A 72,089-nucleotide genomic window follows, 5' to 3' on the forward strand; every position below is an offset into this window, starting at 1 on the left:
TGCCATCACCAATTTTCCTTTGTACCATGGTTTGTAGGGTAGGAAGAATGGTGGTCATGCTATTCCATATCCATGATCCTTTCTTTTTTACAACTTTGCGATCAAATATAGAAGAGCTGGGGAAGTATCTTGTTTTGAGAATTCCACCCCACAAGGTCTGCGGGTGATTGAGGAGTCTCCATCCTTGTTTAAGTAGTAACGCACTATTGACCTGCTCCATTCTTTTGAACCCTAACCCTCATTGTTTGGGTTTGCAGCATTTGTCCCAAGAGATGAGCATCAATTGTTTGATTTTGTTAGGTTTCCCCAACCAAAATCGTTGACAAATTGTATCTAGTGTCCTGCGTACAGTTTTGGGGAAACGAAAGCACTGCATTAGATAGATTGATTGAGATTGAATGACAGATTTCATGAGTATTTCCCTTCCTGCGTAGGATAAAGTTGATGCTTTCCAAGTGGCCATTTTGCTCCCCATTCTATTGATAATGTGGTCCTAGTGTTTTCTTTTGCTTCATCCATGGAACATTTTGGTTCCTAGATACATTGCATTCCTTTTCATTTCTTAAATGCCAAACACCAATAAGATTGCTCCTTTGGTGATTTGGTCCACATTCCTTGAGAAAAAAGTCCCGCTTTTTCAAAATTGATCTGCTGCCTTGTGATGTCCGAGAACAAGTCAATGGTAGCTTGAATGGCTAAAACATCTTCCTTTGTTGCTCATAAAAAACAGGAAAGTGTCATCCGCAAAGAAAAGGTGGGAGACTTCTGAAGCATACTTGGCTATTTTGATTCCTTTGAAGAGGTTGAGATCCCTATATTCAGTTAGTAGCCTTGATAAGACTTCCATGATCTTGAAGAAAATGTATGGACTTAAGGGGCAGCCCTGCCTAAGGCCCCGAGAAGCCGTAAACCATTGATAAGGACTTCCATTCAGTTTTACTGAGTAAGAGGCCGAAGATATCAGGGTATTGATAAGTTGACACCAATGATTGTTGAAACCCCACATTCGGAACAAATTAATAAGACTCCCCATTCAACTCTGTCATAAGCTTTGGACATATCCAGTTTTTGATCTAGTTATGCTCATAAAGTGGAAAATTTCATGTGCAATCATTATGTTATCCGTGATTTGTCTATTGGGGACAAAAGTGCCTTGACACAGAGAGACGATGTTATGCAAACAAGTTTGAGTCTTTCTAGCAAGGATTTTTGCTAAGAGTTTATAAATAACATTGCATAAACTGATGGGTCGAAAGTCCACCACTTTTACAGGGGATTCAATTTTTGGAATAAAATATACAAGGGTATGGTTAATGCCAAAAGATAATTCAGAGGTGAGAAAAAAATTATAAACAAAATGGCATAAGCCTAATTTAAGCAATTCCCAATTCTTTTGGTAAAAGCAGGTGTTACAACCATCCATTCTAAATGTTTTATGTGGATCGAAGGAGAACAAAGTGTCTTTAATTTCATCCACCAAAGGTGAATGGGAAATACCCAAGGGCATTAAAACTCACAAGGGTTTCTCAATATATCGAGGAGAAAAGGGACTTTAACTAGGAAAAAAGAAAAAAAAAATCATGGCAACCCAACCTAAACGTTCTCCACGTCATCATATTGATCTCGTGCTAGTTTCTTTGAACAGGGAAGTCAACGCTGAAAAGGGAACCTATCACGGACCAGGTGGGAGGATTTGATTAGGCCACGTAAGCAATGTAGATGGCTTTGTGGGGCCATCTTCTACGGTTTGACTTGATTTTTCATGTTTATCACAATCCTCTTACCCTGAGTGCCAACGCAGCAGTATGCGTAGATCGTCTAGGTTAGCAGGCCACCTACCAACAACCCTTTTGGAAATGCCATGCGGCAAGATCTGGACCCTAAGATCTGATACACGTGTCATACATATGTTAAAAGTTAACGTTTCCAGATTCGAAGATAAGACCAAGGTGATCAAAATCCCGTTTCACATTTGACTTTATTTGGTCTCAATTTTTTTATTTTTTTTTTTTTTTAGAATGAATGAGGTTACGCAGGACCAACAAAAAAACAAAACAAATAAAAAATTAATTTGGTCCAACCAACATATCAGGCTGAAAAAGTTCATTTAATTTTGGAGGTAATTTTTGTAGGGTTTTCAGAATTTCCATTTTATCATAGAACATCCTTAAACATACTAAAAACCTTTATTAGTTCAAAAAAAAAAGAATTTAATCGTAATTATTGTCCAAAATAAATTATTGAATGTATTACGGCCGACATTCCAAAAAACCCCTAAACACAATTTAACACACTTTTATTAAAAAAAAAAGAAAAAAAAATTACACATTCAACAACGAACTCAGTGATGCATTGCTCCTTATTGTACCAAACCAAGGTAAGAAATATCGGTAATAATCAATGGTTCGTTGGTTGTCGAAAAGAGCAAAACCCCGAAATATCGGCAACATTTTGCAAACATTTCAAGGTATATCGGTGGGGATCTCGACTCTTCAGGAGCCTTCACGAGGCTTCTTCTCTATGGGACCATTTGGTCACATCATCCGAGTACATTAAAATATTAAATAGGTTACGTCATTGATTCATTGTATGTATTTGGCCTTTTGTGTAAACAGGGTTTAAAACTTTAAATTAGTCAATTCAAGATTCCAAGCATGAAACCCAAGTTTTGACTTCTAAGCCAATGTAGAGAGGAAGTTCATCTATTTAAAGAAAATTTTTGAAACAAAGTCCGATCGCTAACGAGTGCAAAGAGGAAGTTAATCAGTTGACGATGGACCAATTTAATCCGGTAAACTATTAGTGAAACAAAACAAGACAAGGGAGGAGGAGAAGAAGATAACGGAAAGCCGATGATCAGATGTAGCAACAATTTAGGGCTTTAGTACAATTAGAGCCATTTTTTCTTCTTCTTCTTAATCAAAAAATTTGAGAAATGAAGAAGGGTTTCTTCTTGCTTTTTTTTTAGGGCTTTGGTGCAACCAAAGCCATTTTCTTCTTCTTCTTAATCAAAAATTTTGATAAACAAAGAGGGGTTCTTCTGTAATCTGTTAGGTAACAGAGATTAGGGGTTTTTCCTGTAGCTTTTAGAGATGAAGATGGTTTGAATGAAAGAAATAGATATCCGGAGAAATTTCAACAATTTTTGCTTGTATTTCGCTGGTTCATTGGAAAATCGCCGATTTTTTGGCAATATTTGGTAAATATTGTCTTTGCCCCCAATTTCAGTTCGCTACCTTTCAAACTAGGTGAATTTCACCGAAACTCCCTACCATGCAAACCAGCCTTTGGTTGAAAGCAAGGTTTATAGTATTGCATATCGTTAATGTATCGGTGGGGTGATCTTAAGAAATGTTTTGGTTTGTATCATAGCTTATCGAAGATATGTATCGATGGATGAATAAGAGAATAGAAATTATCAAAATACCTTTGAAAGTAATCTAATTTAAATAGAAAACAGTAGACTCTATCTTGAGAAAGAAGGAAAATTGTCATAAGAACAAAAAATTATCTTTCAATTGAGAGGCTCATATGTCCAACCCATTATCTTGCAACAGCTAGTCACATGGCTTGCAGATTGCCCTGAAGCAATTCACACCTTCACAGATTCAAGGTTTCACCTCACATCTTTGCTTGAATTGGTGCCAAACGAATATTTTAGTGTATGTCCAAGGCCTAAGGGGTTTAGAAGTTGTTCTCTTCGATATAACACATTCTTCAGTCCAAACATTAAGTTCCCCTAAGTTTTAGGGATGTGCAAATCCAAGAAAAATTTTCCCATGTACAAGATTCAATGTTAATGGACAAGTTAGTCACAAATAGTACAAAATGCAAGAGTATACAACTTGTTACAAAACCAGGTTTTTTCCCTCTTTTAAGCTAGACGGATACTTATGGGTATATATCATTGTGTATCACATCATATCACTATGTATTGGTGTTTATCGCATTATATCGCACATATCAGCCAATACATTGAGAGACACAAGAGACCATACAAAGAAGAAAAATTTTAGACATGTATCGACCTGCATCGTATCGCATGCTTGCAATACCGATATATATCGGCCAACACAATACGATACAAACTAATATTTTAAACCTTGGTCGAAAGGATCATACCATATGGTCATATCACGATCTGAGCCTTCAGAAATTCCCGAGAATTTGGTTGCCAAGATACAGGAAAATGTGGACCCCTGTAATCATTTCTACTCACCAATCCATGCAATAATATGACCAAGGGATAATTACTATTGCCCCCTGTATTATACTTTAATTACTAAAAGAACCTTATTTTTTATAAAATTATTATTGCCCCCTCAGTTCTAACAATGTTAATAAACCATTACAGTTGAATATTTAATGTTCATTTTGTCCTTTTAAAATTGAAGTCAAAATATAATATCCTCATTTAGAAGGAAAAAAAAAAAAAACCTATAAAAAACCAATTTTAGAGTTGTATTTATTATTATTTTGAATTCCAAAAAAAAATTACCTAAATTATAATTTTTTGCTAAGAAAATGAACTTAGAATTGATAATACCAAATTAGATAGTAAATAAATGAAAATGGGAACTTTTTAAAATTAATAACATCAAATTGGAAAGTGAATACAAAAACTAATAAGCAACAACAAATTGAAATTAAATTAAAAAATTCAAAAATTAAAAAATAAGAAGCTACTTAATTAAGGTTAATTTTTTCCTAATTATTAAAGTAATAATATAATCTAACATAAAGTATAAATAAGTAAAATAAAACTAAGGATTATTTTAAAAAATTTAAATAAATAAAAATTACCACATCATCACTTAACAAACGGAGTTTAACGGTTGGGAGTAAACTGTAGTTAACAGAGTTTAACAGTAAGAGAACAGTAATTACAGGTGAAATTTAAGATTAAATTAATAATTTCAAAAAATATAGGAAAAAAAATAATAAATTAAACTATAGTATAAGGAGACAAAAATAATTATCCCTATGATCAACTTAGTTATTAATATCACTTTACCTGAAATCCAATTCTCCTTTGATTTTCAGCAAATGTAACATTACTGTCTTAAAATTTAACTAACACCATCACATGAGATAATTATTACAGTTGTTTCCTTTTTGGGTATGAAATTTTCACTTTCCTTCCCTTTAATTCCCCTTCTGACTAATTGGGCCGGAAAGATAAATGGTTCTGCAGTAACCAGACCACCAACCATAAACTTGATCAATTGCCAAGTCTATCTTCTAAAACATCGATCAGAATCACACTATGCTACATTTTACCTCTATGATGCAACAACCAGCCATGGCTGCTGTGCAATGACTGCAAATTGTCATGAAAACAGAGTAAGTATAGGTGGGGACATTCTCCCAACTAACATCTATAGACAAAAGGCAATACTAAATTACTAGAAGGCAATATATCTATATGAACAATTTGAATCTACTACCATTTTGAATAATCCAGGGAAGAAACATGTAAGCCATGCATTAAGGAGGTTAAGAACCAAATTTTGCTTCTATCTTCCTGCATAGGTTCCACAGCAACTATCCCTTAGTGTATGAGAGAATAACCTATGCTAAGATGACAAAAAATGCACCTCAAGTTCCGCCCGTTCTTTGAATTGGTTTGTAAAGCACAACTGTAACAAATTTTGAGCGGAAGCGATGCGTGAACCCAAGTGCCACCACCGATCGAGGGGCATCCCTGTTCTCAATGTAGAGATGGTTGAGAATCACATTCTGTGGCACAGGAACAGAACCTGAGTTGTCCCTGTCTGCTGGAAAGTTCAATAATGTTTGTTGAAAGTGAGGAGGAACAAGAGGCGGCACCCTGTCTTCATCTTCATTGCTGGGGTATGGGTTGTTGTAGCTTGACTCAGGTGACTTTGGAACTTCAAATCCTACTACGCTTACCTCATCCTGCAGTAAGTTTCTTATCAGTCTCACATAATCTGGTGGTCTAAACAATCAGAAAAGCTCAACACTCAAGGCTCGTTGCTTACTTGGTCTTCGCCATATTTATTATCCATGATAAGAAAATGGCCAGGCTATCAGTGCCAAACATTAACAATTTGACGAAACAAGTAGGAGAGCCTGAAACAAGTTCCATTTCCATCAGAATTTGCAAACCAACGAAAGAGATTCAGCAAACCAAGTAAGCAGACAGATATTTCTCTGAGAATAATGGAAACAACTTGAGAGCAACAAGCAGGAACAAAGATAACAGAGATCAAAAAGTCCGCTAGACCAATAATAAACTGGAAGAAGCATAATGGAGAATAAGATAAGCATAACATCTACAAGACCATAGAAGTTCTAAAATGAGCCAAGGCCCCAAAAAGATTTCCTTCAATATTCTAAATCTGCCATGTTGTAGTTCTCTGCTGATCTGTACAAAATGGTTCATTAAGTTCCTTGGCAGATAGGTCAACTAGTGTGGGAGTGAACTGGCATCACCTAGTCATGCCATGCATCCTAAATCAGCATATTATTTATTTTTCCTGTTTTTGGTGGTGGTGGTGACTTATTTCTTTTTTCCTGGGGGGAGGAGGGTTGGAGGAGGAGAGACCTGGGCCTAGAGCCATAAAATCCCAAGTCTGTCTTGAGTTGGCCCAACAGATTCGATTAGAAAAGAGAAAATCTGTGCAGGTTGGAGATAATAAGGATTACCCATCAGTCACACTGATAGGACCCTGGGAGTAGGACCAATGGAAGGGGGAGGTGGTTACCATAACTGACATCACTTGATGGGGGATAAAAAGGGGGAAAATGTGAGGAGAGGGTATCGGTTAATTTGTGAGGGTTTTGGGCAGCCTTTGGCTGGAAGGCAGCATGTTGCTGTAGGGGGTGACCAAGTTATCTTTCATATTTTTCTAGTCCAGATAGGAGGTTCCTATCAAATAGTCATATTTTTCTAGCCCAAATAGCAGATTCGTATCAATCTAGTACTCAAGCACATTCAATCCCTGGGAAATGGTGAGTTTGAGATTAGACGGGAGAGTGGAGGACTTGGAAAGGGATGTCCAAGCTTTGCAAGGGATTATTCCGGATTTGCAGGGTTGAGTCATGGCCCTTGATTCAAAGTTTGGTTTGTTACTGTTCATTAGCAATATGTAGACTTTGATGCTATGTCTTTATGCTGATGATATGATTTTATATGGGATCATGTTACTCTCTTATCTGTGATTTCAAAGCTTGGTGATGTAACCAGCATCAGACCCCCAAAAATTGGGCCCAAAATCCAGACACCCAAAAAAAAGGCACTTTGAGCTGCCAAATACCCTAAGGGTATTTTGGTCATTTTCAACCCCCTTTTAGGACTCATTATGGGTCTTGACAGGATCCCCTTGATCCAAGGGTTATGGATCAACTTTTGATTTTCTATTTGAGTCAGTAGTTTGAGAGTTATAATCCTTTTTTAAGTTGTGTTAAGTTAGTTATGGATAAGATAAGATTCCTTATCCCAAGGGGATCTTATCTTTTAGGAGTTTGTTTTATTATGAGAGTTCTATTTTTGGGTTAAAGTGTGTTAGCAAAATTCCAATTCTAAAGTTGTGATCTTGTAGTAATTTAATTCCTTTTTGGGTGTGGTAGTCTGGTGTTGAGATCCTCATCTATTAAGGATTCCCAACCCCCCAATCAGAGTCTTTTATTCTTCAAATCTCGTCATGCAGGGGACAATTAATGGAGAGGTAAGAACTTATTCAATTGTTTCATCAACTTCTTGCATTAGTGCATTAAGCATATACATAATACAATAATTGAAGAATTGGTGTACAGATCAGGGAGTTCAGGGATGCCTCTAAGAGTTTTGGAAACCCTTCTGCGCTTGCAACCAGGCAAAAAAATGATCCTGGTAAATAGTCCATTACTATAAATCATTAAGTCTATAATTATGTAAATGATAACTGATAAGTTATATAAATATTAAGATTTACTTGCCTAACGCATTCTTATTTTTGGTTATGCAGCTGACTGGTGGGTGCTATATGGAACTAGTGCACCAAATCTCAGGGACATAACAATTAAAATACTCTCACAAACTTGCTCATCCTCTGGTTGCGAAAGGAACTAGAGCACCTTCTCACTCATCCATAGTAAGGTACAGAACAGATTGGGGAGTAAGAGGCTCGAGGACTTAGTGTATGTGCATTACAACATGAGATTGAGAGTAGGGCACATACAAGATGATATAGATGACGAAAATCGCGAACCGATTGAGTTGACTGATATATTCCGTGAGCCCCCCGCAGAAGATGAGGAAGACGATGTCATATATCAGTGTGGTTAGGGATCGAGGTGGCCCAATGCTAGATGGGCCAGGAGGGTAGCCAGATCCTAGCATTGTTGTTGCTATGGGCCCAGATGCTGTGGTTGAGCAAGTGTCTTTTGATGAGGGTTAGGCTGCTGTAGCAGCATCAAAAGAACCAATTGTACCATTTGTGGAGCCACCTGGTTGACTTGAAACAATTGCGGTGACATCTAGTAGTGGGAGTTCAGATGATGCTGATGATACCAGAGGGCTAAGTGGCCCAAGTTAGCCATCGAGACATGGAGGCAGTCATGCAGGTGGTGTTGCTGGTGGAAGTCAGGGTCAACAAAGGGAGTCACTTCCACCAGGTCCTAGTCATCCGACACATGCTAGCCACAATTCCCCTATCTCTCAGACTTATACTAGGAGTAGGAAGAGCAAATCAAACTGGGGGCAAACGAATGATGATGCGAGCATGCATGATCTTGAATTGAACATGAGAAGCATGAGCCTAGATCATGGTCACCGTGATTCATAACAACAAAGTTTGGACAATTGGTAGTCATCGGGGTACCTATACAGGGATCAAAGCACCAGGTTAGATTACACTGGGTATTCTTCTTGTGGAGATCATGCTATTCCTCAAGACCCTGCACCTGGAGAGTACGCATATGGGAGTGAAGGTGGGTTGTTAACTGAGTGGTTTAGAAACCCCTACCCACATACTCAACAGCAATATGAACAACAACAACATGAATGGCACTTTCACCCACCCACGATTGACAGTTATCCCAGAGTGTTATTCCTCCAGTATTCTGACATGGAGACATATCAGTTCCATATAAACCGATATGTGACATACTACAGTGATGGGTTGACTTGGGAGTCATATGTTGCCACCGTTCAGAATCGGTTGATGCAGAATGCTGAGTGATACTCTTATAGTCTTATAGTCTTATAGTCTTGTAATCTTGTAAGTTGTAAGTTGTAACTTTGTAAGTTGTAAATTGTAATCTTGTTACTCTTGTACTCTTGTATTATTGTCAGTCTTGTGACTTGTGAGTTGTGATTGTGAACTTATGGATTATGATTTATGACTTACTAGAAGTCTAAAACTTCTTATGGTTATAAAATTTTGAGGACATTTAAGTTATCAACTATCAAGTATCAAATACATTAACATTACACATCAAGTATTCAAGTGATCTAACCTTGCATTTCATAGAATTTCGATTTTACACATAGGGTCAACTTAGAAGACATACTTAGGGTTATTTTCTCACAAATCTAAGACCACCAATGTGTTCAAAAGGCCTTAAATAGGTTAAATATCAAGTTTCAGCCCAACCGGGGCCCTAAAACCCACCGAGATTACACCAGAATTTTGGTAGATCTCGACCAAGATCTCGTCATCTCGGTCGAGACCTTGCTTTTTTTGAGTGGCAAGATCTCGCTCTCTTCCACCATGGTTACAACTGCAGTATATTTGTTGAACATCTCGCCAAAAAAAGTTGTCATGTATCAGACTCCTTTCAAAGTATAGAGTAGTAAAAAATCTTTGGTGAGACACTCAGAAATTTGAATTGCTTATGCTTTGATGAAGTGACCAACACATCATAAGCTTCATGAGAAGTCAACAAAATACATTTTTATTGGTTATTCTCCTCAGATTAAAGCATATAAACTATATAACCCTATAAATGGCAAGGTGATTATCAACAGGAATGTTGTTTTTAATGAAGATGAAAGTTGGAATTGGCAACGCAAGTGTGAAAAGTCGTTGGTTTCAATACAAATGGAAGCTGAGGGTCCTCAAATGCAGTTGCCAATTTAATTTCAGAAAACTCATCCCTAGGAGATTCAACCAATAGTCCATGTAGTTCCAATAGCTCCTCTGCAAGTCATCCAATGAGACGCCTCCAAGAAAATTCAGGTCCTTGAGAGATATTTATGACTTATATACATTTGCCTTATTTATTTCAGATCCAACAAAATTTGAAGAAGCTACAAAGAAAGAAGAATGGAGAGTAGCCATGGAAGAAGAAATTACGGCAATCCAAAGAAATGAATAATGAGATCTAGTTGATCTTCCTCCAGGAAAACAAGCCATTGGACTGAAGTGGATTTTCAAGACAAAGTATCATGCTGATGGCAACATGCAAAAGCACAAGGCAATGCTAGTTACAAACAGATACTCACAGAGACAAGGTATTGACTTCAAAGAAACTCTCTCCAGTAGTTCACTTTGAAACTATCCGAACTATTTTAGCTATTTCTGCTCAATTAAAATGGCATGTCTATCAATTTGATATTCAGTCAGCCTTTCTAAATGGTGACTTCATAGAAAAAGTGTATGTAAATCAACCAGAAGGTTTTGTAGTAGAAAGCAAAGAAGAGAAAGCATACAAGGTAAAAAGGCTCTTTATGCATTAAAGCAAGCTCCACGGGCATGGTACAATAAGATTTGACTCCTATTTTTTCAGAATGATTTCAAACGAAGTGAGGATGAGCCTACTCTATATTTGAAAAACTGTGGTGAAAAGGATTTCTTGCTGGTATGTCTTTTTGTTGATGATATGATTCATATGGGATCATCTTACTCTCTCACCTCTGATTTCAGAGCTTGCATGATGAGCAAATTTGAGATGACAGATTTAGGCACATTACATTATTTTCTTGGTGTGTAAGTGAAGTAAGAAGATGATGGAATCTTTATTCCCCATAAGAAATGTGCAACAGATTTACTCAAAAATTTCAATATGTTGAATTGCAAGGCAGCAACCACTCCCATGAATATAATGAAAAATTAAAACTAGAAGACGGCACAAAAAATGCAGATGGAAGATTGTTTAGAAGTATAGTTGGTGGGCTACTCTATTTGACACACACAAGTCCAGATATTGTATTTTCTATTGGAATTGTTTCTAGGTTTATGCACAATCCAACAAATCATCTTGGAGCTGCAAAAATGATTCTGGGATATATTCCTAGAACAATCGATTTTGGTACATGGTATTTTCAAAAAAAGTACCAAAATCGATTCGACCTTATATGATAAAAGCTATGCTAGGGCGTTCCCTGACAAAAGAAGCGACGCGCTACACTATGGCCCGAGTGTAGTGATAAGTGGGCAAGGGTTAGCTAGGGCGTCCCCTGTAAGCGACGCGTTGCATTGGCGCCCGGATGCAGTGATAAGTAGGTAAGGGTTCCCGCGCCGTGGACCAGTGCGGGTAAAGAAGCTAGTCCATAAGCGTAGAATTAGATTGGCATCTTGGAACATAGGATCTCTAACTGGTAAGAGCTTAGAATTGATAGATGTTATGAGGAGAAGAAGGATTAATGTAGCTTGCATTCAAGAGACTAGATGGAGGGGTAAAAAAGCCAAAGAGTTGGATGACTTTAAACTTTGGTATACTGAGGATAAAACAAATAAAAATGGAGTGGGTATAATAGTGGATAAAGATTTAAAAAATGATGTGGTGGATGTTAAAAGAGTGGGTGATAGGATTATAGCTATGAAGCTTGTAATGGAAAAAGAGTTCGTAAATATAATTTGTGCATATGCACCTCAAGTAGGACTAGATGAAAGTCTAAAGCTAGAATTTTGGGAAAATATGGATGGATTAATGCAAGAAATTCGTCAAGGAGAAAAGATTATCATAGGAGGTGATTTAAATGGACATATTGGAAAAGATCAAAGAGGATATGAGAGTGTTCATGGAGGATATGGTTTTGGAGAAAGGAATGAGGAGGGGATTTCAATTTTGGATTTTGCTACTGTTTTTGATCTATTTATTATAAATACTTACTTCAAAAAGAGAGATGAACATTTGATTACTTTCAAAAGTGGACAGCATAGAAGCCAAATATATTTCTTCCTAACTAGAAGGACTGATAGATTGTTGTGCAAGGATTGCAAGGTGATACCGGGGGAAAGCTTAACTGCACAACATAGACTTGTGGTTTTGGATATGTGTTTAGTCCCAAGAACACATAAAAGGTCCAAGGTAAACTATCCCAGAATAAGATGGTGGAATTTGAAAGGAGAGTACTCTAAATCCTTCATTAATGAAGTAGTCAAACAAGGAAAAGGGGATTTTAAAGGGGATACCAATGCAATGTGGAATGAGATGGCTATGTGTATTAAGAAGGTGGCTAAAGATGTTCTAGGTGAATCAAAAGGAAAGATCCATTCTTATAGAGAGACGTGGTGGTGGGATAGTGAGGTTCAAGTTGCCATTAGGAATAAAAAAGCTAGTTTTAAGACATGGCAAAGAACTAAGGATGTGGAGGATCTTCAAAGGTATAAGTTGGATAGAAATGAAGCTAAGAAAATTGCGGGAAAAGCAAGGGAAAAGAAGTATGAAGAGTTCTACAATAAGTTGGGCACAAAGGAAGGGGAAAAATCTATTTACAAGATAGCTAAAATGAGGGATAGGAAGAGTAGAGATCTTAACCATGTTAGATGTATTAAAAATGGAGATGGTAAAGTATTAGTTTGTGAGGAGGATATTAAGAAAAGATGAGAAACCTATTTCTCTAGTTTACTAAATGAGCATTCTTCAAGCACTTATGTTTCGGACGATTATACTTTTCACCAAGGCATCAGTGTCCGAACTTATATACGTAGAATTTCGATGTCCGAAGTAAAAGAAGCTTTAATGAGGATGAAACTCGGCAAGACACAAGGTCCTGATGAAATCCCAATTGAAGTATGGAAGAGCTTAGGAACCCATAGACTAGTTTGGTTGACTAAGTTGTTTAATAAGATTATGAGCACAGGGAAAATGCCAGATGATTGGAGGAGAAGTGTTGTGGTTCCAATTTACAAAAATAAAGGAGATATTCAAAGTTGTAATAACTATAGAGGCATTAAATTGATGAGCCATACGATGAAATTATGGGAGAGAATAATTGAAACCCGTTTGAGACACTTAACTACAGTTACGGAGAACCAATTTGGGTTTCTGCCGGGAAGATCTACAACGGAGGCTATTTACTTAATTAGGAGACTTATAGAAAGGTATAGAGAATGTGGGAAAGACCTTCATATGGTATTTATTGACCTAGAAAAAGCTTATGATAGAGTCCTTAGAGCGTTAATTTGGCAAGTACTAAAGAAAAGAAATGTTGCAAGTAAATATGTAGATATAGTTAAGGATATGTATGATGGTTCGGTGACTAGTGTTAGAACACTGGGGGACAAAGTAATGAATTCCCGATAACAATTGGACTACATCAAGGGTCAACTTTAAGTCCATATTTATTTGCACTAGTAATGGATGAATTAACCAAAGACATTCAAGATGAGGTCCCCTGGTGTATGCTTTTTGCGGATGATATTGTGTTGATTGATGAGACCCAAGTGGGGATTAATACCAAATTAGAATCACAGAGAGTAGCTTTGGAATCAAAAGGCTTTAAACTTAGTAAATCGAAGACAAAATATCTAGTTTGTAACTTTAGTCATGATCGGGCAGATGATGAGGTGGTGATACTTGACGATAAAGAGATTCCTCAGAGTGATTGTTTTAGGTACCTAAGTTCAATCATAAGTAAAAGAGGTGATTTAGAGGATGAGGTTTCCCAAAGAATTAAAATAGGGTGGATGAAGTGGAGAGGTGCCTCCGGGGTCTTATGTGTTCGGCTTATTCCATTAAAGCTTAAAGGAAAATTTTATAGGACCGTTGTTCGACCAGCTATGATGTACGATGCAGAGTGTTGGGCTGTTAAAAAGAATCATATAGATAAACTCAGTGTAGCAGAAATGAGGATGCTAAGATGGATGAGTGGCAAAACTAGGATAGATAAGATAAGAAACGATCATATTAGAGTTGGTCTGGGAGTTGCTCCCATAAGTGATAAGCTTAGAGAAAGTCGTTTGAGGTGGCATGGCCACGTTCAACGGAGACCTATAAATGCTCCTGTTTGGAGAAGTGATATAATTCATATTGAAGGAACTAGAAGAGCTAGGGGTAGACCTAAGATAACCTTAGGAGAAGTGCTGAGAAAAGGATATGTATAACTTAGGCCTTGTATCTAGCATGGCCTCCAACAGAACTGATTGGAGGGCAAGAATCCATGTAGCCGACCCCATTTAGTTGGGACAAGGCTTATTGTTGTTGTTGTTGTATTCTCAAAAACAGTCTCAGATTAATTGGTTATTCTAACAGTGATTAGGCAGGCTCCTTAGACGATAGAAAGAGTACTTCCAGCTACTGAAAGAAGTAACTGAAATTTTGTGACAATATTTCAGCAATAGCAATAGCAATAGCAATAGCAAAACATCTAGTGTTCCATGGGAGATCAAAACATATTGATATATGACAGCATTTCATTCACGAATTGGCAGCAATGGAGTGATAATTCTGAAGTTTTGCATTATTGATGAGCAGGTTGCAGACATAATGACAAAGTCTCTTCCCCAACACAAGCATGTTTACTTCAGATCATAAGTCGGGTGTGTGCAATTTTGAATGATTCATCATTGTTTTCAGAGTTTGCTATGTTTATTCCATTGAATAAGTCAAAGGTTGTTCTATTGACGGTGTCTTTTCTACCTATTCTTTAGGCTAGTGAAATTAGTTTTACCTATTCTTTAGGCTAGCAAGTTTAGATGGTGTTATGATATTAAATTTCTCTTTTCTTGTTGAGCTTTCTTAGGAGTCCGTTGTATGTAAGCCTACTTAAGGCCTTCGTTATTCTCTATTTTTCAGCAGAGCTGGAATAAAACAAGTTTCAATTTACCTGAATAGCCTATTCATCTTTTTAGTTTCCAACAGTTAGTGCAACAAGTAGAAATGGGACGACAATGAACCGAAATTTTTATGGAGGAAATAAGGGTTTATACAAAGGAGACACGGGGATGATCCATTGGAATCGACTCTCAATCTCTAGAGGCCACACAGAAGGTGGGGTGCACCGTCAGGCCATATATCAGGATTCCATGCATAACGACAGAAAAGTTGAGATGGGACAAGATACGATGGAGGGGAAAACGAAGGAGTTTAGATGCGATGCTGAGTCTGTTACTGCTACTCTTCGTACGAGCACCGTTGCTCCTGATTCTTTACATGGTCAAGCAAATCTAGAGGAGCTTATCCATTGTCCTGAATATGAGACCTATGTCATGTTTAAGGAATGAAAATAGACCCGGACAAAGCCGCTCAGAAGCTACTCGTTTCAAGAGGAAGAAAGGGATCAAAGGGACAACCATCAGTTACTGGGCAAAGAAGAGGCTTTTTGGGAACCATCACTTTTGTGTGATTGGAAACTTGGACTCAGCATAGTTGGAAAACAAGTTTCTGCCCTTTTCCAGAGGAGAACTCTCATCGATTCATAAGAAAGATTGACTGGTTGATGCAAGCTCCAACGAAACCACCTTGGGTGAGGGCAGAGGTGTCGATGAAAGTTCTGGTCTAGTTGCAGTACTGAAGATGGCAGAAACCTTCTCCAACATGGGGACAGTTACGGAGGGAGTACTTGATTTGTTTTGGCCACACTTGATTGCCAATGTTTTCAAAGAGAGTGGGTTACATCAGGTTTGGTGGCAAAACTTGGGAAGGCAGTTAGGGTTTCAGTCGCACAGATGAACCTTGCAGGTGTAGAGAAAGAAGAAACACAGGAGATCCAACCAGCAACTGGGTTAGTCGCGGCCTTGATTGTAGGCTGGTCAATGCATTCGACATCGCAAATTAAAACCAGGAAGTGGGCATTAAGGGGCCTAACTAAAATAAAGCCCCTAAAATTGTTGCATCTAGCCCATTCAATAGGATCCCATAGCTTGGCTTCAAGGAGGAAAATTAGGCCCAGCCCAGCAAGTGCGCTAGGAAACACGCGGCCAATCGATAACATTTATGGACCATTAAGAGGAAGTAACTTAAAACTAGGGGTGATTCCAGAAAAAACCTATTCACTCATCTACTACCTCTATTCTTTCGACCCAACCTGGGCACCTGATAGCACAACAATGGAGGCAGGGATCAGGCAGAAAACCCTCAATCAATGGCGACAGAAACCCCCATGTTACACTGGTGGAACTCTGGGAGTAAAGTATGTCAAGAACAACTACAACCATGGCAAGGTCTACTTTTAGGGGTTATGTGGCTCGTCGGGCATTACGAGCTTTAAAGGGCATAATAGGCCTGCAGGCACTTGTCAGAGGGTACCTTGTGAGGAGGCAAGCTGCAGCTACTTTACACTGTATGAAGGGGATTGTAAGGCTACAGGCACCAATTCATGATTGAAGGGTCAGGATTTCACACACTGGTCTTGAAGTGCACAGGAAATGCAATGAGAGAAAAAGTCAGGAAGCTAAGTACTTGGAAGCAATTAGAGTGACTATAGATTGACGTACAGAGAAACTGTTAGCAAATACTTTTGGTATTAAGCTTCTTGCTTCTATAACCACTGCAATTCCAGTTCGTCTTCAATATAGTGCGAATGAACCTAATTTAGCATGGAACTGGCTGGAGTATTGAACTTCTACCCGTTTTCCACCAGTAAAAAGGATTGCTTGTGCTAAACCTTAGGCAAGGCAGCAGTATCCTAGAACTGCAAAAACTGTACCAGGTCGGTCAAAACGTAAGGTCAGGAAGGTCTCCGCAGCAAATGGCAACATAAGGGTCATTAAGATGCTGTTGCCGATAAGCAAGAAGCATTCTTGGGCGGCAGCAGTTCATTGCAGGCTTATTTGCATGTTACCGTTTTGTTCTATGTCGTTCTTGATGCATCAGTAAATGATGTTTCAAGTACAATTGTATTCCATGTGGGAAAGGTTGATCTACTCGAAGGAATTGAGTTCATTTGCCCCAAGTATTCAAGTGCAAACCTAATGGAAGCGAAGAGCAATCTGTTTTTTATTCAAGTCGCAAATTGGTCTCTGCTATGCACAAACTTTCTCCAGATAATTATGTGCAAATTGGTCGTAGAATTGGCACAGTTGTGTGGCAAACATGTGAAGACCAAGCTCCTGAGTCTTGATCTGACCTCAACTTGAGGACAAGGTTAACTCCAAAGGAGATGGAATGGTAGGCCCCTTGGTGCAAGACACATGGAGGGGGCTGGTGGTTACCATAACCGACACTACTTGATGGGTGTTAGAATGGGGAAAATGTGAGGAGAGGGTATTGGATAATCTCTGAGTGGTTTAGGCAGACTTTGGCTGAGGACAGCATGTTACAGTAGAGGGTGACTGGCACCATTCTAACCAGGTTTATCTTTCATATTTTGCTAGTTCAGATGACGTAAATCCAATTCTAGGTTTAGGGTTTCTTAGAAAGATTCCCTAGAATTTAGGATTCACCCAGAATCTTCCAGCAAATTAAGGTAAAAATATTATGGGATGCCTAAGATGGGTAGAAAGAAGCCAAATAATTTTGGATTGTGGGAAAGGATGGATATGGGTCAATTTGGTCAAGTACAGCTGTACACATCGGAAACTTAAGTACAGAACTTTCAAACCCTAATTCAGCTAAGAACCCTAAGCCTCACAGTAAATTGAAGTTCCACTAGCTGCTGTCCATTGAGAATAGTCTAAGACCAGACCTAAAACAGTAGGATTTTTAACCCCAATTGTACTGCTGATTCTATAGGAGAGGATCCTGAAGACTGGCCCAGAACCTGGTTACATCACATACTGTCTCTGTCTTCACTTGGTCAACAAGTAAATAGACTAAACTAGTAAAATAATAATAATAATGATTTAATAAAGAAAAAATAAATAAATAAAACCCTAAAATTATGTAAATGAGAGCAAAGAACAAAGCTAAATTCCAAATTTCATCAGTAAATCGATCTTGCTTTCTATGTTGGTTTCACATAAAAAAACTTGTCGATGTTCCTATTGAAATAGTTGATGAAAACCGGTGTATCAACCAAAATAACATGAGATGCTTGAACCATATCCACTAGGGAAAGTGAGCATAGAGTTCTTCTGAAAGGAGGGCAACTTGAAGACAGCAACCACACTGAGTACTATTGAAGATCCAGCTCCTCCTCCTTTCACCCCACCACCACCAATCTCTCATTTCCTTTGATTTTCTCATTCCCCAAGAAGACTCATCAATTTCCCTATGCAACATATCTGTAACTGAACAGATCCAGACATTCATCTTAGACCCTATCCTAATCAAGCCCACACTTTCCCCTCACTACCCCACCAATACTTGATCCCCATTAGAGCACCCAACTTCCAGGGAAAAACCAATCAAGATCCCCTTTACTTGAGATCGATCCTACCAAGAAACCCACATTCTAGGTTGGATCTACATATATCTAATCATTAGATTCACACAAGATTCTGAGCACTGGTTATGTAGACTACAGCCTATTTTCAATCATAGTTTCATCCCAATCTGTTGAGAAACACGATATTGGTAGAATGGCTCTTCGAACAATGATCTCAAGCCCTGTATTTATAATTAAGTAGAAAGTACACTATTACAAGGAATAGAATTTTACATGAATACAAACTCTAATTGAACTCCTAGTAGAATCCAACACTCCCTCTCAAGTTGAGGCACAAATATTAGTCATGCCCAACTTGCCTACAATAGGAAGGAAATTTCTTTCTTTCAAACCCTTAGTGAAAACATCTGCTACTTGGTCTCCAAATCTTACAAAAGGCATGCAGATAAGCCCTTGTTTCAACTTTCCTTTGACAAAAAACATGTCAATTTCAATGTGCTTAGTTTGATCATGTTGCACCGGATTATTAGCAATATTAATAGCAGTCATGTTGTCACAATAAAACATCATAGGTTTGGAACTTGGACTCTAATATCTTACAGCAAGCCTTTCAACCATAGTAGTTCACAAACTCCACGAACCATAGCTCTATATTCAGCTTTGGTACTAGATAAAGCTACCACATTCTATTTCTTATTTCTCCAAGTAACTAGATTACCTCCAACAAAGGTACAGTAACCTGAAATTGACTTCCTGTCTGGAGATCCAACCCAATCTACATCAATATATGCTTCTACTTTTAGATTATCAGTGGATGACAAAAGTATTTCTTTTCCAGGAGTTCCCTTCAAATATTGTAGTATTCTGGTAACAACCTTCATATGAGCTAAATATGGATCATGCATGAATTGGCTCACTATCCCTACAACATAAGCGATGTCTAGCCTAGTGTGGGATAAGTAAATAAGCTTCTCTACCAGCCTTTGGTATCTTCCTTTGTCCACTAGTTCTCCCTCTTTTTCTTTAAGTTTAGCTTCAGCTTCAATAGGGGTATCATCTGTTTACACCCCAACATTCCCACTTCTAATAATAAATCTAGGACATACTTTCTTTGGGATAGGAATATACCTTTCTTTGATCAAGCCACCTCAATCCCTAAGAAATACTGTAACTTCCCTAGATCTTTAATTTCAAACTCTGCCAAGAAAGTCCTTCAACTTTTGAATTTCTTCACCATCATTTCCTGTGATGACAATATCGTCTACATAGATAATGAGAAGTGTGATGTTAGTACCTGACTTCTTGACAAATAGTGTATGATCAGCATTGCTTTGCTTGTACCAATAGAAGTCATTGCCTTCAAAAGGTGTCCAAACCAGCATCTAGGAGACTGTTTTAACCCATAGATTGACCTCTTCAACCGACAAACTTTCCTTGCAGTATTGTCATCGGAGAAACCATGTGGAATTTACATATAGACTTCTTCCGCTAACTCCCCATGTAAGAAGGCATTCTTTACGTCTAGTTGGTGCAAGTTCCAATCTTTGTTCACAGCAACGGACAACAGAACTCTAACAGTGTTTAGTTTCGCAACGGGGGCAAAAGTCTCCTAATAATCAATCCCATAGGTCTGGGTAAACCCCTTTGCAACTAGTCTAGCTTTCAACTTGTTAACTGGTCCATCCATATTTTGTTTAACCACAAATACCCATTTGCAGCCCACTGGTTTTTTTCCTGGAGGAAAGTGTAACCAGCTCCCAAGTGTCATTTTTCTTTATTGCCTGCATTTCCTCTACCATAGCTGCCTTCCATCTCTTATCAACATAGGCTTCCTGCCAACTTTTAAGAACAGATACAGATGACAGAGAAGATATAAAAGCACGGTAAGAGTCAAACAAAGAGTTATAAGAAACATATTTAACTATGGGATGTTGAGTACAAGATCTGACTCCTTTTCTAACCGCAATAGAAAAATCAGAAGAAGATACCTTAAGGGGAATAGTAGAATCTGATTCTGGAGTAGGAGACTAAAGTGGTAACGTATCACCTTTCTCCACCTGCTTTAGCCGGTTGTAATTCTTCTTTTGATAAGTCTGCACCTCCTAATTCTGGTCAATCTGGTTTTGAAAGACCTCAACAATTTGTCTCACATGAGTGGTCTGCCCCTGGCTAGGTTCTTCACATGGTTCAGAAAACGAAGGGAGAGGATTAGAGTCATCAGATATTTATGCAGAATTGAAGACATATTTAATAAAGAAAAGGCCCATTGGGTTAAGCCCATCAAAGGCCTAAAGCTATCACATGAATCAACCCATGGCTTTCATGGGCTAGGACTGTTTTAGTGGGTTAAAGTTAGGCCACATATGTTGAACTTAATAGTCTAGACATAAGCCCAAGTCTAGATTTTGAAAAGTCAATAAAAGGGGTTGTGGTTTGAAAATAAAAAAACTCATTGTCAAAGGAGTTTTCCTTTATCAAAGAGGTAGATAGTAGTTGAGTTATTAATAGATAGGTAGTGTTAGCTAGCGGTTGGATGTTACAATTAATGTTCATATCTCTTTAGAATGCTATATAAAGAGACTTATGTAAGAGGTGAAGACACAACTGATCTATTGAAATCAATTTGCTTTGTTAGCATTCCTTCTCTATGGAGACTCCTTGTGTTTGATCAAGGCAGGTTGGTGTTCGATCCAATCGATCCACCTTACGGTGTAAAGCCCGGGTGTTACATTGTTATTCTCAATTCCCTCATATTGTCCTTTCAATTTCCTCATCATAGTTTTGCCCCTGTTTTGAAGATCTATTCAGCCTATATTGTTATGTTATTATCCTTATAATACCACTCTAGTTTCAGCCCTCTTTTACATCTAACTTCTATTTCATCTTAAGTTTACCAAATCTGAACTTTATTCCATGTGAAAGGTCCTATTTGGCTATTATTTTGATCAATCAAATATAGTACTACATTAAGTATACTGGCAGAAGTCTCCCCCTAGTCAGGAAACTCTTCTGGGACTCTTAAGTTGTGTTGGTGTGTGATAGGAAGATCTAGAGTCGAAAAGAACACCTCTCCTCTAAGACTCTCACCCTAGAGAGGTGTATAGTAAAGGCAAGACTCATTAAAAATTACATCAATGGATACAATGGTTTTCCTAAAAAAATGATTATAACATTTGTACTTTTTCTGAGTAGCAGAATACCCCAAAAATATACAATGTACGCCGCGGGGAGCCAGCTTACTCTGATGGGCGGTGATTCAGGCATAACACACACATCCAAAAATCTTTATGGGAATAATAAAAAAAGAAGCTCCCTAGAGAATCTCATTAGGACATTTAAAACCAAGTATCCTACTGGACATCCTATTCATAAGGTAAGAAGCAATGAATATAGCATCACTCCAGTATTGGTCAGGTACATTCATATAAATCATAATGGAACCGGCTATCTCTAAGAGATGTCAATTCTTCCTTTCGACAACCCCATTTTGGGCAGCCGTATCAACGCAATTGGTCTGGTGTATTATGTCAGAGTCAGAGAGATATCTCTGAAATTCACCATCAATATATTTTGTGCCACTGTCACTGCGAAGGATCTTCGCAGTGGCATTGAACTGAGTTTTAATTATATTATGAAAATCATGAAAACATCGGAAAACCTCATTTTTTTTGTTTTAAAAGATAAATCCATGTAGAACGAGAGTGACAATCAATAAAAGTAACAAAGTACCTATGGCCAGTAATAGACACGTCAGCAGGGACCCCACACATTAGTATAAATTAGTATAAAATGAATAGTTTTTCTATTATGAAGAGAATGTAAATAAGTAGAACGAGTCTGCTTCGCAAAAATGCAGGCTTCACAAAAAAAATCATCCTCATTACAAGAAGAAACTAAATCAGGAAATATTTTCTTAAGAGTTCCTACAGGGGGTGACCTAGTCTACAATGCCACTGATGAAGATCTGATATTACTAAATGGACCTAATTATAAGATGTAGTCAGAGCAAAAGTAGATCCTTCAATCGGCTCGGCAAATAAAGTCCATTGTCTAGTTTACCACATCCAATCTCCTTCCCCGTGACCAGATCCTGGAAGACACAGTAAGATAGGAAAAATGACACTTTACAATTCAAATCATGTGTAAAAGTACTGATAGAGAGAAAATTAGTATACAAAGAGGGAACATGTAAAACTTTAGACAAAGAAAATGATGGAGAATGTTAAATGGTCCCTTTTCCAGCAATGGAAGAATATAAGCCATCAACAATTCGAACTTTATCATTTCCAGAAGTTGGAGAATATTGTAAGAAAAATGAGGATAAACCTGTCATATGATCTGCGGCTCCTGTATCAATAATCCAAGGAGTAGAAATTGAAGAAACTTGGAAGCCTGTAAAAGTTTTACTTGAAGTAGCAAGGTAGGAGTTGGTTTGGTTAGTAGAGGAAGCAATGGTAGATGTTGTATCAGTAGTAGAAAACTACAGAATACGTCGCAGAGTAGCTAACTCCTCCTGTGAAAGACCAACGTCTACAAAGGGTTGTTGTGGAAACTGTCTCAGAAATATGAGCTTTCGGTTTTCCTCTTTTTTGTGCTCTTTTTTGCTCAAAATCAGTAGGCTTCCCATAGAGCTTCCAACAATTGGCCTTGGTATGATATGGTTTGTAACAATGTTCACACTTGACAATCTCCTTAGTTGAATCAGATTTAATGCTAACAAACTGTAAGGCTGATTTCTCCACAATAGGAGCATGAAGCATAATTAAAATCGACGGCTTTCCTCACACTGAACAAGTGCATAAGACTGTTCTAGTGTAGGAAATGGAGAACGACTTAATACTTGCACTTTGATCTGATCATACTCCACATTCAAACCTGCCAAGAAGTCATATACCTGAATCTTATCAATGTGCTTCCTATAAGTAATCACATTATCTAGATTAGTGGGGTGATAATCCCCATAATGATCCAACTCCAGCCAAAGAGAGCGCAACTCAGCATAATATTGGGCCATAGTCAGTTCCTTTTGGGTAGTCTCATGAAGCTTCTTTCGTAGCTCATAAACCTGTGCATCATTCCCCAACTGTCCATAGGTTTCAGTAGTAGCCTTCCAGATTTGGGCTACAGTATCAAGTAACAGGTAACCCCGGGCAATATTTGGATGCATGGAATTCAAAAGGAATGATATAATAAGAGAGTCATTCGAGATCCATTTATCCTATGAAACACATGTGGTAGTAGGTTTGATAGTGGTGTCCGTAATGTGTCCAACAAGTCCTTTTCCAACAATAGACAGGTTAGCAGATCGGGACCAAATCAAATAATTTGTTCCATCAAATCTTACGGAAAGAGGATGAAGAGTGGAGTAATGTTCAAAGCCAGTGGGAGCAGGAGTACCATCAATAGTTATTATGTTGACAAAATTATCTGCAGTTCTTCAGACTTCACCCTTTCGAAGTAACACAAATGTCGCAGAATGCAATAGCCGAACAACCCAAACAATTCTTAGGAAAAAAAATACAAATCTCCTACTTTCTTTTTTTTTTTTTCTTTTTTTTATTTTTTTATAAGGCCCTAAAAACTATGAAAATTTTCAAATAAACCCTGAAAATATGAATTTTCAAATAAGACCCTAAGAATTTGTAAATTTACAAATTAAGCCCCTGAGACATTGGGGAACAAAATATGGTTCGGCTTGGTTCAATCCATGCAATGGGCTATTAGGGTACCAACAAAGAACTGTAAATAGGGTATTAGAAGCACAGTCACTAACGATGGAGATGTTGATGGAGGTTTTACCTGGATTTATATGGAGCAATGCAATCTCGATGGCGATGGCGATGGCGATGGAGCGATGCTATCTCGATAGTGAAAGAAGCGATGGAACGATGCAGTCTCGCTGGAAGAAGTAAATCCCAATCGATGGACTTTTTTTTCTTTCCTTTTTGTTTCTTTGGTCGATGGCGGAAGCAAGGTTGAGGTGAAAGCTCTATTAGGTGCGATAGGATGTTGCAGATAAAGAAGAAGATGTTCGGTTGCAGCAGTGATGGTACAATTGCAGCGGTGATAGCTTCTGGAGAGATTTGGTTGATAGCGGAAGCAGAGGCAATGGCATCTAAAGAGACATCTCGGTAACGGAGGTAGGTTTTCCTCAGCAATAATTTTTTTTTCTCTTCTCTTCCCTAATCGAACTTAGGCTCTGATGCCATGTTGAGAAACACGATATTGGTAGAATGGCTCTTCGATCAATGATCTCAAGCCCTCTATTTATAATTAAGTGGAAAGTACACTATTACAAGGAATAGAATTTTACATAAATACAAACTCTAATTGAACTCCTAGTAGAATCCAACACAATCTAGTAACCCTAACCTAGGTTCTTTTGCATGCCAACAAACTACATTAAAATCCTAAGACTATATACCTTAACTTTTCAAGCAACCTACTTTTAACCATCTAAATTGTTTCAAACTTGAAACCACTACCCCTTTACCCCAATCTAAACACCCCATAAATCTTGCATTGATCTGACAACTCAAAAGCCTAATTGAGATAATCCCATCCCAAAACCCTAACAATCTCAAGGTTTGCAAGAAATTTAGAATTTGATACAACCAACCCAGATATTGATGGGCAACATTCTATCAACAAATCAACCAATACAATTTACAAAGAACCCCAAAACAACCCATAACAAAACCTAACTCAATTGAGATAAAACCCTAACCTAATAGATTTTGGCTTACCTATCCATAAATTAGCCAAATTGAGCTTCTTCTCTTTTTTTTTTTTTTTTTTTTTTTGGGGGGTACAAGAGCTGGTTCTGTTTAGAGATCCAGTAATTGGCCCTCAGTCCTCCTGAGGCTACATCAGTTCTAATTCTACTCACTTAATAATATCCTAGGAATTACATATGCCTCCACAGGTCTACTAACTTCAGGTCCAGACCCAGCCGTGATATGCACTCACTTTATACACACTTAACAAAACAATTTGATAATGCGGAGTTACCGTACCCAAAGAAACAAACCTCCAACCAAATACACCACTAGAAGGCCAATAAACAAATAAGTCCACTGCACCTTCTAAACCTTAGCCTCATTCGATGATAACCAATAATACTCAAATAATTGACACATCAACCAACAGAATTATCCAACAAAGCATGAGCCGTTTTAGAAACAGAGAAGCAAACCAGAATCTGGCACTACTCGTGAGGCTGTAAGAAAATGAGCTGTGCCCCTAAACATGTCACTTCAACAAGTCCCTACGGGCTTGAAAGACCCCTGAGCAATTCCAATAAAGCATGGTTCCATTGCAAAGGATGCTTGATGAGGAAGAATCAGAAGCAAGAGATTAAAACCTAGTGGTAACTCTTGTGGAGATTCTGGGGGCTTCAACTGATTTATGCAGCCCCAAGAACTCACTATTGGTCTTCTACATGTAGCATCTTACATACTATAGCCTCTTTTCTTTTTTGATAAATTAGTACCGTTTACCTTTCCAGAGTTCCAAAGAGAGGTGTAGAAGGAAAAAATGAAATTGGTTGACCCTCAAACATGCTTTGATATCAAGTATTGATTGTAGCACCGAAGAATGAGTATAAGCTACAAAAAGAAGAAGAAAAGGGATGCAAGCGATTGTGGTGAGCTAGAGATGTTCTCCTCTCACCTATTTGATTCTTCAAGAATAACGTTGGAATTACATATACATCCCTAGGCAGGTATAAGGTAAAAAGAAACAAAAGAGAAAAAACTAATACTCAATATGACTTGCAATTAAACAGTGACTAAAGAGGATGTTAAGCAATACCCCAGTTAAACAGGCTTAGCTATGGCATTCAACTCCTTTTATGGTCATGTTAATTGCCAAGTCTGGGCCATTCATACCTTTCCTTCTTACCTCTTCAAAAATCAATTTTGATCCACCCCTCATTCATTTAACCTCATAAATATATGTCATGACTCCACCTTACCACTGAAGTTAACGCTCTCCATTCCAAATGCTCATACCACATTAGATGGCACTTCTTCATATATCTTCTATTGGGATCAGTTGTAGACCCCATATAACTTTTTTGCTCATTTCTATTGGGTTTGGGGGGTGGGGATGGGGAAAGAAGATTGCACAAACACTTCGGCAAGCACTCAAAAGACTTCTGTGTTTTCAACATAATACAAACTATTTAGAAGAAGAAAACATAACTAGCAATGGAAGCCTAGTAACGTGGAAACAAACTTTAAAAAGGAAACAACTTCTTAAGATTCCTAATCAGATTCTAAAACTTGCAAATTTATAAATGAAATATATCTACTTACATATAATAAATTCCTAACTGTTCATGTCCATCTGGATACCCAAATGGGTTTGTGACAGTCCAAGGTAGTGTCATTGCATTACATAGTTATTGTACCTCAGTTTTTAACCTAATAGGAAAAACCATTCAAAACTCCTGAAATATGTTGAACTGAAACATTTCATTCGATATGTTGCTTTTGTATGAACTGTTGTGCAGTGAAATCAAGTCAACTGAAATTTCAACTGAAATGCCAAAATTTTGGTTTAACCTTGCATTCATACTGATTCACACGTAGTTTATTTCAACCTTAAAAGAAAAAACCAATATTTCACGATATCTTGGTGGTTTTAATCAAGATCTATGTATGTGAACACCAGTGATGATTCAAGTTAAAAATAACATATTAAAAAAAAATACAACTAGCCATTTAAAAAAATAAATAAGATTTTTGGAGTTCTTGACCAGAGCATATGGGTTTCGTATCCTATACCCAATCTTCCCATATGCTCCTTCCACTCTTTTCTTTCACATGTTTTCTCTATTCTTGATTGATCTCATTTCTTTTCCCTCCCTTCCATGAACTGGAATACTTCCAATCATAATACAACTGCAGCTGATCACAGACCTGATTATTAGGAGTCCTTGCATCTGAGAACCATATGTATTACGCACCTTGTTCTTAGTCTATGAGCTTCTTTAATTTCTCCATCGTTAGTAAATAATGTAAAGTATCTCTCTAAGGTATCAAAATCAGAAAAATTGCATAAAGAAATCACATGTCAATTTGTATGAGTCCGTTAACCCTGATCCTGTTCTTTTATTTTAAGTTTGTTAACATAAATTTAGAAAGTGATATAGCGTAACAGAAGCATACAACATATGTTTGGTGGAAAAATAAAAACTTGTGAAAGAGACGGGTGCATATCAGAACAAATAGTTCATGAAGTAAGAGCCTATATAGTTTATTGGCAAGGGATCCTACTAGTCAAAATGTCACCCCAACAAAAACCCAGTAACCTCTGTGCTCACCCAGCTAGCCAAGTTTTGCCTATCACCCTGGACCACCTGATTTAGGTAGAGAGAGAAAAGGTAATACTAATAACAATATTGTTCTTTGAGAAAACTGATGCAGCATTAAGAGAACAAGGCAGACAGGAGAATAGGAACCGTGTGGCTGATCACATACTGAACCACGCTGTTGTCTAGGAAAAACAACTAGCTTGAGGAAGTTGACCTTTGACCTGAGTTTGCAAATTAGGACAAAATTCATACACAGAAAAAACAAGAACAACTATTTCTAGTAGTGTCTCAATTCTCGACCATGAAGAAATGTAGGTGTTTCTTGAGACCTAGGAGTGGTTCGGTTCTTAAAAATCTAGAAGCCATTTTGTTCTCAGAAAGATTAGAAATGGGTTAACTAGAAAATCATATTCACACCCGGACACCAATACAATTCAGGAGATAGCTACACTAACACAAAAAAGAACGGAAGTGTTTTCTGTTATATCACTGTTGTGTGTCTGCTTTCCCTCGCAATGAATATAAGTGGGCAACTGACCAAATCACATTCCACGCCAGGAACAACTAGAATTCAATAGAAACCAACTTAAACAAAGTAGACACATCAAAGTGAAGACAAAGATGTAAACTCAACGAAAAGACTACTTTATGAAGGTATACAAACTTAGTACTTCTTAGGTTCAACCCCTAACACATCAACAGGGTTCCATCAACAGCCTGACAACCCTCTTCTTCAAAACAACGATACAAAGATACAAAAAGAACTGTAGGGCAAAAAACCTGCAACATAGAATAAGAAAGAAAGAACGCAAAAACAAAAAAACAAAGATCATAAGTGGGAAGTACCTCTTTAACTGTTTAACGATTCCACCGTAGAAAACTCTGTATCTCTGGAGAATTCCGCCCAGACAACTCCGTCAGAAAATGTGAATTAACACTCAAATCAAACACCACAATGGTTTTCTCGAGACAAACCCTCCGAGAAATGAATTAAGAATTGGTAGCTGAACGGACTCTAGATGGTACTACTGATTTTAGCCAAAAGGGCAGGCAACGAAAGAAACCAGCACCATTGATCCTTCGGCGAGTGGCACTTTTTATTTTTCTTGGTTCTCTGTCTCAAAGGGAGGAAAGCTTTTCCTCTACGCCTCCTCGCACGTGTAGGAAAATGTAAAGCACACGCGCTCCGCTGCTTATTGTTAGCCACGCCTTGCGCGTATAGGGAGCCAATTGTAAATCACTTGTCCATTGGGCTTGGGCTTGGGCCTGGGCCTATCATGGTTTTCTTAAAACTGTTCTAGGTTTTCATAAGACGCCACAAGGCAGCTTGAGTTGCATTCAAACAAAATGCTTGGATACCTGTTTCTCAGTGGAGAGGTCATAAGTTTAACTCCTACCAGCCAGCGGCATATGTAATATCCATATCCCTATATATAAAAAGCGCCTTTGTACCAAAAAAAAAAAATGCTTGGATACTTGATTCCAGGGGCGGACCTATAGAGGGGCCGAGGTGGATTTTTTAAAAAATAATATTAATTTTCTTGTTTTCCTTAATTATCATTTTTTTTTTTTCTCTTCCCACATGTGAAATGACACTATTTGGTCTCCAATATTGAGAACAATTTTTAAAAATAAAATAATGGGTATAAATGTCATTCATAATTACTAACTCCTCAATCCCTATTTATTCTCTCTTCTCTTCTCTTTTATATTTTCTTCCTAGTTATTCTCTTTTCTTTCTATCAACGTGGGTTTAGGAAATTTTTAAAAAAAAATCTTATTAGGTATTCAAAATTTCATTCCTAATTAGAAACTAACTCCTCAATCCCTATTTATTCTCTCCTCTCTTCTCTCTCATTTTTTCCCTATCTTCTCTCTCATTTTTTTTCCTATTTATTCTCTTCTCTTTTTACAAATGTGGGTTAAGGAAATTTTTGAAAAGAAATCTTATTAGGTATTCAAAATTTCATTCCTAATTAGAGACTAGCTTCTCAATCCCTATTTATTCTCTCCAGACTCTTCTCTCTTTCCTTTCTTATTATTTATTATCTTCCCTTTCTATAAGGGTGGGTTAAGAAAATTTGGAAAAAAAATATACTCCACAATTAAGTACTATTTCTCTTTCTCAATTTATTTATCGTTTATCTTTTTCTTTTTCTTTTTTTTTTGTTATTCTTTTTATTTGATGTTATATTCTATGTTTCTTTATTTCTTCTGCAATTTTTGTTATTTGATTTTGTATTATAATTTATGAATAAAATGTCTATAGTTAGTAAGGTAATTAACTACCATTGGTTTGCATCTCTTACTTAAAAAAAAATTGGTTTACATTTCTTACCAAAGAAAATTTTGGCTTGCATCTAACTTTTTAGGGTTGAAGTCATGTGTATATATATCATTATCAATAATAAAATAATATATATCATGTGTACTATATATATATATATATATATATATATATATATATATATATATATATATATATATATATATATATATATATATATATATATATATTTGTATTGTTGCTTTAATTTACCTATATTTTGTTAGAAAAAATATTGTTATCAATAATTAACTTTTTCTTTAAATATGTGTGGGCCCCACAAAATATATGTGGACGTATTTCTTAATATAATAAAATAATTTAGAGGTGGGACCTTCAATGGGTCTTATAAGGGCCCACACATCACGTGTGGCAAAACAACATTAGTGCTTTCCCAATGGGAAGGTTATCTGGCTTTCATTCTTCGCCTCCCCCGCCCCTCCTAATATTGAATCCTGGGTCCGCCATTGTCTGAATCTAAGAAAGGAGGGATTGGTATTGTGATTGGAAACTTGGATGGAAATCTAATCACAGCTTTCACTACTAGAATAATTTACAATTCAGTTATTATAGTGAAGCCAGTAGCAATTAGAATGTGTTTATTGCAAGCCATTAGAACTGGAGCTAATTGTTTAGTAGTGGAGTCAAATTCAAAAGACTTGATTCAACAAATAAATCTGAACTCCTACTTAGACTTCCACTTGGATCCAGTGATATCAAACATCATTCAGTTAAAAAAAATTCCTCAAAGGTTATTATTTTAATTTTTTTTCAAGGAATTTCAACTTTGTGGCAGATTCCTTGTCTAAGGTTGCCCTTTTCAGTTGAGCGGCTGAAAGTTTGGCAAAATACTGATATTTGGCTTTTGAATTTATTTAATTCAGTTGGCAATGTTTGTAATAGCTCTAGTGCTTAACGAATTTGTTTTCTACCAGAAAATAAATTTTTTAGCAGGAAGTTCAAGTACTTGGATGATGTGAAAAGACCGAAAAACACTATCCTCCATGTTAGGTTTTTTATTAAAATCTATATTATCTATATATTAAGTTTCAAAATTAGTTTTTGCAAGCATTTCTTTTATTTAATTGTTTTGTTTGTGTGTGGGACCCTTGAGGTAAGGGTGGTAATGAGGCACCATGAGGTAAGGGTGGTAATGAGGCACCATGAGTAAAGGAGGCCCTTCATGACCTTGGTTAAAGGAGGCCCTTCATGACTTTGATTATGAGGCTCTTCATGACATTGGTCATGGGTCTTAAAGGTCTTGATCATGGTGATCGGTGGGCTAACTTGAATGGTGGAATTACTCAAATTCTAACTCTTGACCTTTATTTCTCATTTCAATTTCATGACCATTCATGGCCATTACCATGAGTGGGGGTTAAGGTCTTTGAATGGGTTAAAGCCTATTCATTCCAAATAAGTGAATATGAGAGTTACTTCCCCAAGTAGTGGGGAGGTTAGGTCAAGGGGGTTTATTCACATTAGTGGAGGAGGGACAAACCATTGATTCTCCATTAGTGGAGAATTGATTCTCCCCTTGTGGGGAGGTGTGGTTTGGGCCTATATAAACCCAACCCTTCCTTGCATATTGTGTGCTATTGTGACTCTCCTCACTCACATTATTTGTTTTACAAAGTTCATTTCTTTCTTGAGTTTTCTAAGTGTTGAGCTCTAGCTTTTGGCTCCTTTAAGGGACTAGAAGAACTACCTCATCTTCTAGTTGGAGGTTGCTTTATCTTGGAGGTGGTGGTGCGAAGAACCCTTGGTAGTAGGGTGCATCAATTACCTTAAAGACAGCATCAAGGTGTGACTCAACCTCATCAATCAGTGGTTCGTTCGGTTGCTACTTCAAGCTCTTCAAATTTGCTAAAGATCTTCATCTCTCAATTGTATTGCAATTTCACTTTTGTATGTTTGAAGAATTTGTAATACAATTACTCCAACACTCCATATATACCATTGAGATTTGCAAAGTTTGTTTAGAAAGTACTAAGGGGAGAGCCAAGATTTAACATCAGGATTGGCTAAGTACGAATGTTTCACATAGAGCACAATGAATTTTGTACCTATCTATTTATCGTTAAATTTTTTTTCCAATCATCGCTCAATTACTAAATTCACACATTTCAATAAGGGAATTTCTTTGTTGGGGGGGGGGGGGGGAATGGCCTCATGGCCCTAATGAAGCTCTGACCGAACATAGAAACTACAATCTAGGGTTGGTCAAAGCTAAAATCTCAATGTTATTTGCGTAAGTCAAAGCTATTCTATTCACTATAAGTCAGAACCCTCCTCCATAACATTGAGATTTATGACTTTAACACAAGCAAATATGACATCAGTGGATAATCAAACCAATAAATCAAAAGAAGATAGAGATCGTGTTGGGTTAGTTTGGCTTTATATGTAATTTGAACAAGTTTTTAGTCAATTACTAGTTAGGAGTAGAACTATAATTACATACCATTAAGGTTTTGGATTTTCCTATCAATATTGTCACTGTGAGCTAGATAATCTAGGAAACAAGGCAAGCAAAATATATAACTTTGTAAGATGTAAGAGTAGCCAGGTTTAAAGAAATAACTGAAATTTTTTTTCTGTTTAGTAAATTTTGAGTATATTTTACTTGTGTTTTTTCGTTGTTGTGCATCAATAAGGGTAATGAAGCCATGGAGGTGGACTCATGATGTATCTCATCACTCAAAACCATTCTACACCCATTCAATATTCTTCTTCAGTCCTTTCATTTGAGTGATGACCTGAAGTTTTCTTCTTTCTCCTGCATTTCCTATCTCATGATCTTTCTCCTTCAGGTCACGCGACTGCTACTGTTCAGAGTTCCTCCTTCACTTTCCTTTGCATGAAAGACGCATGTCTTTCTCTCTCCCCAAAAAAAAATTCGTCTGGACCACTGATGCTGATGAAGCAATGACCAAGTAAGGTTTGAGGGGACCATGGATTTTCCACGGTTCTTCACATGGGATCTGATACAATCTGTCCTTGAAACTTTATAATTTCAGACAGGAGGTTTAAAGAGAGACCCAGGTATTTTTCTTACGTTTCAACTTTCACAGATGGAAAGCTTGAGAAAATAAAAGATTCTTATCCAATAGTGGAATTCATAGGCACCTACAATTGTTCCTTGGATAAGCCACGCATTGAATAAGAATCTAACTCTGAAGCTTAATGGAGCAGTAACCAGGGACGTGAGTCTCCTGGACACTGAAGGTTCTGAAGCTTGGTCGAAGAAGAAAGGTCATTGAAGCTGGTACGATTTGAATTATTCATTTTATTGCATACCATATACATTTACGTACGAATATAATTAAAAGACAGAGAGAGATCTTGGTAGGGTTGCCTGTCTGCAATTCATGGTGGAAAGCATATAAGAGAAAGAGAGAGAGAGAGAGAGAGAGAGAGAGAGCGAGCTTGGTGGGGTTTTGTGTTTGCGATTCATGATGGAAAGCAAACTAAAGGACAACACAGCTGCACCACGAATCAGTTTGTCCATCAGAAATCTGAAATAAGACACCCATTGATCTCTCTTTCTTCCTGTTCTTTTATTATGACGGAATATCTTTCTGTCTAGGTTTTCTAATTTGTTCTCAATAATTCCATGATTTACATATTAACCTTTTTTTTTTGCGCCATATTTGTTTTCAAATTAATATTTTCTAAGGTGGTAATCTCTGGCTTTGGCACAAAAAAAAAAAAAAAAAAAAAAAAAAGATGACTATTTTTTTTATTTTTTTTGGGTTAATAGCCACATGAGTATGCTTAGTTGAAGTAAAAGATGTCTCCGGGTTGAGTTTATTTTCACTTGGTAAAAGATACATATATTAGGTTAGCTTACGCACACCTTCACTAACCCTTAGGGTAGCTTGATATCATAAAAGGGAGGGGTAGCTTTATATATAAGGGGTTTGTGAAAGCTTGATGCGAATAGATTTCAATGATAAATGATAGTGAGGTATAGTCTTATATATATAGGAATCTATGGATGAAAACTCATCTACACGAGATAAGTGTCATTCTCCTACAGGGTTTCACCCTACCCTTATTATGAGATGCTGGTCCTTGCCAACTTAGTCAACCCCTTACGAATAGCACAGTTGTATTCAACACAAGGAAGTATAATGTTGCCACTGAACTCTTGGGTAAAAGCATAGAGTCTAGACTAATAACATGAAAAGTTCTTAAGTTAATCAAATACCCTCTTATGTAATTAGCATACATCTCTATACATGTCCGTGCATGATTATCGGTTTCCTAATTAACCATTTTGATTTGATCATGATTATCGATATGCCCATGCACAAAAGGAAGGCGTAATATGCACTTGATAATTTCAATACCAAGGGAGCCACTTCCCTTGCATTTCCAATGAATTTTTAAACCTTTCTTTCCTCATTCGTATTGATAGACCAAATTAATTTTCTTGAAAATAAATTTTTTACGGATTCACATGCTAAGATTAACAGATGAATCTTATTCATCCAAAAAAAAAAAAATTAATAGATGAATCAACTAATAAAAATGTTAATTTTTGAGAAAAATTATAAGAAGCTTCATGTTAACAAAAAGAAAGATCAAAGATAACAAATTTGATATTATGAATTATTATCATAAACTCCAGCATTTTTTTTCTTCAAAGAACTGAAAATCTTATATAAAAAGAGAGAGATAACTATTATGTATATATTTCACTCATGACCTTAAGAGATTTGATAACCTCGTACTATACTATGAGGAGTTGGTGTTGCCCAGAAATTATGGGTTTTTTTTTTTTTTTTTTTTTTCATTTGGATTTCAAAGACAATTTATTCAGGACTATGAGGAGTTGGTGTTGCCCAGCAATTATGGGTTTTTTTTTTTCTTTTAAATTTCAAAGACAATTTATTCACAACAATTTATTCAGGAGCAGAGCTCGAAGAGAAAAAGATACAAAAATCTTTCAATGGAGTGGACACAGATTAAACACTTACGTCAATCAAGGGGTCTTTGTTAAAAGAAAGTGAGAGATCCAAAAGTTGATGGAGCTGTCAGTGCCTGGGGAGTCCACCTGAAACATTATTTTCCTCTGGATCTGATGAAATTCCTTTCTTCTTTTAGCTTCACAAAGCTACTCAGTTATATCTCTTACAAAGTAAAGGAAGCTCACAGTCATAGCCGTTTGCCCATTTCAATTGGATCTAGAAAAAAGGTCTTTTTTCATCTGTCAACTCCTTTATAACACCCTTAGATGAAATACTCTATTAGGCAGTCTGCTTGCACCATAAATAGAACTTTTTTTACAAACTTCCTTTTCTGATCTTAGAGTTGGAAGAGATCATCCATATTTTATCACAAAAACAGAAGCTGATCCAGCTTCTCCAACGAGACTGTGAAAAAACTAAAGAGTAAACATGAAAATATTTAGTGACAAGGTTACAAAACGTAGCTTAAACTCTATTTTGGATCTTTGTTCTACTGTTTGAGGAATTCCTGAGTAGGAAGAGAGCAACCAGAGCCAACTAGAGCATGCCAATAAATGAAGATATGCCCTGAGATGTGATCGTAATTGAACACACCACCTTCCAGCATTTTCTTTCTCTTAGATTCAATGAAATCCTAATTCACAGAAGCATAATATGTGTACCTATAATTGAAGACAAGATCGGATAACCAAATCACCATTACCAGGAGGTAAACAATTCATAGCCCATATCACCAAACACTGAATGAAGAAACCTGAAGGTTGCCAGTTATCAAACCAAAGCTAAAAATGATCTTTACCTCGTTTTCAACATATTAGCTTAAGCATAATTAACCCCATTTCATAACTAATTTTTCCTATTATCTTAATCATAACCATGGCATTGCTGTTTCATTCTTATATAGTAGGGATATTCTGTTATGATTAGTGGGAATGTGACATGTGCCCTCAACTAGTTAATTAGTGATTATTGAATAATTAATCAATGGCTTATCAAGCAATAGAGCAATGTAGATCGTGCTTACCCTACTAAACCACACTTAATAAGATTAATCTATCTATCAAATTCAAAATGATATTAAAAGACCTAATTGTTTGTTGCACAGATGTCACATATAAGTGCCACTTTTCTTTCTTTATTCTTCTTTAATTTACTTCTTCTTCTTAAAAATATAAAACAAGTACACTGAAGACACAGTGCATCTTAATTGTTTAGTAGAGACAATTACAAATGTTGTCCTCTAATAGGGACCCTTAAGGGTAAATTAATCTAACCATATAGTAATTAATGCTAATGAGATTCCAATGCCCAATGTTTCATATAAGCTTGTGAGCTACAATATGGTCTTCCAACTACAATCACATGTGAGTTAGCAAGTAACTTATAGAAGACTGCAGCTGTGATCACAAACAGTCACTGAGAAGTTACTCCCAGACATCTATTTCTCTTAAGTAGATGTTATGTTCATATTGAGGAACATGAAGAAATTGTAATGACAGTAGAACATAGTCAAAATATTATGTGGAGTATCACAGAGAAACATTCAGGTAAGTCACACAGAAGAACAAATATATATCTCTATGCTTAATTGAAATGAATGAGTTTCTCAGCTTCCCAATCACTGAAGACTCTCAATTTCCTAATCCCCCATCTTCACTGAAGAACACATATCTTTAAGTATTTTGGTACTCTACTAGTTATTCTTTGATACCCTGTCATTCCACTATTGGAAGTGTGTGAAAATGGGGCTCACTGAATCTCTGTGTATGTCTCCTTACCAACCAAGAAAAAGAAAAGGGATCTTCTGAGTATGTGTGTAAGAGAGAGAGAGAGAGAGAGAGAGAGAGAGAGAGAGAGAGAGAGAGAGAGAGAGAGAGAGAGAGAGAGGTTGTGTGTATTACAGGATTGAGTGATGGATCAAGGTTGTGTGCAATAGGATTGGGAAGGTGGTAGTGAAGGTAACACAATCCATAAAGGAGGTGACAACATGACCATGGTCTTGCAAACTACTAACAGTTCAAGTTTCCAGGGGTCATACCAGTTTCAAAACTCTCAATCTCTCACTATTTGATCTCACACAGACCACTAGACAAAACACTTGGAAGCATACCCATATGTGCATAAAAGTAATCAAACATAAACATTAAATTAAAATCTACAGACACAACCCTAAATCTCCCCAACTCTTACCTGGGTTTGTATCAGTAACCAACAGTAGAACACCCGTACACTTCCATACAAATCAAGACAAAGAAAGGGGTTCGAAGATGTAAAAAGGATTATCGAAACCCCATTTTACCTTACCTGCTTGCCTCGTTATCCACTTTTTTCTCAGCTTTCAATCCCCAATCCTTAATGTTTGACAAACCTTTGATCCTCTACGGGAGGAAATAGAGAATGAAACCCAGTAAGTGTAAAAGTTCAGGAAAAAACAAGAAATCCAGTAACCCTGGGGAGGGGGAAGAAAAGAGAAAAGAAAGCAAAAGGGAAAAGAGATAAAGGATCATAGAATATTCACTTCACCTGTGCTTGAATCTGGAGTTTTGAACCTCTGAAGCTTTTACCAAAAAGAAAAAAAACCCTTGGAAGTACTTCATAGAGCCGTTTATTGCCGATGCAGCATCATCAAGATTCTCACTTCAGAGATCGACAGAGATTACATCACCAGCCGAAGCTTTGCGTGTGAATCTTGATGATGCTACACCAGCAAACAACGACTGTCATTCCATGCACGATACTGATCAGGCATCAAAGCTTACAACCACAATTCAATTCCTTAGAAATGAAATCTAGAGCAAAGATGGAAAACCCAGAAGTAGAAAGAGAAAGAAAAATTAAGAATGGTCCATGCACATCTGCAACAACCCTACGAACAGGAGTCAGCGGAGTTTCTAATGACGTGGCGTGTCACTAGTGGTTGAAACGTGAACCAATGACATAAAGCTAGGTCACATAGCCGGAATCTAATCGAAGAGAAAAATATAAGCAGACTCTAAATTAAATCTCAATGATGAACAAAACACAGAACTCAAACCTAACAACCCAAACGGCTACTGGGTTTTCGTTTTTTCCTTTTCTGAGGTATAATTCAAGGTTTTGGGATTCATAGCCGTACTATTTCCGATTAGATCCCGGCCGAAACCAGCCTAAGAAATGAAACCCATTTGCTCTGTCGAATCTTACCATGTAAGATTTCCACCATGGACTTCTATCTGATGGAGCTGTTCAGCTAAAATCAACAAGAGAATCCAAAAAGCTTCAACAAAAAGGGGTTACTATATATTACTAGAGTAAAAGAAAACAGAAGAAATCGAACAAAGGGGAAAGGAGAAAGCAAGGAAGAAGAAGCAATAGCATCGGATTACGGCGCCGGAAACACAGGTTTCGGGCCGAGATCGGCCACGTAGTCACCCAAATCGCCATGCGTTCTAGTGATAGAGACGAAAAGATAGAGAAAGGGAAAGAGAAAGCAACAACACGAAAAAATCAGAGAAGATACAGAAGCACGCGATGCAGTGAGAAGGTGCAGGGAGTGTTTATTGATGGTGTGTATATATATATACACACACTCATATAGCTGACGCTATTTTTATGGCATTTTTTTTCTGTATTTTATAGTTGTTTTTTTCCCCCTTGGCGTAGTGGAGATTGACAAGGTTGAAATTTTTTGACTTTTAGATCCTATGGTCTATGATGTATAAGTCAAATTACATCATATTATATAATTGCCACGTGTCCAACTAAAATCCAATATATCCAAATGATGCATTGAATCAAATTCTTGTGCATGCATTTGTGAGTTCCAGTCACACTTCTCTGACAATTTTCTACCATACATCAACTCATCAAGAGAGCCGGCTGCTAAACTTAAGTTTTGATTTTTTTTCTTCTTCATAATTCAAAGTAGATCTCTCTTCCTAATGTATAGTGGAGATGTGTTAAATGAGCACTTAGGGTTGAATTCTATGAACAATTGCACAATGAAAGAATGATAAATAACGAGCACAAAAACACGCAAGACTTTAGATGGAAAACCCTTAAGGAGAAGAAAACCCATGGCTACCTAGTGATCAACTGATTTCAATAATCTTGAAAATCAATTACAGGAGAGGAGAATTACATATTTATATAAATAAAAAAACCTAAACGGATATATAATTAACACCATACATATCTTGAAAATAATCTGGCTTGTCAAATAAAGAATCTGAATGCCAATCAGGCTTCACCAAAATGATCGAGCTCCATTCCCCGTGGGGCTATCTCCCCCTGCTACACCATGGTCCCACTTAATCAAACCTACATACATAACACACATCCCTCTACCTTGACAAATAAAAACTTTCAATCATTATATATATCCAAGGTCTCAAGGGTCAAATAATAATTCTTCTTATAATAACTTTTAAAATGAGAGATGAATTGTGATCAAATTGCTTAAGTTTGTAAGCGTTTATAGTGTGCAATTGGATAATCATATCTAAACCCAATAATCATGCCATGCTCATGTTTGAATATTTTATTATCATTCATCATGATTAAAAATCTAACTTGTAACAGTGGTATGGTAGATACCTTAGTCAAGAGGGCCCAATACACTACGACAAGGACTATTTAGCCGAATTCCCCCCCCCCTATTTTTTGAGTTTTGCTTCAGTGCTGCACAATCTGTGAATTACGAAAATCAAAAGTTGTGATCGAGATTCAATCTCGACCACCCATTTTGCTTCTTTTTTTAAAACTTTTGAACTAACAAAAAAAAAAAAAATCTAAACGGGTTGCTCACCACAACTTTGAATCCAGACCGTAGGCAGCTCGGTACTATACATTAATTGCGCAACACTGAAGTATGACCCTGTTTTTCAGTCTTTCATTCTGAGTATGATACCCCTCCCCTCATGTGTTATTCAATAAATTTTCGATTCTTTGGAAAAAAAAATCAGGAATCACTTGAGAATATATATATAAAAATCAAATAAAAGGCAAGAATAGATTTTGTTTTCCTCTTTTTAAACATCAATTTGCCGTTATCTTTATGAATTAATTTATGGATGCTTAGCTGTATCGGTACCCACAAAAGGCCCCTTCCAACGGTGGAAAGAGAAGGAAAAAAAACCCTAGAAAAGTAATATATTCGGGCTGCCCACACCGGGTTTAGGGCTTTTTTAGGCTAATTACTTTACAACTTTAATTCTTAGGACTTTCTCCTTTAACGTAACTCAGAGGTTTTAGGTTCACTTTTTGCAGTTCAGCTCCTGATCTCCGGTACTGTCGGGCACTGTTCACTTGCTGCCCATATGGAGATCCACTACACTGTAGCCTGGGCCATCTTATAAAGTAACAAACCGATTCCGTGTGAAAGTAGATGTAAAAGAGTGTGAAGGAGACATCTGATCTTTTCTCCATATCTTGGATAGGGCCCCAATGTAGGGAGGTTTTACTGATGTAGACTAGTCTTAGAGATGGTGATACTAGCACCGTCAGATTAAGTAAGTTGATAATTAATTACCACGTGGCACCATCTGAAGATTATTGACGTGTCTCTCAGGTTAAACACTAATGAACGGTTAGATCTAATGACTCCAATTGAACGGCAGAGGTGTTGGCCGCACAAAGAAAGCACCAACCAACAAAAGCAACCCCACACAACGCAAAGTATTATTTATTATTATTATAAATATGTTGACAGATTCGCTGCATCAGGGGTTCCACCTGAATGGGTGCGACCCCACATCCGTACAAATCTGATGTGGCTTTTGTTGATTTTTCTCTACCTTTTTCATTGAATGTGGGACCCTTGACGGAATAGGACTCGCAGTCGTCTACCGTCGGCTCGCGCCCCGTGCGAAAACGACACCTTCTCTTTTGCGTTGGAATATTCAATACTTCTATTCTCCGATTTTGGTGGTTAGACAAAGCTTCTGCAGCCATTGGATTAGAATCTTTACTTGTTCATTTCTTAATTATAAACCAGATCTACCTGTCCAGTCAATGCCTCATTCGAACCAGGTGTAACATTCTCAATGGCCCTCTCCTACTAAAAGAATAAGACATTTAGATCATTTAGTAATATCCTAATGACTATTATATCCTTTTTCTTAGATGCGGGTGAAGGAATTCTTTCGTTACTCATCTTCTCTTACCTGCAAGTCTGCAACCACACCCAGAGAGGAAAAAGAAAAGAGAGAACTCGGGAGATCTATTTTCTGGACAGAAGGACATGGGCACAACAAAAAGAGGAATCTCTGGTATCAGAGTTGTAAAAGTTTCAATCACTTACTTCATTTTTCCCGGGCAAGAATCATGGTTGTACGTAGGTGGAGATGTTTGACAGAGAGCACTGTGCGGGTGAATAGACCAGAGAGTTTGTGATGGTTCTGTATTATCTTGGACCCCATTTTCCTGGTCAGTTCTGTTGAGATCGATCACTACACACTGCATTATAAGGCCCCACTTGAAATTTACATGTTTCTTCAGTTCTCTAGATCTAGTGCTGCTTCACGATCCAATTGAATAGACTTGAGTTTGGGTTTCCAGGATTATATTCTATTTTTCGTATTACTCTTGCAGTGTTTCACATGGGTTTGTTCTTTGTTAGATCCCCACCACAATATTTACAGCATTTTTTTGCCCTAAGAAATTTAAAACTAAAATATAGATTTGTTCGATTTCGAAGATAGATTTGCACTAATATAGTTGATGATCCAAATGACCTAATTCGTGAGATCTATGAAGGAAGAAAATGGCTTCAGCTCCAATAGGTACAATACAACCCTACCTAATGGGTCGACCCATGTGTTTGGCCAATTAATACCCATAAATATGTACCCTATGTTCTCCTATTACGTCATTGTGAGATTTGAGATTTTTCCTCTTTAGGGTTTTGAGTGAGAATTTTTGTAACACCACTTTGGCAATTTGAGTTGTGATCTTTGTTGTAATCTTCTTCATGCGTAGGAAAAGTACTTCTTCTTTGCCCCTAGGCGTAGCACCCCATGTTGGTGTATGAATTATTAAAACTTTGTGTTCCTTCAATTGTTTGTTATTTTTGTTTATGATTGTTCTTTCTTTCTCAAAAAAAAAAAAAAAAACATACACACACTTTTGGGTAGTCAGTCTTACATCTCAGTGGTGCAACCCTGTTGAGGGACCAACTAAATTAAAAGATGTCATCTTAATATTTATCTCCATTGATGGTGTTTGGAGATTTTATTGAATGTATGAATTTGGGTAACTTCATTGCCTGAGGTCAAGACATCGAAACAGTCTTCAGCAAAGTTTGTTGGGGTATTCATTCAAAAAAGAAAAGATTGTTGTGGTAAGATAGCATAGAAAATTTGCTCCATAGACTTTGTTTGTGCAAAAGCCTTTAACACCAGATTCATCCTTATGAATTTAGGTAAGTTTGTTTACTATTTGTGAACCGAATTTGGTTAACTTTGTCTACTTTTTGTAGACTAAAATTTGAATATTAAAATGTATGTGGAGACCTTTATTACATGGTTTAATTTAGTGTATAAAATGAGTTATATTTCACCAAACATGACAATTACTAGAAAAATCCATTAAAAAAAATATAAAATAAACAATACCTAAACCACACTCTAAATTATTGAATTAGATTCAATGAAAAGCAAGTGAGCTTAACCAAATATGGCCTCCACAAGTTGATTAGATGAAGTTAATAAATAAGAGGGAAAATATAGAAATAGTATAAGAAGTGATTCCTATTCCCTCACCCTATCCACTTCTTAGGCAAATTTTTTATTAACTTTAACCACATGATAATGATTGTTAGATGAATGATCCATTATGGTGGCAAATCGAATCGTTTTGTGTCATATGGAGGGCAATGATTACAAGTTAATGATATTTAGGAGTTGGCTTTTGTGTGGTTTTATCTTCTTTCTTTTCAATCCTAATCATCTAGATTAAAGTAATAAAAGCTTCAAAGATTTAGCCTACATGCTATCAGTTTCAAAGGTATCTTAATGAGTATTAGAATTAAGAATAGGTTAAGGAGATTCTTTTATCTTGGTGCCCTTCTATCTTTGTCTTCTTCTTCTTCTCTTTCTTTTCTTTACTCAGTTCTTCCCTTGTTTCAGGGGTTAGATGACTGTGGGGACCTTATAAAGTTCACAACTCCTTAGAGCTACAAGCTACAAAGTGTAATACAATTTAATAAGAAGATCGAATTTTAAATTAATGGTCTTCTAGTCAAGTCATATGGTGGTTTATGGGTATCCTAAGGAAAACCAAATGAATTACCATTTGGGATTTCAACCTGAAAACCTAAAGGCATTAAGTGAAATGGTCATTCAAGATTTCAACAAATTGATGTGAATTATATATACCTCTATAGCTCTCAACATCTCAACAAGGTAAGATTTTGAAGTAATCTTTTCATTTATTGAATTTAAATGTAACTAGAGTAGTTGGTCAAGTAGTAAGATAGATCATTCAAAAAAATCTAGGTCCTTAAAAGAAGATACATGGATATAAGAAAGATGTGGCTCATACATAAATTGAGTGTGGATCATCAACTACCCACATAAGTGTTTTCTATGCTCTATGGATGGTCTAGATTTGTCTCCGTATATATCCATGTGGATAACAAATCTTAAGGATGGAGGGAAGACGACAACATTCAATGTTGGGCAATCCTATTGTTTTGGATGTTTTAGAATTTTGTGTTGACATATGTTGTATCATTTTCATATTAACCAAGTTAGGTTGTTTTTTATTTTCCAAATTTGAAGTCTGGATTTAGAGTTAGGGTTGTCTTTAATTGGATAAAAAATGAGCCAACTAGATTAATTTGGATTCATAATGAAAAAGCTAAGCTAGGGTTAGTAAAAATAGTTTAACTGTTTGTTTTGATTACTTTTTCTTAATTTGAATCATAAAACTTAAAACAAAGATTAGTTAAGTAACTCATTCTTTCTATACTAGCTGGGTAAATAATATGAGCAAACAATAATATACAAGAGTATGACATAGGAAGATTGTTTTTTGGAATGATAGCCTAGAGATAGTTTTTTGAATGCAGCTTAGTTTTTTGTTTTCTGAATGCAACTTGATACTTACCCAATGATCTAGGTAAACATGTCTTTATAACAAAGTTAGCATAATGTCCATCCAAAAAGGAGGGACATACCTCATTTAGTGGATCCTAGACCCTAGTGATCTAGGTGGTGACACCCACTCACCAACATACACACCGAATGAGATGTAAGTCCAAAGGGAGAACACCGGACCCCTACCAGGATATTGGTTGGAAACATCAACGAACCACGCAAGACGGGGACACCCTCCCCATAACACACCGATATGAGTAGGTCTCGGGGAGAACACCGGACCCCACCAGGAATAGGTGGAACATCAACACCCCGCAAGTAGGTGGTGACACCTCTTTCACCCTCACACATTCTTTCGATATGAGATGTAGTCTCGGGAGAACCGGACCTCTACCATGAATATAGGTTGGAACTCACTGAACCACGCTAATGATCTAGGTGGTGACACCCTCTTTTCACCCATTCATACACGTTCTTTCGATATGAGTATGTATAGTCTCGAAGGGAGAACACTGGACCCCTACCATGGATATAGGTTGGAAACATCAACTGAACCATGCTAATGATCTAGGTGGTGACACCCTCTTTTCACCCATTCATACACGTTCTTTTGATATGAGTATGTATAGTCTCGAAGGGAGAAAACTGGACCCCTACCATGGATATAGGTTGGAAACATCAACTGAACCACGTAAACCCTACTCTCTCTCTCTCTCTCTCTCTCTTCTCTCAATGTATATATATATGTTGTTCTCCTACTTCACATAAAATAACATCTTAACATGGAATCAGATGCCTAGGCTGGTCTTCCCAACCTCTTATTTCCCTCTCTCAATATTTTTTTTCTTCCATTAAACTCACAGAGAGTAACTACCTAATGAGGAAGAATCAACTTGTTCCATTGCTATAGACATATTGACTATATAAGATCATTGATGGGACCGATCCATGCCCACCTCCAACCATTACTAATACATCAGCTGCTACTTCCATTCCTCCTACACAACTCCCAAATTTGAAGTATGATAAGTGGATTCAACAAGATCAATTACTTATGTTGGCTCTTGACTGAGAACGTACATGTTCAAGTCATCAGCTCAACCAATGCAAAAGCCATTTGGGATCACTTAGAGAGGCTTTTATTCCACCTCCTTAGTTGCATGAGCTCTCCATCTGTCTTTATCTTCAAAACGTCAAAAAGGGTGGTAATCCAATTCATGACTATTTTCTTAGGATTAAAATTGTTGTTGATCAATTGGCCACTATTGGTAAAAGTATCTCGGATGAAGATCTTTGTTTATATACTCTTAATGGTAATGGCCTTGACTATGATGCTCTTGTCACTTCTATCTCAACCCATGAAAATCTAGTTTTTTTAATAATTTAAGTGGAATGTTGTTGACTCAAGAAATCCAGTTGAATGGTGAAAATCCCTCTATTGAATTATGCCCTACTGCAAATTTGGCTGTTGAAAATGAGCCTACAACCCCTAGGAATATTTAACCTCTTCTCTCTGGAAATGGAGTCCGTTTAGTGGTCGTGGATGAAATAGTAGAGGACAACTCTTTTAGAATCCATTCTCTTAGTCAAATCCACATGCCCATGCTCATGCACAAGGATCTTCAATTCCCAAACATGGATCTCCAAATCATAGTATTGAATCTATTGATAGTTGTCAAATTTGTAACCGTCGAGGACATAAGGCATTAGATTGCCGTCAGAGGTTTAATCATGCTTTTCAAAGTGCCTCCAATGATTCCATTGCAGTAAATTACTCAACTTATGTACCATCCACCATCTCTCTCTCTCTTCTTTTTCTCCTACTTCACATAAAATAACATCGTAACACCCAGCCATTCTTGAACAAAGCATCAACATCTCTAATGGATGCCTCTTTGATCTAAAACACCATTGAAGATATACACCATATGTATTCTTCTCTTATCCCAACACACCCATCGTCTTCTTTATTCAGCAAAGCATAACTAATTGGAAAAGCAATTGGAAATTCTTTCTTGAGAGATCTACCTACTCAAAAACTTAGTTACCCTATCATACAAGTCGAAAAGAAAGTAGAAAAATGATCCGATCTTCAACTGATGAGCTACCACATGGCAGATAAAGGTCCTCTTTATGAAATAACAAGTTACCTTTTCTCAAATAAATTAAGAAGCAAACGTCCAAGGAGCTGGTGTCTCTTTACTGCCGATTTAGAAAAGATAAAATCAGATTCCAGACAACACCAAGGGTGGTCCTCTCCCTCTTTCTCTGTAGTTCCTAACTCTTACTAGATTAGTAAATCTCCAGACTGGACTTAACCCATGCCAAAAAAAAAAAAAAAAAAAAAACAAACTGTTAGGTGCATGGGATCTTTTGTCAAGCACCTAACTTTCAAAAGCTTGTGGACCCATATCTAATGATTGCTAGACCCAGTCCAAGCTTCAAGATCAATGACCAATGTGATCTTTTCTTCACTTCTAGATCTGGGTTTGTAAATCCTTCTTAATTCTCCCAACTGTAAACATTACCAAAGGAAAGTAGAGTCTCAGATCAAACACTACAGCATGAAAGTGATCAGTAAAATCAGCAAAATGGAATTTGAGCTGAAGTTCAGTATAAGAGAGCTAGAAATCCCAAATGTCATTGAGAGTTTCTGTCACACCCCAATCCTGTCCTTGAGAGGCTTTTAGTTTTCACTGAGTCTGGGTTTGTTGGAATAGGAATCAGAAACAATGCTGTACACATTATAGATTGAGGACAACATTATAGATTGAGGACAACAATAATAATCTTAAATGGTATAATGTAGGAGAGGAATGCCAAAGACACTTATTGTTGGGTATAATGTCTTGTCTTGTGTCACCTGCATACTCATCTCCATGGACCACTGGTCCCTCTCTACTTGAATAGGTTTTTGCTATATCTTTGTAGTGATCGAAGGTTCTTTCTGTGCAATCAATCAAAGAGAGGTGTTATAATGAGAACAACTGTGAAGCCAAACATGCCTCATCTCACAGCCATAGAATTTAGGTTTGTCACAGGTTTAGGTGGGTTGGTGTATTTCATAAGAACCAATTTAAACAAACCACTGCAAAGATGCCACCAAGCAAAGCACCCCTGAGAAAACCCACCTACCAACACCATGGGCAGCAAATATGAAGTAACTCACTCACCATCTCCCAGATGATTAACCTTCTTAGCCAACAGCACAGAAGCAGCTAGGACAGCTCTTGTTGTAAACTAGTAGTTTAGTGAGAACCAATCAATGTTACTAGCTGAGACATTAGGTATATGTAATCAAAAACTGCTCCTTAGCTTGGTACTCTCTTAAGACTAAAAGAATAGTAACTATAAGATGACAAATATCTGCCAAAATAATAATAATAAGATGACAAATCAACTCTTAGTCATAGGGTTGGATTCTCTGGACTCTTGTGCCTCATCCACGTTTCTTTCTTTGACAATAAAAGATCATCCCAGTGTAGCTTTCTAGGGTGGGCCAAAATGATATCTCCATCGCAAACAACCTAGTACCATTGTCATTTAATTATATCATGCCTTCCTTGATCAACTCATTCTTTTGTCTTCCTTTATATAAAAAGAGAGAGATGATTCTCTTAAGCATAAGTAGTCAGAGTTCATTGTCTTTGCTCATGGCAAGAACAAGATTTCACAGATATTATTCTCTTTGGTGGTGGTGCATAATGTGATTAATGGGTTGAGAATCTATCGAAAAATGCCCAACTCCTGAAACTCTGAAAGAACTGGAAGAGGTTTATTTTGCTAATATCACCAAAACGTAAGCGATATGCATGCCTGCTGAATTGGTGACTCCTCCATCACAAATAATATGTGATCAAGCATAATCCAGCTCAAATCCAAGTTATCAAAAATAAATAGAAATTAGCATCTCCTCCCAAATGGTCTCTGGGACCTCCAAACTTGGTTTAATTTAATGGGTATAGCATGTGACAGTAGGACCCTTTTTCCACTACTCCCCTTGATACACATATAGTCAAACCTGCCATCAAAACTCTCCCTCTTTTGTGCTGTCATGGTAATGTCGTATGATAATCTGGATTCTTCTCCTTTTGGAGTCTAAAGAAGAAAGATATCAAACCCTATCTAGGTTTTCACCTTACGAAAATTTAAGAGAATGCTCATCAACCATCTATAAACCCTTAAGATACTAGTTTTAATGAAATTAATATGGAGATCATCTAATTCGAATATTCCAATTATGATGTGACTCAAACTTTGCCGGGCCGTCGGTTCTAAGGTCATACTTGATACATAAGACGAAAGCTATGCATGTCAGTTTTCACCAGCTCACGTGTGGTGGAGACTCCAATATCGATGTGTCTGAAACCCTAAGTCAATTAATTGTAATGACCATGATTTATGGGTCTCGTAAGTTATTATTGATCCGTTGATTGTGGTTTAAATCAATGCAACGGTTGGTTGTGGTCGCCGAAAATTATTGCCCATAATCTATCGCATTGCTCAACATAGTCGATGTAGAAATCATTAAGGAAATTGATTAGATTAACTTAATTCAATAAGCTAATTAACTTCACAACAAGTAGTTAATAATTAATTATATTATGCACCAACCTTTCTCGATATTAATGAATTTCAGTTGGGACTTGTCTTATTTTATTTTTTTGGGGTTAAAAGATAATTATAATTATAATTGTGTGTATTAATATTTTACCTTGCAAATCTTTTTAACTAATAATCAATATGCAAAACCTGTAAGAATCAATGCACATGAACCTCAGGGAAATTTATTCAAAAAAAAAGTATAGTTACTTTAATTATATTAGTAGAAAACCTTCATTGAGATTGAGAAATTTAGACACAAAGGTACAGAAATGTGTTGGCCACCATAAGCTATACTAGTCATATTCTTATATTACCCGGATTAGTTGGCCATTTTTGTCCCTCTAGATCAAAGGATAGTTGTAATCCTCAATCTACACCTCTGACGAGTTCCTTTGAGTAAGATGCAATCAGTGTATATAATTGGTTAACTGGATTTAAAGATTTTTATGTATATGTGCTTCTAGTATAGTGGTGGTAGTCTTCTTTATAGAGACAATAAGACCAAGAAAGTCTTGGGTTCAAACCTCTGTACTTTCACATCTTCTCCTCCCTTCCTCTTCTTTAGGGTAGGATCTTTAGGGTAGGAAAAGGTGTGGAGGGACAGAGGTTCAAACCTGAGATATCTTACCACCACGGCACCGCCATACCAGAAGCTAGTGCAATTTTTTAGTAATTAGAGAGAAACTCCATGAATTGATACACTTAACCATTTGCAAGGCTTTCCTAATCTTTGATTATATTTTTAATGTTGATCTTAAACAATAAAAACAAGTGATTATGCAGTCATTGACCTGCACTAATGCTAACTGGTTTCAGTGGACAATCATTAATAATCTTCAAATCCAGATTGTGATCTGGAAAGATGGTGATGGCAGTTGGCCGGCAACCAAATATATTCATGCTGCCATCTGAGATAGTTCTTAGCATCTATGCAACAACATACAATGTCCTGGAATTGATTAAGGAGATACTTAGCATTAAAATATTTCATAAATATTTGTTTAAACTTAACATTTCTTTTGTTTAGTAGATAACCATTCACATTCTGTACTGAGCTTTTTTATGTTTCTTTTAAGGTTGTTTAGTAGTTACTTAAAAGTTGAGACCATGAGGTGTTATGCTATTCTCATTTGTGGTAGATTAAAATAAGCTTTGGCTTGATTGATTCCACAAGCAACTATCTCAACTGTTAGGACTTTAATGCTTAAATTAGGGGACAATGTTTTTCTAAGTTTTCTAGCAGACTACAATATTAAGATGATAAACAGGTAATAGAAAGAAGCCAACTAATTTAGTATATGACATCAAATTGTCTTTCAACTCTTCGATGTAGGTTTTTGTTTTCCATGTTTTTAGAGATGCCAACTAAGTTGTTCATTGGATATCAAAAATACGGATTTTTGTTGGTGCTTGCGCAGGTATCTCCCTCACAGGCACATGAATGTGACATCTGTTACTCGTTTCATCCATCCATTGAGAAATAAGGGCAGTTTTGTAATTTTAATATTTTTGCTAAATAACTTTTGTATTTACAAAACTAATCCCTAATAATAATTATAATTCACATGACAATGCCCAAATAACCTAAAGACGCCGAAAACGAGATTGTGTGAATCTGATCTCTAACCCAAAATACACCCAGCAGCCATAGCATAAGAAAACATGGATATATCCCATGGATTCAACTGTTTGATTTGATTCTTCTGAAACGTTCTCTGGTTTGATGGAGCATCCTGAGATGTGATGAACATCCTAAAATTTTATCAATAAGCACCAACGCAAGGGGACATGAAAAGCAATTGTGATTGCTTTCCCCATGAGTGAATAATGATTTACTGCAAACAGAAAAAATAATAGATATACTCCACACTATTCAAATTCTTGAGAGACTACGACCAAACATTTTCGAGTTAACGCGATAATCTTATATCTTTTTTGTTCAACAAGAAACAATTTCTATAATCAAATCATCTCTGATTGTCTCATAAGCGATTCCCACTGGATTAGGTAATCTCTAAGAACAAAATGATGAGAATGTCTGTCCAGAGTTCTAGACTGAGAGCATTGAGCTATGATCTACTCAAAAATACTTATGGCTTGCATACATATTTTGTATATTCCAAGTGAAAATTTTATTTTTTATTTTTGGTGAAGATTTTGAAGAAGATGGGTTCGTCCAAAAGATCTGCAACTAAGATTAAGATCAAGAAGACAGATCTAGAGAGATGACGAAGAATAGAGGCAAAGTTAGGGTTCGCGGTTCACTGGATCTCTTTTTTCCAAAGCTATGAGAGAAGTTTTTCTGTGAATTTGATTTATTTGGAGGTGAATTGATGTAATTTATAAAAGTTTGTAAGTTTAATTACCGAACTACCCCAATACTTTAACCCTTGGATTACTTAAGGACAACTATCACAATAACACGCCTGCGCAAACGATATCTACGCAGGCGCAAATAAAAATTCGAAAGATACCTATGGTCTTCAAGGAGTCCGTTAAGTTTAGAATTTGTTGAATATTGGTATATTTATTATTGAGAAACTAATACATATAAATAAATGAATGGGAGACACACTTTCTCCAAAAGGAAAATAACCTAACTAGAATAGAATATTACGATAAATGAGAGATCTAACAAGAATAGAAAATAACAATAAGAGAAATACCTATAATAGAATATTCCAATTTACAATAAAGGCTATTTAGATTAGAAAATTATAATAGAGATATATTTATATTAGAATTACAATAAGCAAACTACCAAGATTGCAAGGTATACACAATAATATTGTAATATTCCCCCTCAAGGTGGATCATGAAGATCATGCTGGATTGAAGATGATGGATGATGCACGACCAAGAGAATTGGCAAATAGATTAGGAAGCTACTCAAATAAAGCAATTTTGATTGGACCGAAGAATAGGGTCTAGGATTCAGGATATTGACTTTAGGCTTTAGGATTTTAGATTTAGGCTTTGGTAGAGATTTGGATCAAGATTTTGTGTTCATGGTTTAGGTTTAGCATTCTACCAAAGTAAAAAAGGGTTTAGGTTTAGCAATTGGAGATAGCTTTCGGACACTCCCCCTCAAGGTTTAGGTTTAGCATTTGAAGTTTAGGATTAGGATTTGGAGTTAGGAAAGCTTAGCCATGATTCAAACTTGGGGAAGTTTAGGATTAGGATTTAGTATTATGAAGAAAATAAGGAGAAGATGGATTAGCAACTGTTAGACTAGATGGATTGGCAACTATTAGAGTAGTAGTTGAGGACGGAGGTATGGTTACCGTTAAGGAGAAGATCACATGATAGAATGTTAGACTGATACCATGTTAAGTTTAGAGTTGGCTGAATATTGGTATGTTTATTATTGAGAAATTGATACATATAAATAGATGAATGGGAGACATACTTTCTCCATCAGGAAAATAACTTACTTAGAATAAAAAATTACAATAAATGAGAGATCTAACTAGAATAAAAATTTACAATAAAAGAAATACCTAAATAGAAGATTATAGTTTACAATAAGATCCATTTAGATTAGAAAATTATAATAAGCAAACTACGAAACTGCAACGTATGCACAATAATATCGTAATGGTCTATGGTATTACCCAAAAAAAAAAAGAAGAAGAAGAAGAAGAAAAAGGAGTCTTTGGCATTTGTTTCAGATCCACCTTCTGAGTTGTGGTGATCCTGCAAACATATTTTTCCAGTGTTTCTGTTGAGTAGTTTTCTTTCTTTCTTGAGACTATGACCCTGACGATGCTTTAGCGGAAAGCGGGCGGAGTGGGGGGAGAACTAATAGAAAGAACATTAATTGTTGGTTTATCAAGTTTTGGAAACAATGATAAGGTTGTATATATATAACCCATCTTAAATCTTGTCAAAAATGAGACTTTTATGCATTGGGTGCTACCTTTGATTGTGAGTGTAATTTTATAATAACCCAACTCGTCAAATCATCAGTCTATATATAAAAAGAAAAAGATTGCCTTTGATGTGGATCCTTCTTCCACACTAGAAACAACCTATTATAAACACTTCAATTGGGTAGATCCCAATCATTAAAACCTGTTTCAAGATTCCTGTGAATATTCTTTGAACAATCTCTCTATGAGTCACTAGTTGATCCTATTCGTTGAGCTCATTTGCTACAGTGGTTGCTACCTATAGCTAACGGTCGAAATGTTGTCACCTATGCAATGATGTATCCTACAGCTCTAAATCAAAATATGGGGACTTAACTGTAAATTATTATTTTTTATTTTACATTTTAGAATTATATATTTTAAATTTATAAAAATAGGTCCATGGATTGGATTAATCTACCCTTTTGTGACCCTAGATTGATTTCATACTCAAACTTGCAGCCAAAATTAGGGTAAAGGTTTCTCCTTTGGCCCTTCTTCTCAGCCTTGTGGCTCTCGTGGACTTTGTTTTGCAATGAAAGTTGTTGCATTCAATTTTTATTTTGTAGATAACTTTGATATGATGTGGAATGTGAGTCATTTCAAGACCTCTTCATATTGGAATGTCAAGTATCTCTCCCTTGACAATAGTACCGGTATAGAGATATAATCCAACAAATGACCCTAGAAGATAAATCTATGTGCAACTAGTGATATATTGTTTGTGTTTTTGCCTATGAGAAAACAGGTTATGCATTTCAAACAAAAAATAGATTCAGATTTGGGTGGTTCAGTAAGAAGCTCAAGCTTGTTGGAGGCGATTCTACTGGTGTCGTCACAACCTATTATGTGAGAAGTTAAATATACATTAAGTAACTTTCCTCATTGATGAATGAAGAAGTAATTGGAAAATGAAAATGCAAATGTGCTCAAATTTGGGAGTAAGGTCGATAAGTTGTGAAGCTTTGTTCAAATCTACGGAGAAGAATGCGTTTCTCTAGCAGCTTTGGCAATAGAAATCCACAATGGATTGGGGAAGCTGTTGAAAAGCTTGACGATGTAAAATGTATTGACTTCTAGCCTTATTGATCTTTAACCACATCAATGGATTCTCACGGTCACCGGTAAAATTGTGTCATCCACTAGAAATCCACTTCAGCTATTGCTCGATTTTGGGTCCTTTATCCAACATTTGTGAGGGTTTCCATGGAAGGGAGTGGATTTCTCCCTCAAAGACAATCTCAACATTTTTCCTCCAATATGGTTTCACAAAAGGGTAGAATCCAATATGGGGACTTATCTTTGTAAATTTGAATTATATGATTCTAAAAAAGTAAAAAGAAAAATTATAAGTCTTCACATTTTATAATCATATGATGCATCATTGTACACGTGGTAACATCTCAACCATTATCTGTAAGCAACTGCCTACAACAAATAAAAATCCATTGAATGGGTCATCATTTTGACTTTGTAATTATGCAAGATGGATGCTAATGCATATAAAGACCATTTTTTTCAACGAATTCATTTTTTATTAAAAAAAGAAAGAAAGAAGTATTAAGACAAAACCTCAATAAGAAAATGGTTGAATGATTTCATATGAGAGAACCTCAAATATATAGACAACATACATCCCATGTTGTTAGGTAAGTATAAACAATAAAAGAAATATATAAAACATGAAAATACAATATATGAAAATGTTATTTGTATATATGGAAATACGATGTATGGAAAGGTTTCAATAGATAAATCAATCAAGCCAAATTAGGATACTGATGAAATGGAAGGTTGAGATGGTTTGGAACAAATTCGAATGTGAGCAAGGATGAATGGAAAGAATTCAAATGGGAGGAGAAAATAATATGGAAATAACTCAAATTAGAGACAACTAGGGAAATAATGAAAAATCATTTTTATCACGCCTATACTCCCTCTCAAGTTGAAGAGTGAATGTTAAGAACTCCCAACTTGCCTCTATGACTGAAAAACAAATATTTTTCAAGGGCTTTGGTGAAAAAATCAGCAACTTAGGCAGCACTAATGGTGGAGATGGGTTTAATGAGACCATGTCGAACCTGATCGTGAACCACATGACAATCAATCTCGATGTGCTTGGTGTGCTCGTGAAAGATTAAGTTCGCAGCAATATATAAAGCAATTTGATTGTCATAAAATAAAGGTATTGGTCGAGGGACCATGACACCAAGATGTTTTAGCAATATAACTAACCATATGAGTTCACAAGTGGTGATGGTCATAGCACGATATTTAGCCTAGCAGATGAGCGGGACACAGTGGCTTGTTTTTTAGATTTCCAAGATAAAGGGTTGGAACTAAGAAATATACAATATCTAGTGGTAGATCGTCGAGTCATTAGGCAACTTGCCAATCTGAATCACAATAAGCACGAAGAGATAACTCACTTTCAGTAGATAGAATAATCCCTTGTCCTGGAATGCCATGGAGGTAATGTAGTAACCGATTAGCAGCATCCATATGAGGTTTATGAAGCTCATGCATGAATTGAGTAAGAACATTCACAGTGTGAACAATATCTAGGCGAATAATTGTAAGATTAATAAGTCGGCCCAATAATCGACGGTATGATGTTGGATCAGGTAAGGGCTCACCATCAGAAGTAGTCAACTTGAGGTGTTGTTTCCATTGGAAATTGAGTCGAATTAGCACCTGTGAAACCAACATCTGTTAAGATGTCCAATGTGTAATTTCGTTGGTAGATGAAAATACCTTTCTTTGCACGTGCCACCTCAAGATCAAGAAAATATTTAAGTGAACCAAGATCTTTAATATGAAAACGTTGATGAAAAAGTGATTTTAAGTTGGAAATCACAGTTGTGTCAAACCTAAAAATTAAAATGTCATCAACATAAAAAGCACAAGGTAGATGAAGACTTTGTAAGTAGAGAAAATAGAGAGTAATATGCATTAGATTGTGTATATTCAAGATCAATAAGACCACCAGAAAACTTGAAAAACCAATTACGGGATGCCTGCTTAAGCCCATATAGTGATTTGTGCAAGTGACAAACTAATTTCTCCCCCTTACGATGATAACCAGGCGAAAGAGTCATATATACCTCTTCATCAAGATTGCCATGGAAATAGGCATTGTTGACGTCCAATTGATACAAGGATCATCCTTTGATAGCGCCTATGGTAGGAAGTGTTTTGATAGGAACCAACTTAGCAATTGAGACAAATGTCTCATGGAAATCAACCCCCTCAATTTGAGTATTATCCTTTGCCACCAAACGCGCTTTATAACACTCAATTGACCTATCTGAATATCGTTTGATTTTGTAAACCCATTTACAATCTATGGGTTTCTTGTTTGGGGGCAAAGGTACAAGAGACCAAGTCTTGTTAATTTCAAGAGCTGCAATTTCACTATCCATTGTCTCTTTTCAATCAAGTGAAACAATAGCCTTAGCAAAGCTTGTAGATTCAATTATAAAATTTAAAGCCTTGAGATACCTGAAATGAGATGAGGATAATCTATGATAAGAGAGAAAAAAAAATAGCATTAGTGAGAGTACTTGTGCATGAAGGAGGAGCTTGGACATTCCTAGCGTAACAATGATAGCCTTTAAGATGGGATGGCCATTGATGAACCCAAGATGGTTGGGAGATGGTGGCGGATGGGAGGCTGGGTGAAGGAGGTTCTTTAACTGGTTGGGGGAAAGGGTGTGGTTGAGAAGGGTGGATTCGACAAAATGGGTAAACTATCAATATTTGGAGTTGCAATGGGTAAAAAAAGACAATAATAGGGATGCCAATTTCGAAAAAGGAAAAGAATATTCAATAAATGTGACATCACGACTAATGTAAACCTTATATGTTTGTAAATTATAAATCGTATACCCTTTTTGTGCATATGGATACCTAATAAAAACATCTAGAGATGCTCGATGATCAAATTTATGACGAATGGATGAATGATTATGACCATAAAAAAGGCATCCAAAAGTTCGAAGATGAGAATATGAAGGGATCTTTCCAAATAAAACTTGAAGTGGTGACTTACCATATAGCAGTGAGGCAAGTAAATGGTTAAACATAAGGACCTCAAAACTTATGAGAAGGTGGTGGTGTTTGCGTTCAGCAACCACATTTTGTCGGGGTGTATCAATGCAACTATGTTGATGAATAATACTATGGGATGTAAAAAAATCATTTGAATGGTAATTAAAAAACTCACAAGCATTATCATTCTGGAGTTGTTTAATATGATATCAAAATAAGCTTTTGATCATAGCAAAAAATACGTTTAATTAGGATCAAGCATCAAATTTATGATTTAACAAAAACACCCAGCTGCATCATGAAAAATCCTCCACAAGAGTTAAAAAATATTTTGCACAAAGAATTGAGGAACAAAGTAAGGTCCCCATATATCATAATTTATCAATTCAAACATTAGGTGGTAGAAATTCTACTAGATGGAAAAGGAAGTCGAGTTTGTTTAGCTAAAGGACAAATAGAGCAAACACAATTTTTATAAAAAGAAATATTCGGATCCAAACGTGCAATATAACTAGAAACTTTTAAAGATGGATGGCCTAAACAAGAATGCCAAAGGTCATTGGCTGAAAAAATAGTAGCAACAACGGGATAATCCAACTCCAAATAGTAAAGTCCATTGTACGCCTTACCTAGCCCAATCCTCTCCTTCTTGCGTAAATTCTATATCACACAATGATCATGATAGAAAGTTAGGAAACAATGAAGTTGTTGGATAAATTGGTTAACAAATAACAAATTAAAACCAAAGGAAAGAACATGTAATACGTTTGTGAGAGATAAAGTCGGTATGGGGCTGCAATTCTAGTATGTGTAACAGGAGCAAAACCATCATTTGGAAGGCAAATATATTGGATGCGGTGAACAAGACTATCCGAATAAAATAAAGACAAATCTGAAACCATATGAAGATTAGCACCATAATCAGTAACCCATAAAGAAGATACTCTACCTATAGCATTTACCAATGGTGTAATGTTGCTAGATTCCAACAAAGATAGAAGTTTATGGTATTGATTTGTGGTGAAAGATGGCACAACAACAAAAGGGCCACAGTTGCTGCAAGAGAGTGAACCGTAAGAGATGGCGGTGCGGTGGACTTTTGTAGCACGTTTAGGAGGGTTCCCATATTTCTTAAAACAACGAGATTCTGAATGGCCATCCAAACCACAAAAGTCATAATGATAGTATTTCTTGGTACCATTTTTGGAACTAAAATGAAAAGATGTGGCACCCGAATTGTCCGAGTGATGAAGGAAATATAGAGACGAGGAATCCAAATCAGCAGACTTAGTATTGGTAGCCATTGAAGAAGAGGTAGAAGATGAGGAAGAAGAAGATGTGACTAATCAAGATGCAGAATCATGTTTTAGGTTGATATCATATTAAGACAAAACCTCAATAGGAAAAATGGTTGAATGATTTCATATAAAAGAATCTCAAATAGATAGGCAACATACATCACATGCTGTTATATAACTATGAAAAATAAAAGAAAGATATAAAACATGGAAATACGACATGGAAATGTTTGTATGGAAACACAATGCATGAAAATGTTTTAATAGAAAAATCAATCATGCCAAATTACGATACTAATGAAATGAAAGGATGAGATGGTATGGAAAGATTTTGAATGGGAAGAAGGATGAATAGAAAAAATTCAAATAGGAGGAGAAAATAAATAATTCAAATTAGAGACAACTAGGGAAATGATGAAAAATCATCCTTATCACACCTAATAAGAAGACCTTTTAAACAATTTCTTCATGAGTTACTAGACATTCTCTTGCCTAAGATTGGTGCCTTGAAAGTATTCAATTCTTGCAAATTTATATAAATTCTAGTTTCTCACCAAAATGTAGTTTTTTTTTTTTTTTTTGTTGGAAGCATATATATTATTGATCTAAAACAAATCATGTGAAAATTATGGTCTCTAACTAATCCACCAATGCCAAAGAGGTGTGGGTCTAAGAATGAGGAGCCATCGAGTTTAATTTTAGGGTGGATTGGAGGTTCCCATCGAATAAGAGTGGGTGACCTAATGGAATGTGTGGTATGGGCAGGAGGTGAGAACTCTACAATTTCTAAAAAAAAAAAAAAAGAGAACTCTACAATTTCTCGATTTAGGTATTGTTGAGTTTCATTTTGTAGTGGTTGTTGGGAGGAGTGAATTAAAAAAGTGTAGTAACACCAAAAAGCCCAAAAAGCAATGTATGTATGGTATACTTGAGGTCGGTTGGAGGAAGATGAGGTTGATCACTAGGAGTTTGGGACACAATGAGTTTGAATTGTGGGGTGAACGATTGTGAAGAATCGTAGTGATGAAGATGAAAGTTGTGCCAAAATTGGAGGGTAAAAGGGCAAGTGACAAAGATATGATGTGCCGAAGAAGTTGGATATGGTGTTGCTAACTTTAATTTGACAAGTGGAATTACATTTATTTATTTTAGTAGAAACACTTATTTTCTTCTTGATTTTCTTTCGCGATTGATTTACATTTGATATTTGGTGGTTCCCCTTTCTTGGCTGAAATCTTCTGTAGGTTTATTTTTTATTAATGTTGTTGACCCAGAAAATTTTATTTTTTAATACATACATACTTTATTAGTATTTTTTTTTCAGAATTGGGATTTTGAATTCTCTTACATTAAAGTATGTAACTTTTGTGTTTTATGAAATTTATTGTTTCATAAATTTCCAACAAAACTTAACGCTTTTGGAATTTATTTTTGTAATTTCCGTTCATTTTTAAGAATGGTGGCATTTTTTTCTTTCTTTCTTCTCTTTCTTATATAGTTCCCACTTGCCACCCAGAAGTCTAGAACCATAAAAAAGTAAATCCATTTAATTAATTATTATTTTTTTAAGGTGGGATGGAGAGTAGATCTGCAGCATCTGCTATTGTCAGGTCGTAAATGTTGTTGAAATTTTAATTATATTGTTCTTTCTCCAACCAATTAACATTCAAGGTCCCGTAGCTCAGTTGGTTAGAGCGTTGGTCTTATGAGCCGAAGGTCGCGGGTTCGAGCCCCGCCGGGACCACGTTATTTTTTTTTTTTTATCCCACCCTATGATAATACTCAGGTTTCAGGTGCCCAAGCCCAAGCCCAGCCTGAAACCCTACTCTTAGTGGGTCAGTAGAATTTCGGGCCCAATTCTACAGCACCGTCTGTGGGGTGGCGGCGCTTCCTACGACACAGCGACCGTGGCAAACCCCATTTCTCTACCGTTAATCCGTTCCAAAATCCCAATCAATCCGATCGGTTTTATAACCTGAATTCGCTTCTCGAGGATAATCTGAAACTGTTCAGAGTGATAAGATGTTGGAAGGATGGATTTGCTGAAGAAGTCATTGAAGGGGAGGTAGGTACTCAATATTGATCAACAGAAGAACTAGTGGGGATGAAGATCAAAAGATTCCTATCTTTTCCAATTTGTATGGTTCTTTCTTTGATGGGCTTTGTTTACTACACTACGGTTTTTATCTTCATTGAAGATTGGTTGGGATTGAAGAGCTTTGCTGGTATACTGCATATGTTGATCTACAGTTTTATTGCTTTCATGAGCTTCTTCTCCTTTGCTGCTTGTGTTCTCATCGATCCAGGGCATGTTCCATCCACTTTTGTTCCCGATGTTGAAGACGACGGCGGCTTCGATCAGAGGTCCGGGAAAAATGTACGTTTTTTTATTATAATTAACTTCCCATTGTAGCATTTGATATTGATTGAGTTTATTACTCTATTTTCGAAACAAATTAGTCAAAGGAACATAGATAGAAAGGGCAAACAAAATTTCTTGATTAGGTGCTCGGGATATTCATTTTTTGATCTGGATAATAAAGTCAAATAGCAAAAGAAACATCAAAGATAATGCTGACAATGCTTATAATGCTGTCTCTGCAAATCATAGAGTAATGGGACTGCACTAACTAAGCAAAAAGGATTATACCCGGCCCACAAGTGGGACTTGGACCAAGTATTACAATAATAGAGATGGTGATAACTACTGATCAGGGATATGCCTGATCTTAAATTGAGGTCTTCCATGAGTATATATTGATACGGTAGTAGTACATTATCTTTATATAAGATGGTTCGTAGTTGGTTGGATTAGTAGTTAGTTACAGCAGGGAAACATGGTAGAGTTTGTATAGAACTTGAAGTCTGCAACTATTAAGATCTCAATGCTTGGCAAATCAGCAACTACTTTGTTACTACTGTAGGGTCTGGCCAAATGTGGGAAATCTCCAAATTCCTTTGCCAACTGATGCCTGATTGGAAGCCACAATGCAAGGTCTGAATTAGAAACTGATGACAGATTTAGTAACTTAACAAACTTTTAGCAAAACGTAATATTAGATGTGGCTGAGATTAGAGTCAATGGAAGGTCTCAATGGGTTCCTGGGGTAGAATATGAGATTCAAGGCGTCATAACAGCAGCAATAACTTCAGGTATCACTCAATTGTGGGCTTAAACCATGCAATAGATAGTTCTGCTTACAGTTTCAGTCGAGCCTCTGTGTAGTCTAGGTATATGTCTCCATTAGGCATCTAAACAGCAACAATAGTCAATTGACAGGTTGGATATAGTCGCAACAAATTATGGAAAATAGGAAGAAGAGAGAAATAGGAGATTTGGCCAAGCCCTCTCAAGTCTCACCTCTGGCCTTGGTCAGTTTCTCACTGAACTCAAGTGCCTCACACCACACAATTGTTGCAACTATCCGAATCATGGCGATGGGCTCTGAGGCCCTTACAATATAAATTATTGTGCCTTTTGTTCCCGGTTGTGATCTGAATTTGTCTTTCCCTCTTTCCATAGTTCAGTATGAAGCATATATAATTCCTGACTTTTGTGATTTTAGATTGGATCCTATGACATGGCTCAAACTTCATGTGAGATGTATTCTTGGGTGTGAAACTTCGATTTTTTTTTGGCAGGGTGCACGGTCAAGATACTGTGATAAGTGTTCCACTTACAAGCCTCCTCGAGCTCATCATTGCAAGGTTTGCGAAAGATGTATTCTCAAGATGGTAGGTACCATGTACCTTTATTGCTTCTATGAGAGGTGTACTTGATTTGTGTCTTGGGTTTACTTATAAGTGTAATTTTATTGTTTGGTATTCTTCAGATGAGAAGGTTAAGTATCATGCACTTTATGTTGGATGCAGGATCATCACTGTTTGTGGATAAATAATTGTGTTGGATTTTCAAATTATAAGCCCTTCGTAGTCCTCATCATGTATGCAGCAGTAAGCTGCATATATTCCTTGGTACTTTTTTCAACCTATGACACACCACACAAACCAGACGAATTTTATTTTGAATTCAAGCAAGTGAGACATGTAAGAAACTCTTTTTATTTGTGCAGGTCATGATTATTAGCGGTGCATTTCTGAAGGATTTGGAACGTGGTCCCCTCAAGATGGTATATGTAAGTGTAGTTTGTCTCTACAAAGTTTCTCCCACCATTGGTTTAGTATTCAGTAATTCTTATCTTCCTTTTCATCTCCTCCACCCCGGTAACCTTCAAGATATATTATCTCCAGGGTGAACAGAGGGGCACTTGGAAAGGTGTACAACTTTGCTAGTCCACCTGGATAGAACCAGAGGTTTGACAGAATTCTTGGGCGTTCAGACTGGGTTGGGTTGAAACATAAATTGCAAGGTCCTTCAGTTGGATTTGGGTTGAAGTTTCTGATACCATTCCTGAGCATGAAAGGACACTAATGGAAGGATTAGGCTGCAATACTTTTACTTTATGTTCAGTTATATTAGCTGAAGACAACAGCCAGTGCAATTTTTTGTACCCTGCCAGTAGCATGAAGGCACCCTGGGGGGAGGGCGTTGTCAAGGGTTTGACTATGCTGTCTTTGCTGTTTATTTATAGGCACCCTTTCTTCCCCTCTTTGCAGTTGTTATAGTTCAAAGTCCACATCTTCAATCTGACTGCTAATCAAATCCTCAGCTTCCTCAGAATCTTCTTGTAATTCAAACGTAGCTTCACTCTATCCATTAACTCTTTAGTGGCTATCATATTCTCTTGGGCATTCTCGGAGTGCATGGAGATTGTCTTTCACTGAGAAGATTAAGTCATAGATGTGTTGATTAATCTCCATGATGAAGGGTTTCAGGTTTAGTGCTTTGATGTAACCACGATTCTAGGGCTATGGGATGTGTGATTGTTTCCCTAGAATTAAGGTTAGCCCAGAATCCTGTAAAGAATGAGAGATTCTTAACAGATCTGGCTGGGATGGTTTAGTCTGGGAAAATAAGGTTTTTGGAAAAGATTGGGATTAACAAAAATCTACATGGGGTTATAGGAATTGAGCTGAAAATGAGGTTTAGGATTTAACAAAGAGATATGGGATTTGTAGGGCTTTGTTGAGCAGAAATCGGATGAGTTAGGGCTTTGGGAAGATCTTAGGGACAAGTTAGGATTTAACTAATTTGATATGGGTTGGTTTTGAGATGATCAGGGTTTTAATAATATCTCTGTGGGATGGTTTGAGATACCTAGGATTACTTTTGAGCTGAAAGGAAAGGCTGCGGTTAGGTATAAGAGGGTTTTGGGATGTTATGGGTTGGTTCTTAGGTGTAGGACTGATTCTTGGGATCTTCGTTGGATCTTGATCTTTCTTTTTGTCCCTTGTTTCTTTCTCTTTTCTTTCTCCTCTTTTCTGTTCTACTACTGTTGCAAGATCCAAGAGGGGAGAAGGGGGTGAAAGAGAGGGAAAGAGATTGGGGAGGGGTGCTGCAGGGTATGGGGGAGGGTGGGGGTGAGTGCTAGGGTTGCTGCAAGGGTGGGGAGGGGTTCTTGGGTGGGGGGGAGAGGTTCTTGGTGGTCGTGGAAGAAAGGGGGAGAGGTTCTTGGTGGTCGTGGAAGAAAGGGGAAGAAGGGGGACGGCTGCTGTGGGCTGGAAGAGGGGGAGGGGCTGAGCTTACTGGTTTAGGGCTGGACTGCTGCTGTGATCATTGAACTGCTAGGAGATGCAAGAACCTTGAAGAACTTGAAGAAGATGATCTCTAAAACCCACCGTGGTCCTCCCAAGAAAACCACGACTCAATTCTGCAGATTCTTGCATTCAATTCAACTTAAATATTACATAGCTTGACGGTTTTATTTATGGCCTCAAAAAAAGAAATCATAAAAGGACTCTAAATTGGAATACCAACTAGAACTTTAATTGATCTATCCAAAACTAACTTAACTACCCTTGACAAAGACTTTGACTCCAACAAGAAAACTCAATAATTAACTCTAGATGACTCCAATCCAAATTCTAAAGAGTAGCTATGGAGTCCTAAAAATAAGGGGAATAAAATGGACTCAATTTGTGGGACTCCAACATCTCTAGGAATCTCACCTAGACTAGGACTCTTAAATAAGTGGCAAGATACTAAGTAGGAAATAAAGTAAAATTATATATAAGGTCTAGAAATCATCTTGGACTCAATGGGACCCAGACCTAGGATACCACAAAATTGACCAAAATTGGTATTCGATGAACTTCTCTGGGTTGCTGGTGGGGCCGTAGGTCATTGGCAAACCGTTTGGACCAATTCTGCGGGGTCTTTTGGAGTGGGGGGAGGTTCGGCCTACATACATCATCTGATACTGAATAATGTGATTCTAAAACATCTATGGATAAGGTTTAGAATTCCAGCATGTAAAAGCCGAAATTTTGGTGAAGGTTTTAAAACCATATTCAAAAGAAACCAACATAACAAAATCATATATTCAGATATGCTTTTGGTATTCAGTAGGAAAGCAGTGAGGTTCCTCACTGACGTAAGTGAATGCACCACATATTGACCACTTCATGCTTTCAAAGTAAAATGGTCTCGTAAATGAAAGTTCTGGGAGGTGACAGAATAATTCTCCAAGTATGTCAGGTCCAGGGAAGAGGCAAGTGAGAAAGCTTGTTGATATGGGATGAATTGGGGGACCCTTTTCCTCTAGGCCTACCAAATTCTGGTTGAAGTCTATGAACTAGAGAATGATTATCAAAAATTAAAAGCAATCAAGAGTTGTATTTTGGTGCGTGGAATGCTTAAAGCAGAATTTAAAACTAGTGATGTAAACACAAGGACCCCCCCAAATAATTGGGGCTCAAAATCCAAATCCAAATAGCCAATCCAAGCTGGCCGAATACCCCCCAAGGGTATTTTGGTCATTTTCAGCCCCCTTTTAGGGCTCAATATGGGTTTGGATAGATTCCCCTTGATCCAAGGGTCAATGATCTACTTTTGTTTTTCTTTTTTGGCTAGTCAATTTTGCATTGTGAAGAGTCGAAGTCCTTTAGCGGTTAGCTAGTGGATAAGATAAGATTTCTTATCCAAAGGGGGTTCTTATCTTATAGAGTTTGTTCTTATTTGGAAGTTTTAGCTTGTGTCCCAAGTCAAATGTCTTTACAAGATTCCAATCCTAGAGTTGTGAACTTGTAGTAATTTGAATCTCTTTTGAGTGTGGTAGTTTAGATTTGGGATCCTTATCCATTAGGGATTCCCAACACCAGTCAAAATCTTTTATTTTAGGCTATAAATAGCCTCTTCTTGCATTGTAATATTCAATTTTGATGATCAATAAATTTGATTGAGTTGAGGACCAAGGTCTCCTTTTAGGGCAGGCCTTGGTTGAGTGTTTCTGGTTAAGATCTTCATCTTCTTTAACAATCCAACAGTCTTTAAGTGATAATCAAAGCCTTCAAGCTTTCATTAAAGCATTCAAGCAAGTAAGAGAAGTCCCCCCACCCATCCCTGCTTTCCTTCCTTGCCTGTGGCCCCGCCCCGTCCCCCACCCCCACCCCTTTCCTTGCTTGTGCAGCCCTATAATCCCCTTCCCTTTGCTTCTGTACCTTAACAGCAGCCTTCCGCAACCCCCACGACCACCTTAAACCCACCCCCCAAGCCCATGACTTCCCCAGCCCCTTCCCCACTTCCTCCTTAGCACCTGCAGGCTCCCCACCCCCTCTCCTACCCAAGGCACCCTAGGAATCACTTCACCTGCAGATCCCAAACCCCTGCCCCATTAACCCTCTTTTCCCTTCCCTTTTGGTTGCCCACTTGCCCCTAGTACTAGGCTATAGTCCTAACGTTATTTTCCCAAATTTGTTTACTATTCTTGACTTTGAAAAATCCTTCACTTCATCTTCTTCAAGAAGTTCTGCAGAATTCCTAAATTTCAAGAAAAAACCCTAAGTTTCTAACATCTTAGCCCTTCATCCACTAAACCTAGATTTTCGAAGTGCAGAACAGTAGCACCCTTATCTCTGAATTGCAGAAACAACAAGCCCTTTCCCCTTCGCCAACCCTAACTTAACCCTGGTTTGGCATTTGAATTCAAATTTCTAATATGGGATTCTGATTACAATAGGATTCAAATCTGGAATTCAGTTTCAGCAGGCTCTAAATCACCTTAGAAACCCTAAAACCTTCTCCCTTTTGCTGGAATTTCCTGGGCAAACCCCGAGTCTAGGGAAATTTCCAAATTACCCGTTAGCCTTTGACCTGGTTTTCATCAATTGGCAGCAGAGTTGCAGTTCCAGCAAACCCACGATCTTGATGAACCAGTAGCGGCCAGAAATATGGAAAAATTGACTGGCAGCTTTTGCTTTGGAGGTTACTTGGAGTATGGGTCATCAGTAAATTTTCCCTCCAAATTCCTTGTTTGTGAAGATGAAGATTGGAAGAGGAGTTGTCCTTTCTATACCAAGATCAAAGCAGATAATTGTATAGGCAAGGTACTTATTGATAGTGGTAGTAGTGTCAACTTGGTGTCTAATGCGTTTGTAAAATGGGCCGATCTAAAATAAAAGAGCATCCCCACCCTTATAGTGTCTCCCTCTTGAATGATGATAGAATAGAAGTTTCTCAGTGGTTTTTAGTCCCTATCAATCTTCGTGCTTACTCTGATGAAATTTGGCGTGATGTAATCCCTATGAGGGTGAGTGACATTGTATTTGGGAGACCTGGGTTGTATACTTGTATGACAATGATGTAACCATTGTGGGGAGAGAGAATGTCTATTAGTTTGTCCACAATGGTCATGTAATTGTTTTATTACTACTGAACCTACCAGCAGAGATTAGGAAGATACGAACTAGCCAAGCACATCAGCATAGTCTTAGCCCTGCACCTCAAACTGAAGATCAACCTGAAGTCAAGTCTCCTCCAGTCCAGGAAGAATTAAAGCCAGAAGCTCCAACTCAGGAAGTTCTACACATAGAGGGCAGCACCTTGAGTGATTGTACAGACGATGCTACACGATGGAAGATCAGTCCCACGCAGTCAGAAGCTTCCTCCAGAAAATGTGCCAGAGAAGATTGATAAAATTGACTTTATAGTAGAAAACTTAGATTGATAAAATTGATTTTGGAGTAACAGAGCACTTAGCCAGGGAGTCTCCTCAAAGAAAGGGAGTTGCTGTCCCCAACATGCTCCAACCAACTCTTGACACTGAGAGCCCGTGGCAACCACCGGAGGCAGCCCTAGAAGACTACAGTGACAAGGTAACCTACTTGGACCAATATCAAGGTCCTAGAGAGATTACAAAGAGATACAGCTGCTGTCCATGACTCTTAGAGCTAAATTAGGAAAGATCAATGAGGACCCTATGGCTAGAACAGAAGAGGACCAGAAGGAGAGGCCAGCCCTTGAAATCCAGAGCATAACAATTGACAGAGGTGCCCTCACAGAGTGTAGGAACATAATCAAATCAGTAACCCTAGTCAATGCTGTAAGAAGGTTCCCTATGCCTTTTGCACAAGAGAGAAAACACTGCTGCCCCATGCATCAGAACTGTACCAGCCCCAATTCCTTGCGAGACAGGCCCTCCATTGGGTGTCACACTTCTTTCCAGAAGGGATACTACAAGAGCTATCCAAGCCTTAGCCATGCTACTCACAGAGGCTACATTAATTGGTCTATTTTCCGTTATGAAAGTTGCTTCTTTAGAACCAGCCTATTTCAAGTGTGGACCCTTGCATAACAACAACAAGAAGAAGCCTTTGCCAACTAAATGGGGTTGGCTACATAGATCCTTCCCTTCCAATCAGCTATATTTGAGACCATACTAGATACAAGGCCCAATTTATGCATATCTTTCTCAACACTTCTCTTGAGGTTATTTAGGTCTGCCCCAAGTTCTTCTAATTCCTTTGATCTGGATTTATCTCCACAAGGACGTTTAAAGGCCTCTGTTGAATGTGGCCGTGCCACCTCAATCGACTTGCTTGTAGCTTATCATTTATCCGAGCTATTCCTAGTCCATTTTTAATATGATCATTCCTTATCCTTCCTAGTTTTGCCACTCATCCATCTTAGCATCCTTATTTCTGCTACACTGAGATTATCTATATGATGTTTCTTAATAGCACAACACTCGGCACCATACATTATATCTGGTCATGCGACAGTCTTCTAGAATTTTCCTTTGAGCTTCAAGTTTGACCCCTGCATGTAAGCTAAAATGTACACCACAATCAGGGTTGGCTTGTCCAATCACCTTCTTGAACTCGAGTTTTCCTGTTTCTTGTATGACAACAATTTAGGATGGAATTAGACAGTTTTTCTAATCCAGCCGGTCTGGAGAAATTCTGAGAATGTTGTAAATATCTGCCACATGGTAGAATAGAGAGTTTCTCTCATTTCAATTAGCCAAAACAAGCTGGCCAAGTTGCCAAATAAACCGAACCAGTGGAAAAACAAGAGGAAATGGATAGCTGGTAATACAAGTTTTTCTCAAATTACATATGATCAATCTTGACAATTTTCTAACTATAGTCATGATTGCCATATCATCCTTTTATGTATCAAAACAAGATTTCAGTCTAGATACTTCTCTAGACTTGTTGTCATATAAAATACTTGTGGCTTGGACTTCTATTACTTCCTTTTGCTGCTCATGTCTTTGGGAATTTTCTAATTCGTAATTTAGTTTCCTTCAGATTTGAAAAATTCCTTTAACAATATTAGTCAGAACTTATTTTGCAAAAGAAACCTGAGTTACTCAAAAAACTTCTTTATGTTGGTACTTCTAGCTCTCTAAAGTGCTGATTTGAGTTTTTTTTTCTTTTTCCAGATTACTTGTGGATCAATTATTGGTTCCTTTTGCTTGATTTTCGGCACTCTCTTGGGCTGGCACATCTATCTTCTGAGCCATAATTTGACTACAATAGAGGTGCATTGGAATTCTGAAGCTTTAAATGTTTAGTGTTTTTTTTCCTTCTTCTTTCCTGTGCGTTGTGAATGATGTAGATTTGCCAATGCTCTTTCACCAGTATCATGAGGGAATAAGAGCACAATGGTTAGCTAGGAAATCTGGAAAAAGCTATCATCACCGGTATGATGTTGGGTTCTACAGAAATATTACTTTGGTAAAGCCTCTCTCCACCCCACCACTGCCGTTAAGTTCACAAAATCTTATACTCCTTATGTGATGAAAAAAATTTGGGATTCTTTTTTATGAAGATGATCATTCCTTGCCTTCCTTGTCAGATACTGGGTCCAAATGTGCTGAAATGGTTTTGCCCAACATCAATTAGCCATCTCAAAGATGGCATTAGCTTTCCTGCTGTGCGTGACAGTTCATAGCATGTGCCAACATTTAGACCATGATTTTGGATGGGTAGTGAAGATTTCAAGCAGTTTCAAGATGATGTAATTTCCTTTGCTCCTTTCTCTGGACCACAAGGTGGAAACTCTCAAAAGAAGACAATTTACATGCTACAGCCAGAACTCTTTCTGGAGCACCATTGCCTGAGATGTAGAATCCAAATCTTTAAAACCAAAGTAGCAAGGTTGGGTTTATTGTAGAGCCCAAGAAATACAGATTGCATACCTATACAAGAATATCATCAGGATGACAGTTCATGGGGAAAGAGAAGCTTTGAAAAAGCAGATATAGTAGGCACTTTGTATGCTCATATTATAATTAACACAAATTTATCTTGCTTAGGTGATTACTCATGTGATTTTTATTCATTTATATTAGTGTCTTATCTTTAGCCCCTTTTTTTTTTTAAAAAAAAGGATCATGTGTATACAGTTTTCCATAATTGAACTTCTGTTGAATGGTTGTGCCCTGTTTGTTTACTTGATACAGATTCTTCAGGTAAATGCGCCTTTGAAATCTTCAATGCATCTGTGTGATTTTAGATTTGCATCATCTGGAGTTCCCATCGGGGGTACTTCTGAACAATTCTAGTGAAGCTACACTTGAGATCGAAGTTTCTGTTATGATTCATAAAAATGCTAGATGTGTGTCATGTAGAAATCGGCTATAGTTGAGCATGATCTCGTTTACGGATGTGAAAACTTTATTATACTAAAAACGTGAATCTGTAGATTTATGGGTTAGATTACCCCTACTATAAAAGTGGCTAAACATTTTGCACATTTACAAAAATCACGCCGACTAAACAGTTTCTCAGGATGAATCCACAGATTTCATTCCACTACCAAACAGTTAATTTTATGAATTATGACTCCATAGTTTTGAAATCTTCAGACTCATGTAACCAAACAGGCCTTAGAAAATGTTGGTTTAGTTAAAAACGACGAATTCAAATGACCATTCAATTAGCCGGACGCTTTTTCAGCACTGATGTGAGCCCTATACAATACGTATGATGAAAAAAGCGTCAGAGCACATTGTTAAATAGCAGTTTGATGCAAATTGGAGATTGGAACTTGAAACTTGAAACACCCACCATTCAAAGGAAGAGCTAGCTGATTGTGGCTTTGCAATCTAGATCCAGTCTGTGGTGGGCTTAGAGAGCCCAGGCCCACCCTTTAAGTCCACGGTGACCAGTATTCGATTGTGATGATCGTATTACTCTCGGACTTTGATTTCTTGGCCACAAATTTCCATGAGAAAAAGGTTACCAAAAAAACAAAAAATAAAATAATAATAATAAATAAATTCCTTGAGAAAATAACTCTTTTACCCCTATGCTATAAACCTCCGTCAACAACCCTTATTTTTACAATAACAAGATAAAATGATGACTCAACATGTATTGCATTTTCAAAATTTTCTCAATGTATCTTCTTCTACCCTAAATCTGTTTTCACTTTCAAGGTAAAATAAATAAATAAAATAAAAAATATTTAAGTGTTCTTATTCTTTTATTCCCCCCCCCCCCCCTCCAACTTATAATAAGATTCAACAACAGTAAATATGTTTATTTCTTCTATCTAGAACTAATGATATTAGGCATATGAGAGGTTTGTAATACTATAAATTTCAGGAATATTGTCTTCTTCTCTTTTCTTCGTTTTGTTTTAGATGAATTAATAGGTCTTTGAATATTTATGCACATTTCTTAGCTGTTGGCTGCATGAAAAATAAATTGTTTAAAGTCTAGTTGTTCATGGGTGCTGCACATAACTAGTTTCCACAGCCTTTTTTTTTTTTTTTTTTTTGGACATTGAGGAACTACTCAATGGATGTTTTTTGTTAAATAATTTTAGGTTTTTCTTTTACCTAATAAAAAATTTCAGAATATATAAACGTAATAGTTTATAAATCCAAAGGGTATAAATGTAATTTGATTTTCTTTTCTTGTTCATATTTTTATGTTTTCTAGTTTGCAACTTGGGATATCATTGACAACTAATATTGGTTTTTTTTTTTTTTTTTTTTTGGGTAAGGAGGTGTGGTTTAAAAATATTGGTCATATCTCTATCAATAGAAAGTTGTGGACCAATAATATGACACAAAGCTTTATATAACACTCCTGTTAAATAAATAAATAAATGATAATGGAGTATGGGACAGACAAATCACATGGATTAGGACTTGAGAGGCTAAGATCAACTTGTTTCTTCCTCAAACAAGTTTTGTTTCTTTGTTTTCCATCATATGAAATATATAAAAAAAATATCAAAGATGCAAAGATGTAGATCTTAGTATTATGTCTAACATTTTATGTGACATATCAAATATAATTTTTAATAAACTATTTTATTTATAATTATAATTATATTTATTTTTTAATGTTTTTATTTTTTGTTCTCTTTCACAATTTAGGAGTTATAGAAGTATAGTCTCATGGTCAGTTGTCTAGGACCTGATGTGTCTAAGGCCTTGAGGTCCTAGGTGGGAACCTACTGGTGAAGATTTCATCATTAAAATATAACAAATCAGGCATTTGATACATCTGAAGACAACCCAACCATGTGGGTTATGGGAATATTCATGTGGTACATAGAACCCTAGGGAGACCCGGTATTTATAATTTTGTGAAGTTTACAGTTGGCCTATGATTTATAATTATCAAAATCATAAGATAATCTAGAAAAGCTATGCACGAAATTTGAGTAGGGATCCTCTATCGTGTGAATATATAGGACTATGCTCTTCTCATACCCTTTCACACATA

General features: G+C 36.9%; 2 protein-coding genes and 1 non-coding gene across 5 annotated transcripts; 2 read left to right on the plus strand and 1 right to left on the minus strand.

Moving 5' to 3' along the window:
- Positions 1-5,456: 5,456 nt before the first annotated feature.
- LOC149023835 (5'-AMP-activated protein kinase beta-2 subunit protein) lies at positions 5,457-28,879 on the minus strand. 3 transcript variants are annotated; one of them, XM_089144309.1, is made up of 4 exons: positions 28,605-28,879; positions 20,428-20,615; positions 6,003-6,093; positions 5,457-5,919 (listed from the first exon to the last, which is right to left on the minus strand). In XM_089144309.1, the coding sequence occupies exons 3-4, from the start codon at positions 6,027-6,029 to the stop codon at positions 5,599-5,601; spliced, it is 348 nt and encodes a 115-aa protein (XP_089000435.1). In that variant the 5' UTR covers positions 6,030-6,093; positions 20,428-20,615; positions 28,605-28,879; the 3' UTR covers positions 5,457-5,598. The 3 variants fall into 3 exon arrangements, with proteins under 3 accessions (XP_089000435.1, XP_089000436.1, XP_089000434.1); XM_089144310.1 differs by lacking the exon at positions 20,428-20,615 and adding an exon at positions 26,758-26,865; XM_089144308.1 differs by lacking the exon at positions 20,428-20,615 and having other exon boundaries at positions 28,605-28,878.
- Positions 28,880-59,671: 30,792 nt separating this feature from the next.
- On the plus strand, positions 59,672-59,745 carry TRNAI-UAU (transfer RNA isoleucine (anticodon UAU)). Its single transcript has one exon. It is a non-coding gene; the product is annotated as a tRNA-Ile (tRNA).
- A 357-nt stretch (positions 59,746-60,102) lies between these two features.
- Positions 60,103-69,850, plus strand: LOC149023837 (DHHC-type zinc finger family protein). The gene is made up of 7 exons (XM_089144311.1): positions 60,103-60,378; positions 61,644-61,736; positions 61,875-61,976; positions 62,075-62,137; positions 68,786-68,884; positions 68,985-69,080; positions 69,202-69,850. Exons 1-7 carry the CDS (start codon positions 60,106-60,108, stop codon positions 69,295-69,297), a joined length of 822 nt encoding a protein of 273 aa, XP_089000437.1. The 5' UTR covers positions 60,103-60,105; the 3' UTR covers positions 69,298-69,850.
- Positions 69,851-72,089: the final 2,239 nt, after the last annotated feature.

This window comes from Hakea prostrata, chromosome 2 (genome assembly GCF_041222555.1).
Source record: "Hakea prostrata isolate BN-2017 chromosome 2, UWA_Hpros_2, whole genome shotgun sequence".
Lineage (NCBI taxonomy): Eukaryota > Viridiplantae > Streptophyta > Magnoliopsida > Proteales > Proteaceae > Hakea > Hakea prostrata.

Coding starts and splice junctions, on each gene's coding strand:
- LOC149023835 (XM_089144309.1), bottom strand. CDS start 6,029: ATGGATAATAAATATGGCGAAGACCAA. Junction 5,920..6,002: donor ATAAATATGGCGAAGACCAA/GTAAGCAACGAG, acceptor AACTTACTGCAG/GATGAGGTAAGCGTAGTAGG.
- LOC149023837 (XM_089144311.1), top strand. CDS start 60,106: ATGAAGATCAAAAGATTCCTATCTTTTCCAATTTGTATGGTTCTTTCT. Junction 60,379..61,643: donor ATCAGAGGTCCGGGAAAAAT/GTACGTTTTTTT, acceptor TTTTTTTGGCAG/GGTGCACGGTCAAGATACTG. Junction 68,885..68,984: donor ATAATTTGACTACAATAGAG/GTGCATTGGAAT, acceptor CTCTTTCACCAG/TATCATGAGGGAATAAGAGC.